We start from the raw sequence: 71,600 nt of genomic DNA, 5'->3' as shown, positions 1-71,600 counted from the left end.
ATTTTAGTTGTTTTTATTTTTAGTTTTTCTCAGTTTAAGGGACTTCTGTTCCTTAAACTCTTCTTATATTCTTTTTGTAGTTTCTTCTTATGCGCAGGTCACAGGGTGGAGAATTAGTACCATTGAACCCTGAGCTTGAGAGATCCCTGCGCGAGTTGAGGCGAACACAAAGAGTATTACCGACAGAGGAAGAGCTGAGTACTCTGTCAAGCTATCACGAGAACGAATCGTTCAAGAAGACCCCTGATCTTCACCCGTTTCCACTTCTTTCACCGAGACAGTCACTTCTCCGGAAATTCCAGTCATGGCCGAGGAAGCAAGTATAGCTAGTTTTTCCGAGCCGACAGCCGACAATTTATACAAGGGGTTTGAGTTACGGAGATGCCAGAAATTCGAACCAAAGCCCGCTTACATTACTATGGTAGAGAGAAACCGATTGGGAGCTGCAAATGAAGATGCAGCTAAACATATGGAGACCTTCATTGACTACTGCTGTTCCATACCCCCACCAGCTGGCGTGACCCAGGACCAGATCAAGGAGACTATGTTCATCTTCTCCCTTCGCGATGCTGCAAGGGAATGGTATAGAGATCTGGACCGAGCCGCTCAGGAGATCACTGATTGGAATACATTGGCATTAGCGTTCTACAAGAAGTACTTTTCTGCTTCAAGGACGATCGCTATTAGAGCTCAAATCACGGGCTTTAAACAAGGGCCAGATGAGAATTTCCACGAGGCATGGGTCCGATTCAAGAAGTTGGTGCGAACCATACCGCACCATGGGTTTGCGAAATGGAGTTTGTGCAATCATTTCTACAATGGGTTGTACGACGATCAGAGGGCCATTTTGGATCTGCTGACCAATGGAAGATTCGCTGAAAATTTGGGAGCAACCAAGGGGTGGAAGATCATCGATGATCTAGCTACCCACAAGGCCGAGTATGGGAATTCGAGAGGGAACCAGAGGAGAGAGCTGAATCTTCCTCTCGTCGCCGCACTTGAGGCTCTCACCGCGAGATTTGACAAGTATGAGCTAGGAGGAGTTTCTAAAGGTGGGATGTACCAAGTCAATGCGGTGTCAGACGGTCCCTTCGTCTGTGAAAGGTGTGGAGTTGAGGGCCATGTCTCGAAAAACTGCCCTAGCCCCTTTGAATCATGCGCTGCCTTTCAACACTATAGGCAGACCAATACCTACTACGAGCCACAACATCCAAACTTGAGCTGGAGAAGCCAGAATGTTTTGAATCCAACTCAACCTCCGCCACAGCAGCAGCCATATGTGCCTCCGCATCAAAAGCAACAGCAGTATCAAAAGCCTCCTTATGTGCCGCAAAGAAAGAACAAACACAAAATTCTGAATTTTCCGAGCTAAAGAATCTGTTGCTGAAGGAGTCCCAAGCAAGAGAGGCCGGGATGAAGTTACTAGAGAGCCAAATAGCTCAGTTGGCTAGCAAAAGTAACATTCGAGCTCCGGGACACTTACCCACTCAACCCGAACAAAAGGAGACCCTACATGCCATCACCTTGAGGAGCGGCTCCACCCTTGAGGGTCCTGCCATGGTCGAGAAAGCCGTTGAAAAGAATGAGGCAGATCCGAGTCCAAACAAAGCTGTAACGAATAAATCAAAAAAAAAATTGCCTCCGGGTATTTGATCGATCGATCGACGTATCTAGTCGATCGATCGAAACACGGGTTCAGGAGCTTCGAATCTGTGCAACCTGATCGATCGATCGAGGAGGGTGGTCGATCGACCAATATCACCCGATGTTGAAGAATTTCGTCCTTTAATGCCAACTAATCTACGAGACCACTTGTTTCGGGGTACCACGATCCGAAAATTTTGGGGGCGGAACCGAGTCTTGATGGGTCGATCCAGCTCAAGTTCGATCCAATGACGGTTAATGGCTCTCATTTGAGACGGTCCGAGGAGAGGATCTAGCTTCAACAAAGAAAAGGTGACGGACTTCCAGCCAAAGTCCAAGGACGCCGGCGCGCGCGAATTAGAGGAGAGGGCTAAGGTGCTCCTTACTGACCCCATATCCTGGGAGAGACTCGTGCCGACAAAGGAACAGGTATCTTTCAAGTAAATTTGAGAAAGTTATTCGTAGCTTGAATGTTCGGGTACCCTTCCTTGAGTTAGTTAACCAAGTGCCAAAGATATACTAAGTTTATGAAACAGTTATTGTCAAAGAAAAAATCGCTTGAACATGTTCATCTTTGTTGCACTAACTAAAGAGTCTTGCTCCTACTTGTCTCACACTGCGCCCCATAAGTTAGAAGACCCGGGCAGTTTTTCCGTCCCTTGTAGCATAGGTACCTTTTATATCGAAAAGGCTTTATGTGATTTAGGAGCTAGCATAAGTGTCATGCCCTTGAGTCTAGCTAGGAAGCTTAAACTGACCAGGTTCGCTATTACTGAAATGACAGTTCAGATGGCTGACCGATCTGCGGTCGAGCCCATAGGAGTCCTAGAGGACATACCCGTCCAGATAGGGAAGTTTTTCTTCCCTGTTGACTTTGTTGTCCTTGATATGCCTGAGGATGACCATATTCCCATCATTTTAGGTAGGCCATTTTCGCACACCGCCTGGTGCGTCATCGATGTCGGTCTAGGTACCTTGACTTTCAAAGTGGGAAAGCACTCTATTGTCTTTGCCCAGCCGGCTAAGAAAAAGGATCCCATGTGGCCTGTTACTTGTAATACGGTTTCTGAAAAGAAATCGTACTTTGTGCTCCCTGAATTACCTGTCTCTACTACTACTCCTGTACTAACCCCTCTGCCCCAGACTGGGAGCGAAAAAGAGGAAAAACTTGTTGTTTTAGACATCGCAGGAGCTGGTTTGGGAAAGGAAGAGCAGCTGGATGCTCCAGCTGCGACAGAGCAGATCGTTTCAAGAGGCGGTCTTGGATGCCTAAGTTATGGGACCGATAAGGACGTGGAAGATGAGCCCGCCAAGGTGAGATGGTCTGATTTGGATTCCGACGATTCCAAGGAAATCCTTGATTGGGGAGATGACGAAGTTGATCAGCTGAGTTCTCCGACTGTCGATGCTAAGAAGGGTGAAACTGATAAGATGAGCATCATTGAGGCTACCTCTAGTAGCCAAAAGCCGACGAAGTGGGCCATACCGTGGTCCTTCTTGATCAACTATTAAGTTGATCAAGTGCGTTATAAACTTCATTTTAATTTTGTTAAGACATTTTATTGCTTTTGTGTGCGCGAGAACTTCGCTTTTATTTTATTTGCTTAGGATTTTTAAGTACTTTAGACATTCTTCTGGGTTTTGCGCAATTTTGGGTGTGTATTATTGTGCTTTTGCAGGTATTTGGAGCCTCTTAGCTCAAATCATTGAGCAATTACGAAGAAATAAGACGCTGCAGCAGTGTATTCAGTCGATCGACTGGTACCATTGGTCGATCGACTGAATTGCAGGTTTACAGGAGCTACTGTTCACGTCCACCTGGTCGATCGATCGACCTTAGTGGTCGATCGACCACGCTGCTTCGCTATATTCATTCACGACCTCTCCCCTGCTTTGTGTTTGGTCGATATGCGGACCTAGGGAGTCTTCTACTCCACTTTATTTTCCGTTGAATTATCTATTTCTTCTATTGTCTCATTTATGCACAATTTTTACGTTTCAAAATTGCTTTCTTCGGTCTTATGCGTGGTGTTTTTGTCTTTCGGGCACTCTTGTTGGTAGCATCTGCTGCCACTCTTTGAAACCTCCTAGCTCACGCTGGTTTGGGGAGGTTTCCTTTGCTGCGCTTAAAGTCTTGTGAGTTCCCAAGTCTTTAGCTTATGTCATTGTATTTTTATTTCCCTTTTCTCGCAAATTCCCATTTCTCTTTGCTTTCATTATATGATTTTGCACAATGGAGACATTGTGCGATTTGGTTTGGGGAAGGGTTTTGCGTCGCATATCACTTGCTTGCATTCACGTTTACTTTTTTGTTTTGCATTGTTTATTTCCATTATATATACAGAAAAAAAAAATTGAAAAATTTCAAAAATTCCCATAAAATGCACGTTTATTTTAGCATATAGGTCGAGTCGGAACGGTAGTATTTCAAGGATGACATTGCAATTGCACCTGTTTTGCCTGAGCCTTGCTAGATTAACATGTTATTAGTAGAATCGTATGTGCATATCTACGAGTTTTCGTTATTTACTCGCTGAATCTTGAGACTTGACTTTGAAAATTGGCAACCTACATCATATTTCTGAGGTTTAGAGCCTTCAACTGGTGGCATTCATGACCAGTTTATCTAGGAATGTGGGTAGTACTCCTTATGAGACATGTTTCCTTAATTTGCATAATTATGAATTTGATCTACTTAATACCTGTATGCATTCGGTTTGTGGTTAGTTGACACATGTGGTAGAGGTTTCCTTTTTCTCATTTTACCCATAAGCTTCACACTGCCAAAAATATCCTTTTTGTCCCATTTACTACATCCTATATTTAGCCTGTCCTTTGTCAAGCTAGTAGTCTGTGTTCTTGGGGTTGTTACTCGTTTTTGGTGGTGTTTGCTCGTTTGAGATGTTGTTGGGAAACTGAAAAAAAAAGGAAAGAAAGGAAAACAAAAGAAAGAAATAGAAGAAAAAAAAAATAGAGAAAAATTGAAATTCGAAAAAAAAAAGAAAAAAAAAAAGAAAAGAGAAGTTTCTGTACTGTTTAGAGCAGTCGATCGACTGCTCCTTTAGGTCGATCGACTGAAGTCCGTGAAAGAAGAGAAAATCAATTCGCATACCTTATACCTTATCCTTTGGCGATTTTTGCTCCCATATTTCATTTATATCTTATGGGGAGTTAGTTGATTACTTCTATTTTGGAGTTTGTGAGATTTGTGCTTGCCATAGCACCGTTTCATTCGTTTATGAGAAAGAAGTTGGATGTTGTCCTTTGGTTCCGTTTTGGTACTAGCTTGATCACCTGTACCTCCACTTTACCATAAAATGTTTTGCCTCTTCTTGCCCATACCTCACATTTCCATAATTATACCTCGGCATGTGTCAATGGTCATCTGTTTGGTTGGAATGCATATGTACGGTCATAGAGGTCATCTTCATAATTTATTGCTGGCATGTTTTCATAGGTCGCAGTTAGGTGAGAGTCAGTACAAAATCTACTTCTTTCTATCTTACATATATATCACCTGTGCTCATTGAGTGTTTTGAGTGACCCGTGAGAGTCCAGTTTGATAAGTCTTTACAGTCAACGGTTCAGCAGTTTTTGTCGACTTTATAATTCGTTTGCATGATTCACATTACTAATTGATTGTTGGTTGTGCATTAAATTGGTTTAGGCCTTACAGTTTGCATTTCGCTCTGAGATTGAACTCGTTCCATTAGGTCATTAGATCGAGTCTAGTTCTTGCTTGGGGACAAGCAAGGGTTTGGTTTGGGGAAGTTTGATGCGTGTCATTTATATGATGTTTTACATCTCTTTTTACACGCATTTCAGAGCTCATTTGTATAGTATATGCTACATTTCTCCCTATTTCCGTCTACTTCCGTATTTTGTACTTTATTGCAGAAATGAGAAGAATTCAATGGGAAATCGAGCCAAATCCGCCCCCGAGTAATCTGCATTGCAAATGACGGAAAGGAACTGCTTAAGGAACGAGCTTGGTGCGCAATCCGAGGCCCAAAAGACGAGTCCACGTATTTTAAGAAGTCAATTAGCAGCTCAATCAGTCGATCGACTACCACCTTCAGTCGATCGACCAATGCTCAGTTCGAAGCCCTTTGTTTCTTTGAGGAGTAGTCGATCGACCAGCATTATCAGTCGATCGGCCAGGTTTCTATTCCAGACGGGAATTAAAAGATTGAGAAACTTGAAGCCCGTGAAGTTTAGGTTTAGGAAATAATTGTTACGTTAGTTTGCTATATAACGTAACCTAAAAACATCAGAATAGGTATCTAGCTTTTATCGAATTACACATCTCAGTTTTACCGAGTTTCACATTCAATTTAGTTTATCAATAATTAGGGTTCGGAGATATTGTGAGCATCGGAATTTTGTTCTTATTCTTAATCGTTCCGCTGCAATTTCGGTATTTCCTTGTTCTTAATTCAGTTCATCTTTATTGCATTCGTAGAGTTAGATTTGCTAGTTAGTTTCCCGAAAGCCGTAATTATTCTCTTATGCAATTTCTTTATACCGTTAATTCAAGCATGAATTCCTTAGTTTTAATCTTTAATGTTGTTATAGTTTTCATCATCGCCATGAGTAGCTAAATAGTTCGTGCTAGGATGTAGGCGAGTTGTAGCATAGGCGGCATTAGATTTTACACGGACTGAACCCGCGTGTCAGTCGATCGATTGACATTGTTGGTCGATCGACTGACCTTGTAAGGTTATCCCTCGTTTTAATTGTTTTTAATCTTGTATTTAACAAATCGAATGCATGCGACCAGTTAGATACCTATTTTGTGACCGACCCATTAGATCGAAAGATAGGGAAGGTTATTTGACCGTCAATTAAATCGACTAAAACTGTCTTTGAGATCGAAAGATAGGTATAGTTTAGACCATTAGTCGCTTTCAGGACGAGAGTCAGTATTAGTGACATTAGGGACCTATAGCGAGATCGAAAGATGCTATTTGTTAGGAGTGGACCGAGAGGACCTCTTATTTCCCGCCTTACCCGTGTTTGATTGACCGACTTAGTTTCTTTGCCCGCCGAAGAAGCTATAACGACCTGACCATCCTAGTACCCTTCTTTTATCTGTTTAAATCGTATTTTTAGTTTATTTTCTTTTTATTGTTATTAGCTATAGACCAATTCAAATCAACCCCCACAATAGTTACCTCGGACTAAACATAAATCAACTAAAGTTTACAACTGCCTCCTTGTGGTTCGACCCTGTTACCACTAGCCTAGGTTAGTCTTAATAGGAGATTATAAATTTTATCTTTGGTACTCACAACGACGGGTATCAAACGCCTAATGAACCAGCTAAATCTGAGCCACAGGTTAGATCCGTACCAGTCCTGGGCTTCTTAGACAGAGGGTCGGCTGGCTCCTTCCCTTTGCCAGCCTCGGTAACAGCGGCGGCAGCAGACTCGGTCTCCTTTCTCTTATTTACAGAAGGAGGAGCCTTCGCAACAGTGACCTCATCCTCAACATCGATGACCACCGGCTGCTTTTGGACCACCGGGATCGAAGACGGAGCCGGAGTTGACGCCGTCGCCGCCATAGATATTGCCTTTGGTTTACGGCGCGGCACTTTACTGGCAACCTTCGCCTGGGCCGCCGTCACATCTAGGGCCTTCAACTGCTGATCCATAAGGTCGTTTGGGGACGGTCTGCGGTCACGTGCCTCAGCTTTAGGATGCAGCTCAACAATTTTCCTGTCCTCGCCGAGTCCCAACCTCTTGAGGGTATCCGCAGACAGATCCGGGCCAAAACGGTCCGCAAAAGAAACGAAGCGGGGAGTTAAGCAAAAGAAATAAATCAAGGTTCAAAAACGAAGCATAAAAAGCAAAGATGGGCCTCACACCGACCCCACTCACCCCTTTCGAGGGCCGGTATGAGGCCGACGCGCGAAAGCAAGCTCATCCCGAAGAATGATCGCGTCGGGGCATCCATCCCTTCGGCGTCCCATCCTTCTCAGCCTCAAGCAGCTTCATTGCCCGTTTTTCGTCCTCATTAAGATGGACCCTGATGGCGTCCATCTTAAGCTTACTCCGGGAGACATATTTCTCATGCTCCCCCCGATTCTCACACCGCAAGTTGACACGGTGCTGAAAGGACCGGGGCAGTGGATAATCCTCCGGAATCTCAACGTATACCCACCGCCCCTTCCAGTCCTTGCAAGAAGTAAGCTTAGAGACGGTGATATAACCCGGCTCGGTCTGTAGGCTGTACCACCCTGAGCCGGCTTGGGTAGTGTGTTTAAGATGATGGAGCCGGCGGAAGAGGTTCACCGTTGGGGCCTCCCCTTTGAAAAGACACAACCATACAAAACCAATAATCGTCCTGATGGCCAACGGATGCAGTTGGGCCACGGCGACATTCATGGCTTTAATTATGGCCATAACGTACTCATTCAGAGGAAACCGGAGCCCATACTCCAGGTGTCTGATGTATACGCCGATACAGCCCTTGGGAGGGCAACAGACCGTCTGACCTTCCTCAGGAATAATAATTTTATACTCCCTGCCAAAGGAGTAATGGTGTTCAAAAAGCTCAGAACCGGAGCAGCTAGCGAACTTATTTGTCCAGGCACGATTAGGACTGATCGAGCAGGCATCACCGTGATGCAAAACAAGCGGCCTCTCTACGGCAGAAGGGGTCGCCTCATCATCAGTACCCTCAGAATGGGTCCCTTCATCATCATCATCCTCAAAACTCTCCAAAAATTTTGGATCAACTTCAGGAGAAGGAGACCTGGGGCCCCCAAACCCTATCGGGGTGACGGCCAGCGCCTCCTCCTCATCAGGACGCGGCGGGGAGCCCCCCGGCGCAGAAGTACTGGGTCCAGCATCAGCAAAAGACATAATGACAACAAAAACTCGACAAATAAAAGTTGAAAAATTTTGTTTGTTTACTTTGGAAAAGTGTTACGCCGAGTAACTCTTTGAAGACTAGAGAGAAGTTTCGTCGAAGAAAGCTAGAGAGAAGAAATTTTTTTCAGAAAATGAATTTTGGTGGCCAAAATCGAAGGGTAACTGCTCTATTTATAGAGCAAAGCCCATGAAACGGACCAATCAGGGCAAAGCCCATGAAGCGTCAACCAATCAACGCCGAGCCACGTGTCAAGCATGCAGCCATGGAATGTCAATCGACAAACAGTTACAAAACTTCTTCAACACGCTCCTTGACAGAATGCCAATCGACGTATCTTCTTCAACACGATCCTTGGTATCTACTTGCCAAACGGCCCGCTGTTCAACCGAGCTTGGCAGCACCGGCTGGGGGCAATCAAAAGCACACGGCACTCACAACCTCGGTCTCGGCCAGCGCCATTTTCTTTTCCATATTTGATGCCCTTTACACATCCATGTGGAGGGGGGATACGGTACGGCCTAAGCAGAACCAAGCCGAGGAAGAAGAAGCCGGGGCAGAAATTTTTACTTGCGCAGAATACGCTCAACACTCATCGAAGGTCCATACCACGGCATAGACTACGCTGGGGGCAAATTGATGGGGCATATTCTGCACCCGCTGACCGAGTCAACATATTGAGCAAGGTCAAAGATATCCACAGCAAGTCAACACCTTGGATAGCCTAACCGGCTAGGGTCAAAGATATCCACAGCAAGTCAACACCTTGGATAGCCTAACCAGTCGGCATGTCACTTGGGTCTCGGCTAGGCAACTAGCCAGCCGGGATACACATCCGCGTACTCACATCCAAGACCCCTCGGCATGGAGTCAACAGGGCCCGCCGGCCTGCCATGGGTCCCTCGGCCGAGGGTAGAACAGTCTTTCCACCTGCTCTGCCACTTGGCCACTTGGCCACTACGTGACAAAAGGTGAAAGTCTATAAATACTCCTCAACCCTCATTGAGGAAATGATCCAAAAAATAATCAGTTAAATACACTGATCTGGTATAAACTCCCTTATCTCTCTACAATATACTTTGCCAAGTAATACACAACTTAATCCCTTTAAATTTACTGACTTGAGCGTCGGAGTGAGTCCGCTCGGTACCAAGCCGAGCCCTCAGTTTGTTCATTGTTTCAGGAGAGGCCGAAAGGAAGAGTCAAGCAAAGTTATCATTCTACAAGCTTACGTGGTAACAAATCTGCTGTGGAATTACACCCGGAACATACATAAAATTGCTGAAACTATTTTGTGTGTATCTGTGTTGTAATAAATATACTTATGTATATATTAAATCAAAAAAATTAAAAAATTAACCAATTAATGCTCACGTTGTAGAGTAGAAATTAAAGTATAAAAAAATAAATATTACTGGCAATTTTTTTCTTTTTAGAAATAAAAACAATATATGAATGCTCTTATCTTGTAGTAGGTTAGTTATTGTATGTAATTAATCGGTATTGGCCCAGTTGTAGACATATAAATGTGTTGATGGAATAGAATTATATGGAATTAAGCAGTTTGGCCCAATTGTAGATAAGATATAATGAAACCCAAATATAGAATATTTATTTAGGCGGGAAAATATTAGAGGTTTGTTATTCTTTTAGTTTAGTGGGGATTAATTGTATCGCAAGTGCAATCGCCAATTTCTGCAGATCAAATCTTTGTGTAAAATCACTTGCATTTGGGAACGTATCGTATTGCCAATTCGATCTTATTGTGTAAGTTAACTAGTTAATCCATGATCATGGCAGAAATTCGATATTGAAAAAGATAGTTAAGAATGGCATAACTGTATAAGACAATAAGCTAAGTGTTACAGAATTTAACAGATTTGTATGTATTTCGATGTTTGTGGTATGATGGTTTCGATCTTTGTGGTATGATGGGATTAGCCAATTAGTGGATCAGTACAGAAGGATATAACGAAGAAGACAACTACGCAAATTACTTTTCTATAATTTTATATTTAAGCCGGAAATATATGGCAGATAATAATGTGCCACTCGGTGGCGCCATATCGTCATCCATTTTTTTTGTCAATCGAAGCGCGCACTAGTCGCATTACAATGAGGAGAGGGGGGATTCGAGGGACCTAATGTCCACAATACCTCCGTCTTAACCACTAAAATGAGACATCTTTGGTACTCCCTCCGTCCCGGTCATTTGTTTTCCTTTCGTTTTGGCACAAAGATCAAGGAAAGAGGAGATGACTAATTGCTAAATGACAAGTGGAACAAATATAGGGTGAATGATCAAATTACTCATAAACTTCATTCTTAAAATAGAAAGGACAATAAATTACTGAGACACCCAAAAATGAAAAAGACAACAAATAACCGGGACAGAGGGAGTATAATATTAATTCATATTAGAAATGCAAAGTTAAATCATTTGTGTTGTTAATTAGCCTTATAAAAGTGCACTTAGCCGAAGTTGCCACATCATAAATAGAGTTTTGATCATGTAACTTAATTTGTAGTTCATAACTTAATTTTACGTAAATTTAACTTTGCATGTAGCCTTATTTCGTTATCATAGTTAGGTCCTGTTCTTTTGGACTTAAAGTCACTTAATTTAAGTTAACTTCAGATCCTATAAGTTCAGTTCAGTTCAGTTCAGATTCTATAAGTTCAGTTCAGATCCTATAAGTTGATTCGATTCGAGATCCTATAATTTCGATTCGATTCGAGATCCTATAAGTTCGATTCGAGATCCTATAAGTTCGATTCGATTCGAGATCCTATAAGTTGATTCAGATCCTATACGTCCCTTAATTTAAGTTCGATTGAGATCCTATAAATTGATTCGATTTGATTCATATCCTATAAGTTCGATTAAGTTCGGATCCTATAAGTTGATTAAGTTCGATTCTATAAGTTCGATTCGAGATCCTATAAGTTCGATTCGATTCGATTCGAGATCTTATAAGTTGATTCGATTCGAGATCCTATAAGTTTCAGTCCAAAAGAACAGGGCCTTAATAGTTAATGGTGTTTTCGTACTTTATTTTGGTCCTTTTAAGCCATAATAATTCATTGTATCACTCAATAACATCCCGCATAAAATAAATGACTGGGAATCCGAGTAATATTTATATAAACAAAAAATGATACTCCTCCGTATTATTTGCTCAATACATAAGCTAAACTGTAACCTTGTGCATTTGATATTAGGGTGGTCAATTAATTTTTACAGCTTTATAAATACCAGTTTTTAAAAATTACTACCTTATAAAAAAAAACTCCTAAAATTACTACCTTACTAACCATTAGTGCATACAAATTGCTACCAATTCCCTTATCCGGTGTGTTTTTATTTTAGCTGACGAAAATACCCTTTCAATTAATTAGATTGTTCCCTTCTCGTACTCACTAAACACACTCCTCTTCATTTAAACCTTATCTCTCCTCTTTTAACTCACGCACTCCTCTTTCTAATTTCTCTATCTCCACTAAATAATCAAATTAAGGTCTGAAATTCTTCTATAATTTGCCGATAAAGTACGCATCCCTAATTTCTTGCTATTTAATCCTCTTTTTTGTGCAATTAAAAATTAAGGGTATAGTGGAAGAAAATAAACAAGCAGATGAAGACGATAGGTAGAGTAAGAATAAGAAAGGAGATAGATGGCTAAAATAAATAGAAATAACGAGAGGGGTAATTTGTTCAGAATTTTTAAGTTTTGGAGGGAAATTTTAAATATTGACGGAATATTCTCTTTTAAGTGACCGAAAAAAGGGAATTGATAGCAATTTGTATGCACTAATACTTAATAAGGTAGTATTTTAGGAATTTTTTTTATAAGGTAGTAATTTTTAAAAACTGATATTTGTAATGGTGTAAAAATTAATTGACTCTTTGATATTATGATATCTCCAATATAATGAATGAAATACTTGGTTTTTAATAGGTTTTCAATTGCATGAAAAACACCAATTGTTTGATTTCTGGTTATAGCAAAAGAGGGAAAAAAAACAAAAGCAATAAATAAAAAGAGGACCTGCGGGTTAAGAGAGTAATAGGAGTTTAGTTGGGGTAAAATGATAGAGGTAAAAAAAAGTAGGCTTTAAAAACTGCAGTTGATCAAAAAAGAGGAAAGTTTCAGAAGGAGGAAGAGTGTAACAGTATCACTACGGCCTTTGCTCTCTCAAAGACTGTGCATGAGATCATGCATGAGAGTACGTACATGTCATAATGTCTGTCAATCTCAAAGAAAATAGCTGACTCTAGCTAATGTAACAGTGTTGTAGACTCTGTAATTTAGGAGTATTATGAGAATTTGGACGACGAACAACTACATACATTTTTAAGTGAGCATTTTTTAGTAGTGTGACACTGGAATAGAAAGGCCAAGGTTAAAAGGAAGAAAGTCCTATCTTATTAAAAGTGTACGGAATAATACTTAACAATAAGTCTTACCTTAGACCGGTATATTCGTTTAAAGTGTAAACGAGTCAAATATATTACCGCTTATATAATAAGACAAAGTGTTAACATCTCACTTGTTGTTTGTCTTATTATCAAAGCGATGTGATATTTAACTCGTCTACAATTTTAGACGGATAGTATCTGTCTAAAGTGAGAATTTGTGATACTTAGGGCAATAGCAATGGGGAATTATAAGGAGTTTCTTGTCATATAAGAATTTCCTTAACCATTAAGCTAAAAAATAAGGACCTCCGATAAAAAATAAGGAGCTCCTTATATGAAACCGGTTTCTAAAGTAAGATACCGGTTTCATGTTAGAAAAAGGGGCACATAAAAAATGTGAAACTTTTACCATTGAGGAGAAATAAGGAATTCAATAATTAAAAAAAAAAAATATGCTGTCAATGAACAAATGTAGTATGGAACTATAACCATTGCTATGCCCTTAGAATGTCTCCCATTTACGCATACGGATCAGAAAGTCCTATTATTAAGTGTAATACTTAGAATGTCACATCTAATAAACTTGAAATTATCATAAATATTAAATTTTTATCTTACATTAATTATATATACTCCCTTCCGATTCACTTTCTCGTATTCTAATAACCATATTCCTTATATAAATTCGATATTTATTTTGATCTGACACGTATTTACCGACCATATTTTAACCGACATCTATTCTCTACTAATCCAACTCAAATTCGCTATACAAACCCAATTTAGCATGCTAATCCACCCTGATTCTTATTTACATCTACACTAAATAACTGCAACAAAAAAATCAAATATGTGGCAAGTTCAAATAAACAAGCATATTTTCGATTGTCTTTTTTAAAATTTATTTGATGAGATTAGTCGTTTAGCTATCTGTTGACTGTTGGCAAGTTTGACCTGACCCATTAGAACACGCGAATATTGCAAACCGAAACCAAAACCTATCTCAAACGACACGACACAATAATTGGTGACCCGATTAACAGGCACTTTTACCCAAAATTAATAGTGGTGAGATTGTAAATCTTTACATATCGTTTTTTGAAAGCGTGTTCCAGCTAGAATAAGGTCTGCGTAAGTCCAACAACACTTTGCAAAAAGATCAAATTTACCTTACCCCTTGCAAGTTTATGCAATTTACATGAAAATGGAAATGACAACTGCATTTGCACTCTATCTAGCTAACACACTACACATTAACTAGCAAAATTTCCATACCGTAGGGACTAATCTCTTTATACTCGTGTAATGAGGTCATGACAATAAATTTACTCCTGTAGCCATTAAATCAAAAGCTGTCTCAGTATAAATTATTACATTGATTCACAATGTAAAAGTAATGACTATCACTCATTCTCCAAATTTCTATTTTATTTCTAACACCAACTTTACCCTATTTTTGACTTTTTGATTCAATTTGCATTAACATTATCTAAATTTGTTTACTCTACCTACGTTTCGAGAATACAATTATCAACATACAATTAATTTTGCCATGGCTAATTAAATATTACTCTCTCATATTTTAAATAACTGTCTCATTTGTCATTTTCGTTTATTCACATAACTGTCCCATTTGCCATATTTGGACATGGTTTTTTACTTTCCTACCCTTAGCTCTTTTATTTATTTACCACCACAACCACCCATAACCCATCATATTAAATACTTTTCATTATTTAACTCATATATTCTTACCCCTATACAATAATTTTAATTATTTTAACTATATTCCTTAATTTCCGTGCCATTGTCCAAATGGGACACTTATTCGGAATAGGAGGGAGTAGTTCATATAGAAATGCAAAGATTAAATCATCTACGCTATTAATTTGCCTTATAATTAAAGGTGCACTTATGACAAATGTCACATAATATGATCTTTTAAATTGATTTTAAAACATGGAATTTAGTTGAGTATAAGTTTTGACATTTTGCTTTACGAAATGTTTCAACTCCGTCCCTAGCTATGCAATACTCCCTCGGTCATTTGTTTTCACCTTTTTATATTGCGAATACTTTTGAAGAGATATTTAATTATTTATATAACTCAGTGTATCACTCAATATCATCATCTATAAACGACCGGGAATCCGAGTAGTACTTATATAAACGAAAAATGATACTCCATAATCCGTATTAGTTGCTCAATACGACAATACAGAAGCTAAACTATAACCTTGACATTTGATATGATGATCGATATCTCCAAGATAATGACATAATTGGTTTCTTATTGATTTCTGCCCTGGTTATGGCAGAAAGAGGGGGTTGGAAATTGGAATACAGGAAAAAATCAAAAGTTATAAATAAAAGGGAGATTGATTGGGGTAAATTGATAGGGGTAAAAAGAAAAAAGGGGACTTAGGCTACTGTAGCTGATTACCATTGCAAAAAAAAAGGAATGTTTCAGGTTGAAAGAGTGCAACAGTGAACAACGCGTTTGCCCTTTGCCCTCTCGCCTTATATGATAGAGGTAACTCTGCATGAGATCATGCATGAGTATAAAATAATGAACGTATTAAATAGCTGACTCTAGGGTCTTGTGTTTTTTTGACCATTTTTCATTCAATAAATCTTGTTTCAGACGGTTTGAAATAAGACGGACTAAATATCACCATTTTTTTTAATAAAATGTGATCATTTAATAACAAAATGTTATAATTCAAATTATCACTTTTTACCCTGAAAATAATGGTGACATTGAATCAGAAAATTGTACGGGGTAAGACCATCCCCAAGCAGAAGGTCACACTAACTGGGTCACCAAAAATTTTCCTCTTAATCACACCTTATTAATCTTGACCTACTTTCACCCTCCCAAGCAGAAGGTCACGACCTAGGTCACCAACCCAATCATTTTTCCACTTTCCAACATTTACAATCATTTACCACATTCACTACCCCACCAAAACCTCTCTATTACTTTTACAATTATTTTTCCATTTACTTTTACAATTATTATTTACTATAATTAAGTTATTTTTGTCATTTTAATAAAATAAAAACTACTCAAATATGTTAAGTAAATTAATTTTGGAAAGTGTAAATTTAAAAAAAAAAAATCGAATTAAAATTAACGGTTTTATTTGAAATGTTAAATCTAAATGTTACGATATATCGATTCTATTAACGAACATATTTGAAATATTATTACATATTTGACGATATACTAAATAGACGATATACAAATATACCAAATATGTTAACGAACGTATTTGACGATATACTAAATAGACAATTGTTGTAAGCCAATAGAAATGCGACATGTTGAAGGTCACCAACCTTCAACCTCTTCTCAACTCAAGGTCACCAATTGACCTTGAATAACTCAAGGTCACCAATAACAACATCGATTTACTCGTTAATTACGTCATTAGCATGACCCAACAAGGTCACGACCCGGTTGGTGACCTTGCTTGGGCATGGTCTAATATTTTATCCTAAAATAATTACATTTAGTGCGTCTCTTCTCACCTTATTTGTTAAGGTCTTTTTTTTTTTTACTTAAAACGGAGTTCATAAAACGGATCTAAATATCTTCACATGGTGACGGATAAAATATCTTGGCACTTCACAAACTTGTGACGAATAAAATAGACTTATTAAACTGAAAAATATATAAAGATAAATTATTACTCCCTCGGTCGCTGTCATCACACAATAAGAAAGCAAATGCTTGTTTCAGACGGCCAATCTCGTCTGAAACAAATAAGACAGGGCTTTGTGACTATTGTATCAGTAAATGTAATCATAATAGTCCTTCATATGATAGACACAAAATCTCGTCAAGTTATTTCAAACTAAAATAGCTCGCTCAATAGACGGTCTTAAGTGAAGCCAACGGAAAAACCCAAATTCACAAATGGTTAACTTGAATGGCAGAGTACATGTCGGAAATGATGAAACACCTTAATCCACTACAATAAGAATTTCCCAAATCATAACTTGAAAAGAGACAAGAGCATTAAATGATCCATACACAAAAGTTAACAAACTACTGCAAACCTATTGCTATGGGGAGCCGCTAAACAGAGAGAGAAGTAGTTGAAGACTTTTGACTTGCTTTTCGTCAGACATAACACATAAGTGTCATTTGTTTCTTCCATATCAGCTTTTCGCCAGACTCCAAAGGTGTCAAGGCAACCAATAAAGATATCACAATTGTGGAGTAAACACCATTAGAAGGACCTCAACTATCATAAAATGTAGCTATAAGGACCTCATCTTTTATAGTGTGGCTTTAAGGACCTCAAATTATTATTTTGACCAAAATACCCTTGTGTATAGACATGTACTTATTTTATAGTGTTAGTTAGTAGGTAGATTTTAGTCGGATCACACATATTTATCGGATTAAATAACAAATTGATGAAATAACTTGTAAATTTACGTAAATAAATACATGCTGATTATTTTCAAACTAAATTATCAAAATATTATCACGAGTCCTAAAAAATGGCGCTATTATTTTATCCAAAAGTTGTATAAGATCGTTTTACAATAATTTCTTATAAGATTATTTGAAGACATAAAAAATACGAGCTTATTTTTTTCGTACCTATAATAGTGATAACACTTTATTAACTCGATTTGGTTCAAATAAATGATCATTTAATTGGATTGTAAGTAGACAACTTTGTTAACTCCATTTGGTCAAAATTGGGTTCTACTTAACCGGGCAAATCAATCTGATCTGAATGATCCGACCTGGAAAGGCTGACCCGAGACCCGAAATTAACCCGAGCTGTAGAACCCGAATACAACCTAAAACCCGAATTAACCCGGCCAAAACTTAACCCGAGTTTTCCTAGACCCGTATCTGACCCGACTTGAAACCATCTAACCCGAAAGTAACTTGATTTAAATGACCCATGTGGCTAATTTAAAGTCACATTAGCTAATTTAAAGTCACATTAAATTGAAGTCACAACATTATTTTAATGAATTTTTCTAACCCTCTTAATCATTTATTTTTCTTCGTTAGAATTTGTAAATTGTTGAATAGTTAAGACTTCAATAACAAATGGAAAAGTTGAAAACTTCGTGTTCCCTCAGATTCAATCACAGCACATTTATTGGCTCCCTTTAATTTTTGCAGCACAAAAATTTGAGTTTAATTAAAATGAACGGTGATTTAATCCCTGAATTTAATGGAAGTAAAGGAAAAGAAAAAAAAATTGGTTCTTTATTTAAAAAAGGTGAAGATTCAAAATGACCCAACTCGAGCTAAGTCGAGCCGAAAAATAACCTGACCCAAATAACCCGACCCGCTTAATTATTGACCCGAAAATAACTCAACCCGAAATGTGTGGGTTCAGACTAAAATCTACCTATGAACACTACAAATAAGTACATGTGTATACACAAGGGTATTTTGGTCAAAATATTTAATTGGGGTCCTTAAAGCCACACAATGTAATTTGAGGTCCTTATAGCTATATTTAGTGATAGTTTAGGTCCTTCTAGTGGTGTTTACTCCACAATTGTGTGTAATACACTGATACAAAGATTTTACATGAGATGTCACACAATAGTGGATGAATCTCCAACATTGTCATTAACTCGACACAAATGAAAAACAGTCAGCAACAAAATCATTTTTAATTTGGAAAAATTACAAATAACCATCGCATATTTGCACTTTCTTACAAATTACTACCACGTATTTATATTTTTACAAATAACCCCCAATAATCACCGTATTTTTACCGAGCATTGTTTTTTATTATTTTCCAACTTGTTGAGTGACGATTTACGCGAAATACTAAGATTAACCCTCATTGACTTACACTGATAATTCATTAACTAAAATAACTTGTCTATTCATTCAATTACACCAACCTAACCCTAAATCCCAAATTTCTCCTCTCTTTTCCCCAATTCATTCAATCTATTTCACTGTTCTCTTTCTCCCTTCTTCCGTATGATCAATGTTATTAACCCACCAATGATTATCTTGGCTAGCACAACTATTCCAATGCCTATTACAATTTTGATTCAGTTAGAACATCTTCGTCCTTGGCAGAACCATTTGGGGATAAATACCCTAATATTTTTTTTATCACAAATTTAGTTGAATCCAGCAAATTAAAGATATATTCAGCCTATCCCACATTCCAGGCACTACAACCTGACCAGATTGCACAATATCCATCTATTCTAACGTAATTTGGAAATGAGTATATCTTCTTGTATATTCTCCTGTATACTGATTGGTATATTGGAACAAGCAAATTAAAGCTGTAAAACCATTTGCAGCATTTGTAAAGTAGTTTGCAAAAATAGTGTGAGAGAGTATGAAGGAGGAGAATCTGGAAATCATTGAATAAATAAGGGAAGAGAGATAAGAAATTTAAGATTTAGAGTTAGGTCGGTGTAATTGAATAAATCACAAGTTATTTGGTTAATCAATTAAGTCAATGCAAGTTAATGAGGGTAATGGTATGTTTCATAAATCGTCACTTAACAAGTCAAAAATAAGAAAAATAATGCTCAGGATAAAAATACGATGGTGATTGGGGGGAGTATACATTAAAGTTCGGGAGTTATTTGTAAAAATGCAAATACGCGGTGATAATTTGTAAAAAAGCACAAATACGTGGTGATTATTTGTAATTTTGACTAAAAAGTCATATTCAAGCCATGAATATCGCATTCAAAGACTTCACTAGCTACGCTGATCGACATTTGAATGCTCGTACTATAATGCTTTATTGCACGCCCAAATGAAAAGCAATGGTGATGATTTACACTTTTAAATTGAAATCAAACAGGTTGGCTAAAAAGTTTGGGGAAAACATCTATTGTGGATACAGTGCATCAAAATTCAAAATTATTGATTTTTCACTTAGTTGTCTAAATTTCAAACAAATTAAACAATATGAAAGGGTAGAAAAATGCGAAACACCACCCAGATAATGGCCATTTAATTTTACATGGCAGTCTTTCTTACGTATCAGTTTTCTGGTCATAGTGCGCAAAAGCAGTCAGTATTGAGCCAAAAAATTAAGGTGCACATGACACAGCCCGAGATTGTCAAGAGAACATCTTCAGGAAATTGTTGGCATACGCCATAGGCATCACATTAGGGTGCGGCTGCAACAACGTTAACAGAGAATTTACAGACTAATCAAATCAAAAACTCATGCCAATAAGAATGCTCTACGACATAAGAAAAAAAAAACATAAAAATCTGGAAGGGAGAATCTCATTGACGACCAAACCAATCCATTAACCCTATAGTTACATGAATAATACAGTATTTGTGTTTGTCCCACTAACACCATCTCATACAAACAAACAATAATTTCTTTGCATTTAAAGGGCCACAACACCTTTTGCATTTAAAAGTAGTACTAGCCAGATTTACGACACAGTTATTGAGAAATAAGATCAGGTAACCCGTAACCATAACCAATCTCAACATCATGACCGAAAATTGATATTGATACCATGATTAGAATAGATTGACTACAACATGGAAAATCTAGGGGAATGAAAGAGAACGAGTGATAGCAGAAACTAACCACTGCTGAGAATGAGGTAATATTAGGCTTCATTTCAGGGGATTTAAATCGGATGAACGCACCCTTGTTACCCATCTGGAAAGTAAGGAACAAACATTGAAATTCAATAGATAGTACAACTCACAATAAAACAAGACTTAACCCCTTAGTCAAGCAAATTTCACTTTGTCATCCGCACACGCCAAATATACACGCCTGATCAACATGGATGGGTGAATTGCCGAAATAAACGAATGAAGTGGGATGATTGGTGAATAGATGATGGATGAATGGTGGGTTGCGTGGAAGGTCTATCCAGCCACCATCCATGTGTCACCCGATATTCTTCAATTTTAAAAAAATTTATATACATGAAGACGATGAAGTAAGATTGATACAACAACAACAACAACAACATTACCCCAGTGCCTCAATGGCTCTCGCAAATTGCGGGGTAAGGGGGGGTCGGATGTAAGCAGCCTTACCCTTGTGTTAGCAACACAAAGAGGCTGTTTCCGAATGACCCAAGATGAAAATTGCGTCGACAACTGCATTGAATGACCGCTACTTCACAAAAGAAAGAAGCGCAGCCACTCTAGTGAGCCATTTTGATTTATTCCATTATAATCCATAACCAAAGAATAATGAGTCTTTGGCCATTACCAAATATATAATGGAAAGATGAAGTAAGAATGATACTCATACTAAATTACTCCACTTTAAATACCATCCAAGCAAATATTTAATTAAAATAATCACCAATTACTTAGTCTGCAACTAGTTAACTTCTATTTTTAGGGGGAATAAAATTCATTATATTTGTATTTAGAATCACATATAAGAAACCACCCATTTATCTCTCATTCACCCGTTTTAAAATTTATATGAGAAGGTTGTATGTGTGAAACCAACCATTAATATATATGTGAATGAGGAATACATGATGTTGTAAGTTGGTTTCACGACTGTCTTATACACGTCTCACTAACTTGATAAAGTTAACTATTGAACAGTTACAGATTGATCAACGGAGAAAATAGAGGATCAGAGAACTAGATCAAAATGACTGATAGTCAAATTCATAATTTCTCACTGAGGAATCGTAAATTAAGAAAAGAGCCCCACTTTAGTACCAAGTTTACAGTTCAGTGATCTGACTATAACTTCATAAGAAAATATTAGGTGCTTTATAATGCCAACGTAGCAAATATCCCAAAAAGGAACAATTAATTTACATAGAGCTGAAAAGAGTTACCTGATCACAATAATTTGGAGCAGAAAATACGGTAATAAGTTTACCATCGTGATCAATCTCGTAACCTTCGTCTTTCACTTCATGTGATCGCACAACTAGATCTACAAAAGCAAAAGAATATATGAAAATTTATACCTTAACAACATTGTGTACTAAGCTCAAATTAGGAACTTTGCTAATTTCCATAAAGATATAATTGACCAATACAAATGATATATAACTAATTTTCAGTTGAAGAAAGAGTACCTAAATTGTTGTCCTGAAGAAACTTTTTGGTGACATCGGGACCAAATGAAAGACCAACACCCCGCTTACTGGGACCTCTACCTGGGAATGGTTGTGGATCACTCCACAATGTCTCACACATCAAACCTGTCAATCACAAAGTAAAAGTAAAGGTTTTTTATGAATCATAAACATTCGTATATATCCTCTCAAGTGACTGCTAGAAAGGGTGACAAAAAAAAGGCAATAAACCCTAAAATACAGAAGAATGTTTTCTGATTTCCTCTAATATACCAAATTACAACTACTTAATCCCTCCCCTTCATATCATTGCTCCCTATCTAACTCCAACGGCTCAAGTAGATTAGCAATCCTACAAACCTTGCCAGCAAAAAGATATTTTTCATCTGGAAAAAGGGAAAGATTCAAGGATTACAACTCCCCTCCCCCTCCCTGTCTTAACCCTTTTCCTTCTTCTAAGCGTATATGAGGGCAAAAGTATCTACCACCTCTTTTTGAAGGTCCTAAGACTGCCCACTCAAATTTGCAAATAGGAAAATCCTTTGCCCACCCGCTTCAGAAATACACAAAGACCACCACCCAACAACCTAAAAAACCACCCATTCAAAACAAACAGGGCCTATGTTACACTGTGCTTCAAAGGACGATGTTTGAGACATGAGATTTTAATTCATTACAAATCATACTATTGCTTCCTAAGTTACTTCGACTCTATAGGTAGCTTCAGGCAAAGGATTCTCCCTTTCAATCTATATCGTCATCTATATTTAATTGCTAGCATGAGGGAGAAAAATAGATCATATACCATACCAAGTCTTTGCAATCTTGAATCAACATTAATCAGAAAGCAAATGTGCCATAAAGTCTATGATGTCAACATAAGTTGTATATATTTCAGTCAAATATAATCTCAGGAGGAACAGCCAATTGTGATTTCGTCATTTTTGAAGTTTTGGAATTTATTATTACTCGTGTAAATTACTTCCTGTGAGAAAAGGGGAGTTGTATAACTTTTTAAACTTCATCTTTCATGGGAGGTCAAAAACCGCTTCTAACTGATTGTGTAAGAATTAACAAAAAAGACAATTAGTAGATAACATTAACACTAAGGGGGATAAGTCCTAGAACAACCAATTACCTTCTTCCGGAGGTTCACAAAATCGATCAATTGCTTTAATGTCGGAAAGCTTTACTCCATCGACACTGAAGAGACCGCCATGAACTACAAACACCTTGTTATTAATCACATGAGCCAAAGGTAAGCAACAGAACACTTCAGCAAATAGCTCGACAAATGTTTCGTTCAACTTGGACTTGACTTCCCCCTCGAACCCATATATCTTGTTCATGCTCTTGCTCTCGTGATTCCCCCTCGTCAGATACATTGCTGCCATACACAATTAGCAACATTAGTGTCTGAATATAATACATACTGAAGTTCACAAGTACATCAGAAGTTTAAAAACCCACATCATCAATAAATTCCTGAGACTACATCTCAATACTTGTGCTAGAGCAACAATCAGCTCAGAGCCTTGGAGCACAACTCATAACTTCAAAAGGGGACCCAAAGGCAAAAATGTACAATGCCAATTCAAAACAATATTCTTAAACAAAAGAATGAAAAAAGATAAACAGAGGCCAAAGATGAAAAAAGAGAGAGAATTGATTTACCAGATGGACACATGCACTTGAATGCAAAAAGTGTAAGGATAACCTCCAGTGAAAAGGAGCCTCTATCCACAAAGTCACCATTAAATAGATATGGATTGTCTTCTGAAGGAAGCCCATTAAGCTCAAATATATTTAGAAGGTCATAGAACTGCCAAAAAAAGCCAAACAAATTACTTGAATAATTCAAACACAGAACTAGGGAAGGTAACACGCCAGGACAGTCAACATAATATGATACAAATGATACGACGCATTGCAATGAACATTTATCTCGAACAGCTACACATGCAAAGGAGGTAGAAACATACAGATCAACAGATGGATAATTTCTTTTTGACAACTGGAAACTTAAGTTACCTGTCCATGTACGTCACCACATATGGTAAAATGCTTGCCATCAGGAACAGATATGTCTACAAGAGAAGGCAAGGCACGCAGCAACTCTCTTGTTTGCAAAACTATCTGGAATGCATATCTAAGCACAAGAAACAACTCAATAGGAAGGACTTAAAAACTCACTTATCGGAAAAAAAATTGTACAACCATAAGATTCAAGTCTCACAAACATACCTCTTATGCAAACACTTCTCTTTTTTGAAGTCCTCGATCATTTTCTTTACAAAATCTAATGTTACTGCATCTCCTTCTATCCTCGCCCCAGAATATTGTGGCTCAACCTCTGTACACCATATAATATAATCCCTTAGAGGACAGCACAAGCTACGGAGTTCTCTCATGTACTTTCAATGAGTGAAACTGCCAGAAAAAATATAGAATAAAAGGCCTTTGAACACCAGAGATGCCAACACTATTTGACCAGCTGAGGGGTCCATTAAACACACCACACATACACAATGAAGTAAAACAACCACATTTACACAGAAAACTCACTCCAAGGAAGACAGCCACAGGAATGTTAAGATTTCCTGTGAAGATTTAAGACTTATTACTATACCTAGAAAAAAAGATATGGAGTACAACAGTCGAAGGCAGCTCACAGATTTGGGAAAAAACACCCCCAAATCAGAGACGCTTTCATCTCCTAAAGCACAAAGCAGAATCTCACAGTGGATGCTTGTTTGAAAAACACACGCACAAACCAAAAGAAATCATCATTAAAGAATAGTAAAAAAAAAATATATATCCTTAATATAAGAATACTATTGAACAAGCTGGCTAAACGTTCGTAGACTTCGTACACAAAATATTTGCACAATTATTATCTTCTGACACCAAACAGATGCAAAATTAAAAGATTTACTGAAGAAGACAGAATAGTAACAGGCCAAATTTACCAGCCAGATGAAGAAACAACGCATCAGACAACCATTAACAACATACATACAACACCAGTTCAAAGATGTTCATAGCGTAAAGAAGATAAGAACACAGAACTTATCAACAGGTCTCGTGATTTGGCGATAAAAATGACTCCTAAATATTTTCCTAGTGCGAACAAGCACAAGCGATCAAGAGAGATCAACGGCCTATGAGAAAATCATTTTCCAGAAGAAGACAACGCACAGATACTATCCAAATCACAACCCCCAAAAAACTAGATAATAGGACACAGATTGATACTAAGAAAAGGGCCTTCATTCCCATAAACTTCGCTTTTTCCACAGAAAAATTAGAATCATCATAATATATTTGGAATATAATGGAAAACCTGCGAACTTTACCACCAAAATAAGAAACACCTACAAATGACTGTTTCACTAGCTGTGCAAAAATTATGTTCCACCAATCATGCACCAAAAGACAGCACCAGTGAAACTCTACAACAGCTCCCTTTCTTAGCACCTATTCAAACCTAATAAAAATTTACTACCAACAAAGTTGAAGACAGAACCAGAACGGATTATTTGCTAACTTAAAAATTCATAAGATATTGACCATGGCAGTCTGTAGCCAGATTGCCCTAGGCTCTGATATTATTGAGCCATATAAAAATATGTACTATTAACACCTAGCTCTGAAACTCGTGAAGCACCAGATGACCTAAAGAAGAGTCGACGACACATAACTACTGCCTCTAAGAATATAAGTCTGAATAGTTGTGCCAATTTTTCACATTAGGCACTAGCTACAAGATCATTATGACTCATAGTATTTCTGAAAGCTTATCTGGATGTGAAACCATAACATGAAGCCGAAGACCCTTGAGAACCCAACTATAAGTTCAATAGAATTTTCAGAACAATAAGGGGTCACATTAGATATAACAAACACAAAGTCTTGATGAAGCAGAGTTTCATGTATTCTATATGCAAGTACCACTAATAGAATTTTTTTTTAGGGAAATTCATTCATAGAATGTTTGTTGCTGAAAGCAGGAATTAATTTATTTCTCAGAATGTAAACAAAGTAAAAAACTAATCTGAGCTCAAACCACCATTAAAGCATGAGTGCATGGCCTTAAGTAGAACCATAAAAGGTCATCTGCTCACCAGCCTACTATGAATCAGGATCCCCAGTGTCCAAAAGGTTTGCAATTGAATTATAATTGAAATTAAGAATAAATCAATTGCTTAGATTAAATGTCTAGAAAAGAAATTCATACGTGCCAAAGGAAAAACAAGGACCATCACAGATGCTGCCAAAACAATAATTGCTACCACTGCTTCCATTGACATAAAATTTGCAGCCATCAGAGCAGCTGCCAAGACAACTGCTGCAGCCCCACCCATCAAAATTCGATTGGACACCATACTTCCCACTGTCAGAATGATATGACCATATTTTGAGATTTACTTCAATAAGGCAATACAATCATTTTCATTGATTACAGTATTTTGTACTCGGCCTCAGTCAAGCTAGGTGCTAACCAAAGTTTATAAGGATCATGCATTAACGGAAATCATGGTATTATATATCGGTTGCGACGCGGCCGAGATATCAAGATTTTGATGGTTACACAACCGCATTAACCATGATTCCATGATCAAGTCTCAAACTAAGATTTAACAATGCCTATAGCTTTTTAATGATGTGTTATCTGGTGAAATTTAAAGTTTAAACCAATATGAGAGAGCTCACCACGGCAAAAAATGAACACACACATTCACATTGATGAAAATAGACTTAAATTGATAGGCCAGCCACAGAAGACATTCAGAGTTTCAGACACTGTGATACTTCAACCTTACCAACTCGCTAAACAGGGCAGTCTAAACGCACTTATTTTTCATATTTTACTAGAACCAGTATGTCAAGAGCCAACCAGTGAAGACATTCGACTTATATTTGAAATTGAACATGCAAACCTTAAAGTGGCACAAAGTCTCAAACAGATATGTAAATGAGATTCATTAAATAATTTAGGTGTTGTGTTTATATCCTCATATTCATATCCACGTCGTTCATGTTTCCTCTCTTTAATCCATGGATGCCGAATCCTATTGTCTGGCCCAAATCATTCGATATCCAAGGTTTTATTATTAATGTTGTTGGGTAATCCAACTTTGTGGATTACAAAGCATCTGCTAGTCTGCTACCCATGGCATTAAATTGTGGTTAACTTGAAATGGTGGTAATGGAGCTACACGTCCTATGATGTGTGACATAGTTAATTGTCAGGAGTTTTAGGCGTAGGTTATATGAGTGCTATTCGTTTCTTCGGTTATATACCAATTGATCTTAGACTGCCAAAATATTGGTCAAAATGTCTATTTTTTGAACTTTCTTTTACATACCCAAAAATCAATGCAGTAAGCTTCAAAAACCTGTGTAAGGCCCACATCTAACACCAGCTACTAACTCAAACTGATACCACAATATATTGGCAAGGCACTGATGGAATTTTGCAAACGTACAACAGAAACCCAGAACCATAAGGCTCCTTGGTTGTGTTATCAAATCTTAACCACCAAGAGAACCTTCGAGTAATACCCAACAGTTTTCTAGTATCAACTAGAGCGAAATAGTAGATATACAAGGAGTTTAGCAATATCAGGGTAGAAAACACCTCAAATACCAAGCAAAGAAAATAATGAGCATGAAGAAATTTCCTTATAGAAACAAAAAAAAAATGAAAGTAAAACACGGAAACAGATTGTGCGATTGAAAATATAGGCAACTTCCAAAATTCCATGAGGCAACGAAATGCAAGTAGTTAGTAGAAATCAGCTTACCACTTGAAGGTGTTAAGTGTCAACAAAATGCATTATTAACCATCGCATACATTTTCTCAGCACAAAAAAAGAGCTTGCAAATAAACATGAAGAAGCGACACTACACTGGTAGTTACTGAAAATGAACATCCAGAAAGACATTTAGAGCAGTACCTCCGCCACCTTAGACACAAGGTTTCATGTACAAAGAAAACAGACTCAATATACAACTACAGCACATCCCAGTTTTAGTATCAAAAGGGGGGAGGCAAACTGAGGTTCTTTTTTTACAAGGCAACCTAAGCCGGCAACTGCAAGGCCCGAGGCGAAGGCGCGTGACTCAGACACAAGGCAAATATTTTGCAAACAATTTTATAATTTTTTGAAAAAATTTAATGCAATATTTGCAAATTTTGGATTTCAAAGACGGTTTAACAAGTAGAGCAAAACGTTAGGGATAATGCGCCAAATAGCACGCCATGTCTAACGAACTAGAAGAAAAACATGCTGAAATTGCATAGCAGTAAGCCTAACTGACTGCACCATGTCTATAAGGCGCACCAAGGCTATTTAGCTTGTGCCACACTGAGCCTTGGACTTAAGTGCACCCAAGGCAAGCTTTTACAAACAAAGCCAAGGTTTTAAGAACCCGGCCACAACAAGGCGCAAAGCAAAGGCCAAATCGCGCCTCGTAGACATGGGGTGCAATTTGTTACAAATGGATTATTTCAAGAGGCAAATCATTCCCGTATAAGGCCAAGAAAATTGTTTAAAAAAAACAAAAAAATTTGAAATTGCATAATGCTGGGCCTCGGGAGTTGCACCTCGCCGTGCCTCAGATGGATTACTTCAACCTGGGTGCACGTCACAGAAACCACACGCCTAATATAACCTCAGTCCATTTTCCTGGCCCCTCACTGCATCTCATGCCTGTGTGTACCTTAGGCGCACATTTTTGAACTACAATCCTAACTAGCTACAATCAGAAATAGCAACAAGCATGTCAACAGGGATTACCAATCGAGCGATAGTCAATGGAATCAGCCACAGATCGTCTTTCAGCCTCCGGTACAGAAATCGCTTCCTCAAATTTAAGCTTCATTACAGCCTTCTCACATTCTCTCAACTTTTTGGCAGCATCAGGATCATTTGGACATAGCCTTTTGACCTGAAACAAAAATTAAAAAAACATATCACTCGTTGGAAAAAAGCTAAAAACATGATGCAAATTGTCAGTGATAAGCATACTACAGATGCAAAGAGATGTGACTCAAAGAATGCCATAGAAATTCATTATCAATTACGCCAAACAAGTGTGTCCAATAAGTTTACAAACATGAAAAAAAAAGACTTTTTTAGTACACTACCTGCTGAAAATCCTTTAGCGCCTCTTTAAATTTGCCCATAGCAAGGTATGCTACTCCTCTTCTATAATAACCCTGTGAAGCACCACCATGTAAGCATTTAACCATGACAATTGACAATTGAATAAACGTTAAATATTGCAAAGACAGAAGGCAAAACCAATATCATGTCTATTTTCTAATACTTAACCATGTCAAAAATAACATGCCTTCGAATACTTGGAATCAACATCAATAGCATTTGTTGCATCCTGAATTGCACTACCATATTCTTCCAATTTGGTGTGTGCAAATGCACGATTTGCAAAGTATACAGCATTCTGGCTGTTCAAGTCAATTGCTTGAGAGTAGAGATCAATAGCTTGATTGTATTTATGAGCTGCAACGAAAAAAGAGTGTCATCAGAAACTAGGCACATGAAAAATGATCAGATGAAATCACAAGAAAAGAAAGAAAAAAAAAAAAAAAAAAAAAAAAAGAGAGAGAGAGATCCATCACAAAAGTGCATCAAAAACAAAGACACACCAAAAGCTTAAGAATTGCACATTTTAAACCAATTTTGATACTCTTTCTGAGTTGGAGTAATTTTCCCTATTGTTTTGGGAATAATGTTTAAGAAATTAGTAAATTTTGGGCACATTAACTCTTCTACGGTTCTACCCCTCTCATCAACCCACCCAACTCCCTATGAGTTGTCTCACACTCTCACCTCCCTCACATTCACCCTTCAATATCCACTCACCCTCCATAATTCCACATCCCCACCCCTAACCAACCGGAACCACAGCCACCCCAGCCCTACCTCACCGGCACCACCTCCACCTATCTGTGAGATGTCTCACGTCCACTGATGCCCCAAACTAGCCTCTACCTCTAACAGCACCGCCACTAGCTCCACCACCACCGACACCCTCACACCTGCTCCGCCAAAAACCATCCATCCCCAAGAATGCGCTCTCATCTCAAAAATTACTCACACGAGTCACACCACTCGAGAACCACCACAAGCCTGTCGAAAGCCTCACCCCCACCCTCAAAAACCCTAAATTTAGGGTTTTCGAGAGTGGGGCTGAGGCTTTCAACGGACTTGTGGTGGTTTTCAAGCGGTATGAATGGGAATTTTAAGGAGTGATGGTGGTTTTCTGGGATAGGGCGGCAGTTTTGCGGTGATTGGATGATTGCATGGGTGGTTCACAGCTGAGTAGGGTGACACTAGTGGTTGGGGTGGTTAATAGGGAGGGACTGTGAGAGGGGGGTGTTGGATCATGGGTTGGGATAGTAGATATGACATAGCAAGGGAATTTTGGTCTTATTCAAGTTAAAAACTTACCAAACAAGGAAATAAGGAACCTAAGCCTACTCAACCAATAAGGAAATAGGAAACAACACTTCAACTCAGAGGAAGTATCTTTAAACAAACTGGGAACTCTATATTTGGGATAAGGGTTCCAGAAAAGGGCAGATTCTTTTGTGAGTAAGAGAGAATTTCATCCAAGGACACCAATGGGGTGGCACATATACAAAAAGACATTATGGAGGTGAGGACAAGGGGAAATTATCATGAAAAAATAAACAGCATGCCGATGACCTCAAAAATTCTGAATCATAGAGAACCAAAATCTCACTATAACATATATGACCTGTTTTACAGCTAAAAACGTAACTATGCATGGTACTATTACCTTTGAAAGCTTCATTAGCTAAAACTTTCAGCTCTTCTGCGCGTGATGAGTTTGAACTTCCAGAATCCATGGTGGGTGTATAATAGCAGTAAAAGCAGGAGTTATGGACTTACGGTCTTTCAGGTACAGGGTTCCATAAGTATTTCCAAATATCACTGCCAATATGAACAGAACAAGTTAAAAGCTGAAAATGAATATAAAGAACAGCATTTAAGCATATTATAATGCATTCAGAAAGGGATAATACGAAACGTATCTATTCGGAATCACAACCGACAATGCAGATACTATTCAAATATTAAGCAACACCCTAAAAAACCTAGAAATTACTATGAAGCAAACACTAATGCAAATGGTTCAAAATAGCCAGCATATCAATTCAAATAAATCAGTCTTATCTAGAAACCATACTTGTGTTGCTCCCCAACACCCAACCCCTCCCAATAGAAGTTACTCCTCACTTTGTCACTTTGTGACTACAGGAGCTGTCATGCTACCTCTAAGTTTTAAAGGGTAATTAGTAATCATTACTCAAAATTCAATTTCAAACACGACCAATCCGTTACTGATTGCTGCTCAAGGATTATCTAAACCCCTTAGGTAATAAACTATGCACATATATAGGATCAATATCAGGCAATTTTTGTAGCCCTTTGGAAATTGTTGCATCTGCGTAAGTCTATATTTTGCCATATCAATCAACTATTAGCCTTGAAAGTATCCAGGTAAAATCGAAACAGAACATTAAAATTATCCGTGCTTAGCGTTAATTATGAAATAGAAAATATCAGTTACATATTCTCATAAAGGGTCTACACAAATCGAGTTTATTGAAATTTGGATAAAGGGTGTATGCATCTCACAAATCACAATCTTCGTTCTTGAATCACATTAGACTATTAGAGTCACTAGGAAATGGTGTTGCACAGTACTTAGTTCCCAAAACGTACCAAAACCTCTAAAGCATTGTCGTGTTTAAACTGAATAGTCTACAACTTTACATACTAGTTTCTAAACATTATTTCTGTTGCAGATTCAAATCCCTTAACTTTGACGATAAAAAAAACAAATCCCCGAACTTCATTGACAAAGCTATGACCTTGTCACCCAAAAAAAAGGCAACAAAAATATAAGTCCCTGCAACTCTCAGCGCATACGTGAAGAGAGGGGAGAGTGAGGGTGCATAAACACACCAAAAAACTTTGTATTTAGGAAAGTTAAGTCTCAATGATTGATGCAGGAGAAGAGTTCTTACATCCCATTCTAGTTTACACCCACGTGAGAGATTGATAAAAAAAATAATATATAAACAGAAAAAGGGTTGAAAAAGGATGCTTCTCCAGCGAAAGAAGTATAAGGGATAGCAACAGCAGAATGAAGTCGTTTCCATCATTACCAAGAACTACATTACAGGTGTAGTGCCAGAAAAGATACACTGATGTCAAAGAAGTTAACTTTAAGTGGAAGATTTTCCGTTTTTCATCTCACCACACACAATCGCACATCTCCACACTGGCTGCAAGTGAGAAACGAGCACCAAGCCTAGCTACATTGCCTGATTGCCCGCAAAGAACATAAAAACCCAAATATTACTTTTTCATCACTTAGATTACTAATTGGGGCTGAGGGGGTAATAGAGCTACAATGAACTAAAAAATGGAGGGAAGGGATGGGGGTGATAGAAATGGATAAAAATGGGTAAATGTAGTGTAATAATCCCTCCATTAAGGGAGTACGTGTTACCTACTTCTCCCCCCAAGTAATGCATTACCTCCATATAGGGGTAATAATTCCTCCCTCACCTCCTCTTTCCACCCTACACAACCACCAGTTTCATCCCATTTCTTCTTGGTTTAGCTCTCATTACTCCCTTAATAATTACTCACATCCCAAGCAAGCCCTTGATCATAACCGCGTCCATCTAAATACTTATGTGCAAAAGCACCTCCGTCTTCAATCCGGTCAAGCTAGAAAACCTAATATTCGCGTATCACATGCAAAAACTAAAAATTGCTGGAGACCGAGCTCACCTTGCGCCTACTACACTCAAGATTTTGTCTTCTTAACTTTAAACCCCGGCCCTGACCTACAATAATCAATACAACAAAGCCGCCCCCAATGTATCGCATCAAATTACTGATAATCATTGTTACGCACTAGAACTGAGCTCCCACCACAGGTTCTTATACAACATTATCTAATAGAATAATCGCAAATTACTCAATTTTTAATGTTTAAACATCAAAAAAAGACGAATTAATCATTTACCATCTAAATCAAAATTAAACCCATCAATAAAAAGTCAACTAATACAATAAACCTCAGCTAATTAAACACAAACAATAAAAGATTGAAACATTTTGAATTGAATTAAACAAGGGCATCAAATATAATAAATTAGAAGTGAAAAGGAGAGATAAAGGTGAAAGCTTGAAGTACCTGGAAATCAATGGAGAAAGAGAGATTTAGAGGGAAAAAAAACCCTAATTGTAAGTTGTTGTATGCACAAAAAGGTAAAAGGTGGGCGGACTGCAGTTCTGGTCTTCTAGTCTAATCTATGAGAATGAAAAGTGGAACAAATGTTGATACTTGAATCTCGTTTTTTATGTTTTTTTTTTTATTTTTATTTTTATTTATTTATGGTCCTATTATTAATTTAAATTATGGAAATTATTTTCCATTTTCACAGTTTTGGGGTAATTTGTTTTTTTTTATTTAATAATCTCCGTCCGTCTCAACATTTGTTTGGGTTTGATTAAAATACTTCTCACAACAAATAGAAAAGTCAAATAAATGATTGAGACGAATGAAATACTAAATAAGATAAATAAGCAGTGAAATGGGATCGAGGAGAAGTTATTTAGTAAAATTACTTTTGTGGAGAACACCCTATTTAGTATAGCGTGTTTTCTTTACAAAACTTTTATCTGTTGCTTTGCATTTCCATATATTTTTTGTAATTGCATCAGTTTTCTTATTTTGGGTATTTTCCTTAGTGGAATTGTTAATTACTTGCTACATTTCTATTTTAGTGATATTTTTATGTGTCAATATAATTACTTTTGGGTGAACTCAACAGTCTCTTTATCACAAGCTTACCCTCTATCACAAGTCACAACCTTAATACTTCCTCCCATCCAGACCAAAGGTTACAGTTGTTTTTTGGCACTATTCATGGTCGTAGGGAATCTTTGATATTATTCTTAATCTATAAGACAAAATATAGTCATGTGTGATCTTGTTTGATTTATCGTCATGAATGCTATAAGAATATCAAATTTTTATAATTTTTAATAATGTGTAACTAAAGATATACACGTTACAAAACGTGCCTCGACAAGTGTGATAAAGCAACTGTAACCTTTGGTCTGGATGGGAGGAAGTATTGTACAACCGCGTTATACCCAAAAAGATATAATTGTACCAAAATCAAATGTTGCTATTCCATAAAATAAGAGGGAGTACTATTTGAAGATGTCTCAATGTAATGGTTAATATGAAGGTATTTTTTTTTTGGGTACAAATGAGGGGCGAAGCCCCGAAAAGAAATTAACTACTAGCTATTACACGGGGAATAGCCACCCCAAAAATATTCTCCCTAAGGATAGTACGTAATTCATAGAACGAGTTATCAAGATATGTAGGAATGGTACTTGAATTCACTCCTCGATTGGCCGATAAATCCGCTACTTTGTTTGCCTCTTAGTAAGTATGATCCAGTTTAACGGTCCAACGTGCTTCCCGAATTAATTCCTGACAGCCATGGACAATAAATCTCAAGTTGTTGCTAACGAGTTGTTCTTCAAGAATAATCTTCACACACGGTGCATTGTCCATATGGACAATAAATCTCAAGTTGTTGCTAACGAGTTTAACAGTCCAACAATACGAAGGTATTGTTCGACAATAGGTTCAATGTTCGAATCCAATATTTAATGTGTCTAGAGAAAATAACCCCACCTTACATCTTATACCTAGATAATCTCAAGTTTTGGTCCGTAAAGTCATTTTTTCAAATAGTTCGAGTTAAACTATTTACTTAATTCAAAATCCCTTCCCCTTATCTCCCCATATCTTCTATGTTGAATTTCTTGGCTTGGAATAGGGTCGGACTTATTGTGTAATTAAGTGTTAGTTGTTTGTATTAATTGCTAACATTTCCCCCATAATCCCTTGTTTATTGAGCTTAGCTTACATTAGGTTAACTCATCTTGTTTTCAGTGGGTTGTTTAATGTATTGGGCAGTCTAATATGTGTCGAACCATTGTTAGGTTACTTGTTGGGGAAATTTTGAATCTATTTGGATTCAATTGGTCTCCCTTGTGACGGGTTACCATTTGTGACGGATATTTTGTGAGATAAAATGGTAACAAAATGGGTTAGTGAAGAAAGGGGACCACATGAATAGTGTTGCAGAGAGAGAAAAAGTGGGTACATTGTGAGGTAAAATGGTATCCGTCTTCAGCTTGTGACGGATATGTCATGTCTTCAATGAGAATTTGTGATTTGGATTAGGGGGAGTAAACATTGGTTATACTCCATTTGTTCCATACTATAAGTCGGTTCGCATACACATGAATTAAGAAAGACGGGAAAAGTTAAATTACTACAACTTAGATATAGCTATTGACCTTTGGAAATAGGAAAATAAACTTTTTACACCAATCAAATGCAAAACGACTATAAAAACAAAATTTTGCTTCTCTAAAATGACATATAAAACGGAGGGAGTATTGATTTGTGGTTCATCTCACTTGTGGACTTGTGGTTGGTGATGGAGGGATGAGATTATACCAACATTTGTTACATTCTTAATTAAAATTTCATTCACAAAATCTCATTATAGACGGCACATATCCGTTTATAAATAAAGATGGGTCAAATACGATACCACATTCCTAATAGGACAAGCAACAAGTTGGTGGTGGAGGGGGAATGTCGTAACTTTGTTTATTTGACCGTCTTTTTTATAGACAAATATATCCGTCTATAGCAAGACTAGCTGAACTTCATTTTACTCGTTCATAGTTTTAATCTCGCCTTTGCCGTTATTAATGATTTAGCTTATTTCAAAGTCAAACCCAAAACCCAACTTTCTTTAATTGTTGTAGTCATTTGGACTTGGTGGCAAAATTTTCCTTCTCTAGAATTCGCCCCTTACCTACCATTTACTACAATGTAATACAAGCTTGTGACCGTCAAAGGCAAGACGGTATGTGAAAGGAACTGGCTACAACGATTACCTGAGAGGATGGTTTATTCATACACATTCAGAAGCAAAAACACAAATAAACATAGGTCTGTACTGAATGCAACACATCAGTACACAAATCCAATAATCTGCATTTTCCATTATGAATTATCTCAATATGACTCTACACATATTCGGACAGATTATGAAACATTTTCTTTTCTGAAACCCATGTCCGTAAAAAAAAGTCGACAATGCGAGGAGCTCAGGCAAGATTGTAAGAAGAGAAAACACGGTAAAACAAGAAGCTAAAACAAGATTCAATCATTTCTTTGGGCAAGTCCGATGGTCAGGCCCAATGTCACGTGAACCAGTGTTAATATATGGTCCTCGGAAAGTTGCCTGAGGTGGCAATGGCTTTGATGAGTCGATCACAGGCTGCTTCTTTGCCGATGTGCTGGAGGAAACAGGGCATCAAAATCAGTTTTAGACTTTAAAGAAGCTATAACGAAAATAAACTGGTTAAATTACTCATTGGAGTTTACTTACGCCATATAGAAAGGAAATGCTAAACCAGCAGAAGCAAAAGCTAGTAATCCTGCAGCTACAATAGCATTGCGCCTTCGGGACATCGGTTTAAAGGAGTACACCAAGATATATATGGAGAAGAAAGGTAAGACCTGAAGAGTTCTGTGAAAAAGAAAGAGGACGCATAAATTGCTTACGCCTTGCATAAAAATAAGTCACTCTTCAACTTTCATCGTCAAAAGTCACCAGTCTAAAACGCCTCTCTCTTTGTGTAACTATTCTGCAAGGATTACTGTGAAATGTAGGTCAAAGTTGAGCAAGGGACATTGTTTGACTATCAAAGTCAAATGGGGACAACATAGATACGATTGAGAAATGAAGAGTATATCCTTTCTTTCCTATTGTCTAACATACCAGTTTCCAATACAACAATCTATATCACGATACAGCAATCAATTCGATATGAGATATGCAAATGCGCGCTCCTCGTCTACAGCCCATCTCTTTGTGTGAAAGACGATATGCATTCTTAGTTGCTAAGAGTTCCTACACAACTAGATAAAAAAGACCCATCCTCAAATCAGAAAAGACGTGGCAGGACTGAAGGACTGGTTTCTGGTAACAGCATGAGAGCTATCGAGTCTTCAATTACTTGAGACATCAGACATCTTGCTCAACTTCATTATTAAGGGTCAACCATGATTCAGGTATACGAAAAATCTGGCAGCAGAATTTCTTAATGCAGCGCAAGGTTGGCCGTAGCCCTCAACAATTCTTCTAAAAACCCTACCCTGGAAGTTAAGTCGTGGTTCCTCAAAATTCTTGAATACATTACAAGCTGATTAAAAGTTGAGTTGTGTAGCCCCAAACTTCTTGTATCCATGTCTAATTGGACTTTGCATCTTCATTGAGTAGATAAAAAAGGAACTGCACTTGCCTACGGGTTTTGGTCTAAGCTGAATAAAGGCTCAGGTTGGCAAAGGCACCAAGCTACGCTTTATCGATATGATACTGACAATCCCTTTATAACTGTACTACATTTCAAGAATGCAAAGCCACACCATCCTTGATTAACATATCCCTGCTATCACAATAATACATCTAGTTCTCAGTTAATTGCCAGTTGTCTGCTCCAGAAATGCCATCAACGCAGCGAGTTACCCTAGGAGCATAGTTACAATTTCCGAATAAATTCTACATGTCCATCAAATAGTAAACGGAGTCCTCCTGTACCACCCACGCAACTAACAAGCTCGCAATCTAAAGAAACTCATCACACTCCATTCCATCCCGATAATAACAGCTTTAATTACACTTCAAACTTCAAACTAGGCAGAAAACTCAAACCCAAATATCAAGCTTCTTAGCCTCAATTACACGACCCAAATATTCCTTTAACTCCGTAGTCTGTACCCATTCAAACAACTATGATAGCATTCCTTTAACTACACTAAAGAGTGTCCAATTGTTATAATTATAAATTCTACAACCCTAAATTTTGAAACCCGGGTTGATCATATCCAAAACCATAATCTCCTTTACTCTTCTCAAAAATCTTTTCATACAATCTCATATGTTCAATTCTATGCTTCAAGACAACAACATTAGTAGTTCGCTCCCCTAGAAAATCCTGACTCCGCCACTAAGTACCATTAAATCCAACAATAACTAAAACCTCACCAACAAAATTGGAACTAGACATCCAACAACTAACTAATTAACCCAATTAACCAATTTTACATGACATAACATTCATATATACTGTAAATAATGAGAAGATAGAAAAGGGAAGAGGGTATCAAATTATTGCATCCGTGTTTTGATCTTCTAGGTAAAATCAATGATAGAGTGGATTAGAATCAGGAAAATGAAAAGGGGGAAAACAGTAATTACCTGAAAGAACCTTAAGGCTGTTGTTTCTTGATGCTTTTGATTCAATTCCAATTTCCTACTGGTTTTCAGTGTTCCATTGGAAATGAGAGGGTTTTCGCCAAGGGTGGAGTCAGGATTTTCGGGGTCTCAGGTTCGAGCTCTTTCGAAAACAATCCTAATATTTTTGGTGCTACTTTGAAACCTTCATAATTAATGTGTATGAATATTGTTGTTAGTGGGTCAAAATCTTAAAATATGAGATTGAAAATCATGAAATACCATCGTCACCCCTTTCTTAGCAGTGCGGATTATCTGTCTCATTTTCGTATCCCATCTTGTGTTCCACCGTCTCTCCATTGTATACATAAGTTGATAAGTAATAAATATTAAAAATAAGTATGTAGGTATTATCTTAGGATGAGGTGTCAGAATATTAAGGCAATGAGATACAAGATGATGAGACGACACTAAAATAAGACAGATAATTCAGACTGTTTTTTTAGTGTTAAAAAAGTTGAAAGGTAATATACGGAGTATATCTCATATTTAATCACTAGGTTACATATTAAGATAGATGAATAAACATAATCTGTATAGACCAATAAAATTAGGGTAAGATTTATATTTTGTGTAAAATATTACTCCGTATACTCTTTGTCCAATTTTTGTATTTTTTGTATTCTTGGTAAAAAGTTAATAAAGTTAAGCCAAAGAGAGTAATGAGGTTATTACGACATTACGAGCTATGACTTCCTTTTATGTGTACCAAATTAAGGTTATGTTTTTTTTAATGAAAAGAGCTGAACTGAATTTTATTAATGGAAGTGCACTGAATTGAACTGAAATAAGCGTTATGAAAAAATGAGCTGAACTGAACTGAACTGAATAAAGCTGAATTAAACTTAATGAAGCTAAATTGAACCGAAATTAAGTCCAAAAGATAACTTATACAATTCTGTTATGTCATTGAAATGCTGAATGCTCGGTAGTTCCTATTAAAACCGTTTAACATTGAAATATGAAGGAAATAGTAGAAATGAACAAAAGATACACAAATCGACTAACAATGACATTAAAATGAAACATTTTTCAACATAATAAGGCTTACTATGTCATTAATCAATGAAATTCTACATTATTCCTCTTCCTCGATCGTGTTTAAAGGATGATCATAGGTTATTCCAAGCAAGAATTATATATTTCAACCATATGTTAGTTTCTTCATTCTCAAGTGCTCCTATATGAAGAACAACAACCAAGTATTGTGATTTAATTTGTGAAGCTATGGTAACTAAACACAAACTTCCACAAGGTTATCATAAGTATGCATCTCTAAGCCAAGTACAAGATAAAGTGTTAAGAAAATCCACATTGGTTTTCGATGTCGAACAAGCTTTATTAAAATCATCTTCAATGTTTCCTTACTTCATGTTGGTGGCTTTCGAAGCCGGAGGGCTACTAAGAGCTTTAATCTTGCTCGTAACCTACCCGATGATTCGATTACTAGGGGAAGAAATGATGTTAAAAGCCATGGTTTTCCTTTGCTTTTTCGGTATCAAAGCCGAAACATTTAGACTAGGAATGAATTGCTTGCCAAAGTTGTTCTTGGAAAATGTTGGTGAAGAAGGGTTTGAAATGGTAATGAAGTTTGGTAAGAAGGTGGCAATTAGTAGATTGCCAAGAGTTATGGTTGAAGGGTATCTTAGAGAGTACTTGGGAATTGAACACATAATTGGGAGTGAACTTTTGGAGTTTGGTGGGTATTACATTGGGTTGGTCAAGAGTCAACAAGAGGTTTTGCCTAAAGGTTTTGTTGCCAATATGGAACATCATGTTGTAGGGATTGGTGGTGAAAGCACTTCATTCAATAAATGGCCTTTTAGGTATTGTAAGGTAACGCGCTTAACTTCAATTATATTTTTCGTTTTACAAAAGGGAAGTAAGTTGTTCCTACAATAATCGAACCCTGACCTCTTAATAATTTTATGCGCAAAAAAAAAAACGTAGTTACTCTTTCATGTACAACTTTTACTCTGTTGTGTACATTTTTTCATTTTGTTTCCAAACACTGCCCTTCAACTCCTTACCGTTCTTTGTTCTTTTTCTCATCAAACCTAATTAAATTTCTCTCAAATTCTTCAATTATGTATCTTAATTTCTCATAACCAACAAGTAATTACTTCAATTTATCAATAGAATTACATTAATTTTTGGAAATTACTTTGATTTAATGACTTTTGTCTTTAATTAGGGTTTTCAAATTTTTAATTAGTATTAGATCCAAAGTACGATTAATGACACGGAATTGTCCGGGCATTAGTTAATCAATACAACATTACATTAATCAAATTGGTTACTGCATTTGGGTAATTATAATTGATTTGAATTATGTACAATTGTACATTAGAATCTTCTTTTTCTCTTGATTTACGGATTATGTTCATAACCTTTTATTTCCAATTTGCTCCCCTATTTCATGTCATCTGAAAAATTATCAGAGTATGATTTTAGTCTGCTTAATGATTCATAAATAATTTCACAAATTATCATGGTTGAATAATGTTTGAAGGGAAATGGAAGAGGCAATTGAGTTTTGTTGGAGTAAAAGCAATAGGGGAAAAGATGGATTGAAAGAATAAAAAGGGTAAAATTGTAAAATGCGTACTTGATAGAGTAAAATGCGTACATGAATGAGCATTACCCAAAAAAAAAAACAACTAAAACTATACTTGTGAGAGGTAACACAATGCTTAAGTGGGATAAAGATAATTATTATCCTCTCTCATTTCCCTCTCCCCATTTGTCACTATTATTATTTCTAAATTTTTCTTAACCCCAATTACAAACATGTGAAATCTAAACAAGCCTCAAGCTTTAAATTAGTTTTTAGAATTAGTAATGTTTTGGTATAGAGGGAGTCAAAAAGACGAGTTTAGTACAAGCTGATTCGAACCCATATTAAGAGCATTATCCTTATGAATTTGAAAACTAAGCTAGTTGACATTTATTTTAGGGGAATGATAAGGTCAAAAATGATATGTACTTTGCCACTCGGTCTTAACTTTTCTAAGATGTATATTGAGTGACAGAGTATATTTTCGAGTGACGTTATGATCATCCTGGATTTAAAGGCTGATCTTTGCCACTATATATTTGGTACTTTGTCCATTACATATATTTACTTAATGGTATGATTATTTCGGTGAATGAAAGGAAATACGCTAATTAACCCGTAAATTTGATGTTTTATAGGACATTTATTTGATGAGCAAGGAAGACAAGAAATGGACAAGTCTCCCAAAGGACAAATACCCAAAACCCTTAATATTCCATGATGGTAGGCTAGCATTCGAACCCACGCCACTTGCTACCTTAATCATGTTCATATGGTTACCATTTGGGATCATCCTTTCCCTAACAAGAATTCTAGTTGGCACTCTATTACCTTATAAAGTATCGACACCGGTGCTAGCCTTCACCGGACTAACCTACATTTCATCAAATAATCCTCCTCATATTCTCACCACAAATTCAAAACCCGGAAAATCAAAAGGAGTTATCTTTGTATGCAATCACAAGATTGTGCTTGACCCGGTGTACCTATCACTAACCCTTCAAACACGTCTCTCAGCGGTCACTTATAGTATAAGCAAGTTAACCGCGACCATCTCTCTACTGGTCAAAACGCTTAACTTGACACGTGACAAGGCAAAAGACGCGGTCATAATGCAAAATGCATTGAGTCAAGGTGACCTTGTGGTTTGCCCCGAAGGGACTACTTGTAGGGAGCCGTATTTACTAAGGTTTAGTCCATTATTTGCGGAAATTAGTGATGACATAATTCCAATAGCCGTAGAAGCTAAATTTAGCATGTTCTATGGGACGACTGCGACAGGGATGAAGGCCTTGGACCCTTTCATTGTTTTGATGAATCCAAAGCCTTTCTATTACTTGAAGTTTCTTGATAAGTTGCCTAAGAATCGGACGTGTAAGGGCGGTGGTGTGTCAAGATTGGAGGTTGCTAATTATGTACAAGCAGAGATTGGTAAGGCGTTGGGGTATAAATGTACTCAATTGACAAGGAAAGATAAGTATGCAGTATTGGCTGGAAATGATGGACTTGTTGTTACCTCTAAGTAAGCATTTTATAGCATTGTATGTTAATAATGACAAATAAATTCAATAAATTCAGGTGCTAAATCATTGCATTCATTGTATGTTAATTTCCTCACTTGTTTGGTATTACACTGTACGTCCAACTATATCGTTTCTATTAATTATATTCGGAATTTGGGGTCGTCTCTTGTTGAAATTCACGTTACTTAAATATGTACTATTCTGTATATCCAATCGCTTAAAATGTTATTATGAGACAGATAAACTAACTACTAAGAGTTAGTTACAAAGAGTTTGTTATAGTTTGTTATAACCAATCAAAGTTAGTTATAGATTAGCTAAGTCGGTTTATGATTGTATATATATACACCATGTACTGCAGCTACAGAATTACTTTTGATGAATGATAATTACAATTCTCTCATAAACATCTTTCTCTCTATCATGTTCATACCATCATACTTCTAATATGGTATCAGTTTTCACATAAATCGATCCAAATTTTCTTTCAAAACAAGAATTGCGCTTCCGTTTCAATCAATAATCTTACAGATTGTTGAGTAAATCATCATTTCTTGATCAAAATTTTTGATTCAGTCAAATATCATCAACAAGATGCCTGAAAATTCTGAAGAACAAAATCATAGCTACGACTATTATGATGATCCGCTTTACCTATCATCATCTGATCAGCCCTTTTCTCACTTGGTTTCACCACTGTTTGATGGAAATGATTTCCTGGGGTGGAAACAGGACATTGTCATGGCTCTTGCATCCAAGAACAAAGACGGGTTCATAGATGGTTCTCTTACTCGACCGCCAAAGACAGATAGAAAGTACCATCAGTGGGTACGTTGCGACTTAATGGTGATGAAGTGGATATTGAATTCACTGGCTAAACCAATTCGTGATAACCTGAAGTATGTGAAATCTGCCAAGGAGCTCTGGGTAGAGTTGCAGGAACGGTATGGACAAGCCAATGCAGTTGAAATTTACCAGCTCAAGAAGGATCTTGATGCTGTCAGTCAATCGAATTTATCACTTGTTGAGTATTACAGCAAACTGAAGAACTATTGGGAGACGTTGGACAGTCTTGACCCAATTCCTCAATGTTCTTGTGGTAAGATAGTTTTGTGTTCCTGTACTTTGATGAAAAGACTTGTGGCTCGCGAAAATAACTCCAAATTGATACAATTTCTGATGGGGTTAAATAATGGGTTTGATAACATAAGAACACAAATCCTCTCGATGGATCCTTTGCCTACTATCAACAAGGCTTTGGGTTTGTTACAAAAGATTGAAAAACAAAAACAAGTTGTTGAGTCTGTTGAAGTCTTGAATGAGACATCTGCTTATGCTTCTTTTAAGGGTGTTGATGCAAACAATAATGTCAAGAAAGAGAAGAAGTATTGTAGCCACTGTAAAATGAATAATCATAACTTGGATGATTGTTTTTGGGCAAACCCTTGTGAGAAATGTGGGAAACCAGGTCATAGGATTGCTAGTTGTTATCAGATTATTGGCTTTCCTGGTGATAAGGGTGCTAAACCATCTGTCAAGGCCAAATATAAACGCTTTGGTGGGAAATCTGGTTTCAAGAAAAGTGCAAATACTGCTGACATTGTTGAGAATAATGATTCAGAAGAAGATAATCCCCTGGTTCAAGCTGCTGGTGCCAGTCATTCACAATCTTTTGATTTAAATATGATGGATGGTCTGGTTACATCTGTTGTTAATCAGGTTATTAAACGCTTAACAGATAATGTTCCTTCTTTATCCTCGTCCAACTTTGCAGGTATGATTCCTACTGCTTTAGTTAATGATGTTCATCTTAATTACTGCTTGCACGACTGGATTATTGATACTGGGGCTTCAGACCATATGTCTTTCAATATACGTCTAATGCATAATGTTAGAAATCTCAGTAAACCAATTCCGATAGGTCTTCCTGATGGTAGTGTTAAGCATGTTTTTAGAGTTGGTGATGTTTGTTTAACTGCCAAGATTTTGCTTAAAAATGTGCTGCTGATTCCTGATTTTAAACAGAATCTTCTTTCTGTGAGTAAACTTATTGATGACAACAACTGTTTCTTTGTGTTTTTCGCTAAAACTTGTTTATTTTAGGATCATTCAACTAAAATGACCATTGCATCTGGCAAAAGGATAGGGGATCTCTACAGATTTCAAAACTTACATACACAGGATTTAGTAAATAGAGTAGTCTCACTTGTTTCAGAAGCTATGCAATGTACTCCAGTAGTTAATAAACTTTCTAATTCTGCAAATAAAAGTACCTCCATTTCTCTGGATTTGTTGCATAAGAGATTAGGACATATAGGTTTTGATAAGCTCAAGTTTGTAAGTACTCCTCATAGTAATGAAAAGCAACATCAGCATTGTGAAACATGTATTTTGTCTAAGCATCATCAATTGCCATTCCCACAGAGTACTTCTAAAGCCGCTTCTATTTTTGAATTATTGCATATGGATGTTTGGGGTCCATATAAGACCCCAACTATGACTGGTGCTAAATATTTTTTGACAATACTTGATGACTTCTCAAGAAACACTTGGACTATTCTCTTTAAAACTAAAGACCAAGTACATAAGCTAGTCAAAGATTTCTTTGCCTATATTACAACCCAATTTGCTGCTAAAGTAAAGCTCATTAGAACAGACAATGGATCAGAATTTCTATTTCATGTATGTGGTAATTTATTCAAAGACATGGGCTTACTCCACCAGACTAGTGTAGTAGGGAGACCACAGCAGAATGGGAGGGTAGAACGTAAGCACAGACACCCCCTAGAAACAGCAAGGGCACTTAGGATTCAAGCAGGACTACCCATAAAATTTTGGGGAGATTGTCTACTGACTGCAACACATTTGATAAACTTGATGCCTTCATCAGTTATAGGTTGGCAAATACCTTTTACTGTGATTTTTGGTAAGCCACCTCCCTATGATTCTTTAAGGGTCTTTGGTTGTTGTTGTTATGCCACAATGCCCCCCACTTATATTGATAAAATGGGTACAAGGGCTAGGAAGTGCATTTTTTTGGGTTATCCACATCAACAAAAGGGGTATAGACTGTATGACTTAGCCACCCACAAAGTATTTGTTAATAGAGATGTGATCTTTCAAGAAGATATTTTTCCTTTCAAGCAAGATAATAAGATTGTTCAAAATAATAAGCATTTGGTCAACCCTGCAACATCTACTGTATTAGTACCAAAATCTAGTATCTCTTCAAATACCATTATTCCAACTACTGTACAAATGCATACAAATATTCCAGAGACTGCAGTAACAGTCCCTGAGGAAGTACTTCACAATAATAATATGCCACATAATAGTTCTCCAAATACAAATAGTACTAGTGACCACTTGGTCCAGGTGGGTTCACAACCAGATCCTATCACCAGACGATCCACAAGGCCCAGGCAGCCATCCATTCTTCTGCAACAGTATCATTGTCCTCTGAAATTGCCAAGTACAACTCCTGCATCTTCTGCTCATGTTGCAGTCCTGCAAGGTCTAGCTGATTTTTCTCCTGCTTATGCTGCATCCTTAGTCAATGTCATTCAGGAATCAGAACCATACACTTTCAAATAAGCAAGCATTCAACCACAGTGGATTGATGCTATGAACAAGGAAATCAAAGCACTAGAAGATAACAAAACATGGGAACTAGTTCAGCTGCCCATGGGTAAGAAAACAATAGGTTCTAAATGGATTTTCAAGATAAAGTATAAAGCAGATGGTAGTATTGAGAGGTATAAGGCTCGTTTGGTGGCAAAGGGGTACAATCAAGTGAAGGACAGAGATTACAAAGACACCTTCTCACCTGTTGCAAAATTTACAACTGTTAGAGCATTGCTAGCTCTGGCAGCAGCAAGAGGATGGAATTTACATCAATTGGACATCAACAATGCTTTCCTCCATGGTTTTCTAGATGAGGAGGTATATATGAGTCCACCACAAGGGTACACAGTTCAGCCTGGTCAAGTTTGTAGATTGCTTAGATCATTGTATGGGTTAAAGCAAGCAAGTAGACAATGGAATAAAGAGTTAACCAAATACTTGGAAAGTATTGGGTTTGTACAATCCAAAAATGACTATTCTTTATTTACCAAGCATAATTCAGACACTGGAGATTTTGTGGTTGCATTAGTCTATGTAGATGATATTCTATTGACTGGTACAAGTGATGCTCAAATTGAAAAGATAAAGAAGGGCCTTGATGCTAAGTTCTCTATCAAAGATTTAGGGAACATGAGATTTTTCCTGGGATTGGAGATTTCACGAAATGCCACATGCATTATGATCAATCAGAGAAAGTATATCTTGGATATACTCAAGGATATGCAGATGGAGGAGTGTAAACCAGCAGATTTTCCCTTACCCACAGGTCTAAGACTGTCCACTGATGAGGGTTAGCTTCTAGACAATCCTGAAGTCTACAGAAGATTAGTAGGAAGACTATTATATCTTAATTCAACACGGCCAGATCTGTCATATTTTGTACAGCATCTGAGTCAATTTATCAGTCAGCCAAGATTACCACACTTGCAAGCTGCTATACATGTCCTCAGATACTTAAAGGGTACCATCAATACTGGACTGTTTTACAGTGCTACATCTGATCTTGCCCTCACTGCATATAGTGATGCAGATTGGGGAAAATGTGCATTCACTTGTAGATCACTCAGTGGTTATTGTATCTTCCTTGGCTCATCATTGATCTCCTGGAAAACTAAGAAGCAACGACATCGTCGAAGAGTTCAAATTTGAGTCGAATATCGAAGCCTCTCTTACACCTCTTCTGAACTGGTTTAGTTAGACAATATTCTGCAGGATTTGAATGTTGTTGTTCCTAAACCAGTCCCATTACTATGTGATAATAAAGCAGCAGAGCATCTCACTCATAATCCAATTTTTCATGAAAGAACCAAGCATCTATCCATTGACTGTCACTATGTGCGAGAGAAGCAACAAGCAGGTTTTCTTATAACTAAGCATGTCAGAACAGGACTTCAGTTAGCAGATTTAATGACCAAGGCACTTGGATCTGTTCAACACCAGTTTCTTTCCACCAAGCTTGGTTTGGTGTTCACCCCACCCTCAAGCTTGAGGGGGGAATATGAGACTGATAAACTAACTACTAAGAGTTAGTTACAAAGAGTTTGTTATAGTTTGTTATAACCAATCAAAGTTAGTTATAGATTAGCTAAGTCGGTTTATGATTGTATATATATACACCATGTACTGCAGCTACAGAATTACTTTTGATGAATGATAATTACAATTCTCTCATAAACATCTTTCTCTCTATCATGTTCATACGAGAAAAAGGATTACGCATCTGAGGTAATACCTCAGGCCTTCTAGTTTTCGAGCATATACACATTTTTTCTGAGCATATTGCCATTTATAAATATAGTAATTGAGCAATATTATATTTTTTTAGTGTAATGTTTTAGTAAATGTGCTCAAAAACTTTATGCTAAAGCAGAACTCAAAAACTTTAAAATAAAACTCAGAAAATAAACAATAAGAGGTATTACCTCATATGTATAGTCTATGAACTGATGTTCATACCATCATACTTCTAATAGTTACACGTGCTTCAAACGAGGTCAATTACATGTTACTCCGTATCAATGTATCATATTATCTCAACACAATTGATTATCGGCTAATATTAAAAGACGAATATTTTCTCATAGTATACTCGTAAATCTTTTGATATTATCTTCATATCATGGTAAATAATACTCCGGTTTCAATGAATTAAGTTGGATAAAGTTGACATGATATGAAGAGTAAAGTGCCTTAGTTTTTTTTTACCTAGAGCGGTATCCGAGACTGCCTTCCAGAACATCACGAATAAGGAGAGCATATTGTCGAAAAGGACTGTTAGCGAGATTGGACCGTGGTTGCTTAGCTCCCCAATCATATAACGCAGGCAAAACGTAGAGAATCACAGGAAACACACATCCAATGCAGCAAACGACAGCCACGAGCCACACTACCTCTGTCAAAACCGCATAAAGTCCTGTCACAAATGCCAATCCCATGGCGGTCAAGGCAATCCAGGTCAAGTTTTTCCCCAAGGAAAGAGAGATGAGAAAGGACTCATTCTCAGGCCGACTCATAGACCACACCAGTATAACGGTTGCTATCATGGACGAGGTCATAGCGATTGCGTCTGTTACAATGAAGGCTTGAAAGGCCACATTCCTGGCTAAGACGGCCAGCCCTCCATTGTTGGTGAACCCACCTGGCAAGGTGAATGCCGCATTAAATGTGATGGTTGCGACAAATGTTGACATTAGTGTCAGGGTGTTTGCTACTTCTCTGGCACGCTTGTTGTCTATCGGCCTTTCTCCTGGTTTGTAACTTATCCTTCGGTTCAGAATGTCCTCTAACTGCTTTCCTCTCTTTCCACTAGCCTCCATCAACGCCCTTATTGTCAGGTTCTTCACCACCGAACATACTTTCATTAGTGTTACCAATCTTATGTGGTTTTCAAGACAAGTTAATTTTGAAGATTCAATGGTTACTATGAGAACAAAGTCGAGATTTTATTTCAAAGCATCTTGTTGAGCGATAGATTGATTACTGGTAATTCATTTTGGTGGATACAACCTGGTATGAAAGTACGAAACTTTACCTTTTGAAATCCCATCCTACGCTTAGGTAATACAGTGACACCAACAACTGTTCCATTAGAAGATGGAACAGAATTTGGACAATGGTTAAGGATATGGCCAGTGTGTCTCGCATTCGCCTGAAAAACAGTAATCATACTGATAAATTAATGTACTCCATAAGGATAAGACTGATTTGTATTTCTTTCTTTCTTGATTTTAAATAAAGTTGAACTATGTTATTCTGACTCATTTAGAAGTATCTGACACGGGTGCGTGTCTAAGTGCCACACTTGACTATTTTACGAAAACCCCCCATATTTTGGCTTAAAATGAAGTGTCTAAATGTGATACTCCTGCAAGGGTACGCAAGGGAATAAGAAGAGTCGGAGTAACATAGGAATAATGTAAAAAACTTATACTGTAGTATTCACCTGAGGTTCAGCAACATCAAGAGCTGTCAAATTGACATTGTTGGTTTTAGAGAGATCCACCCTACAATCTTCCACAAGAGCATAAACTACACTATCATGGTAGTTACTAGATGCAAGATGCAACGGGGTGTTTCCATCAATGTCGGTCGCATTCACGAGGTCAATAATATCAGGCAACTTCAGAAGGCATCTCACGACTACACACATCCCGTTGTGGGTGGCAATATGAAGGATGTTTCGATGATCTTTGTCAATCTGTTCAATTGAATCTGGACAACACTGCAGAAGTGTTTTCAATACATCTAAACGGCCGTATTGAGCCGCCAAGTGAAGAGAAGAACTATCCATTTTATCAGTGAGATACACCAGTGAAGAGTCTGATTTGATTAAAAATTGGACCACAGATGTGTAACCCAAGGCTGAAGCATAGTGAAGTGGAGTCTTTCCGTCTAGATCGACGGCTTTTGGAAGATCATTGTCCATTTGTAACACCAATTTCACAATTCCTGCATAAAAAGCTGAATAAGAAATTCTTGAACCTCGACTAGTTTCCGAATGCCTAAGGGTGCACTTTACAAACCCAGCTGTTACTATTGAACTTCAAAATCGCATTTACACTAGCTATTGTTGAACTTGAAACATTATTTAGAGGTTCAAGAATAAAAAGAAGTAATACCGAGATTATTCTGGAGAATAGCTTTGTGCAGAACAGTCAATGCGTAAGCGTTCTTGTGGGACAAAGTCGACGGACATGCCTTCAAAATGGACTTAACAACTCCGTCCAAGTTACCATCAACAGCCAGAGAAAGCGGAGATTCCCCTGCTTTGTTTACTTGAAGTAATACCCAAGCTCTGGGCTGAACCTTATCGATCAATGCAAGCGCGACACTTTGATGACCGTTCATTATTGCATCATGGACAGCCATGTCAAGCTCTACATTTGTTAGGGTCAAAACATGCTCCATGTTGTTCTGCGAAATCCATTCCATCAAAGACATCACCACGCCGACATTCCCTGTTAAATAAAGTATATGGAAATTCAAGTGAATGAACGGAGTGATTATTAATATATATATATATATATATATCATGCTCATCCAATGTGGTATGCTATTTCATAATACCTGCTCTCGCCGCAACATGTAGGGCAGTGTCACCCCTTTTGTTCTGAAACATGAGTAGAGAAGGACAGAGCCCAAGTATTTCATCAACCATGTTTCTGTCACCAAATCTAGCTGCAACGTGAAGCGGAGTGCTGCCTTGTGGTGTCGTACCAGCGACAACACTTGGTTCTGTTTCCATCAAATGCTTTACTTCTTCATGTCTGCCGGCCCTGATCGCCCCTAGTAGCCGGAGATCCATGGCCTATTTTTTGTGTTTTTGTTTTTTTGAACTTGATGGGTTCTTTACTATAAATTGAGTGATGTCTGAGAAATCGTTCTAATAATGGATGCTAACAATGACCAATCGAATAGAACTCAAGTCAATCACCAACCCAGCTCAGGTCAATTAGCAGACTAATCTAAACATTCAACCCATCCTAGATTGATTGCAATTTCATAGTTTTTTCCCACTTGCATATAGAAATTAGATAAGCATTTCAAAATTACTTTCGTCATTACTTAACTCGTTTGTCATCGTCTATAGTTGAACAGAAGAGTCAAATATACTACTTGCCAGCCCTTTTATACGTCATGATTTATGGTATGAATTTGATCTAATTCGAGATATCGAATCCAATCTACTTGAAAATTGTCCTAATTGATTAGATTTGATCCAATCATGCTGAATTACAACACATGAAAATTACGAATTCACAGACCAAAATTGATTAAAGTAAATCAACTAGAGTAATAAAAATGCTAATATGCATTATTTGTCGGATTTAATTAATAGCATCTGAAACCTATGATGGATTTCTGTAAAAAAAAAAAAAAAAAACCTAATATGGATTATTTATAGGGATGTCAATGGATCGGGTTCGGGTCGGGTGAAGCCTCATCCGTCATCCATCCGTCTTTTTAAAATCCCATCCAACCCGTCCGTCATCCGTGAAACATATCATCCGTCATCCATCCATCCATCATCCATGGATGAAACGGGTGGATCGGGTGATAAACGGGTGTTGTGCATTTATAATTTCAAGTTTAAAAAAATGATGATTTTTTTTTCTCTACAAAAATAAAGTTAGACAATTAATTTAGTTTAACTTTCTAGTGGGTAGGCTTACAAAATATTTATATTGAGAGTAGAAAAATATGAAAATTTAAATATTTTATATCTTAATAATGTGTTATATGTAAAAAAAATTAAATAAAAAATAATAAAATCGGGTGATGGATGGATGGCGGGTGGAATTTCTTCATCCAACCCATCCGTCATCCACATCCGTTTCATCCGTCATCCATCCACCATCCATTTAAATCGGGTTTTCATCCATCTTTTAGGATCGGGTGGATCGGGTTTTGATGGATGCGGGTGAAATTGACATCCCTAATTATTTATAAGATCACCTCATTCAAGTGGGTAATACTGTAAGAGTGATCAAGAAAGTCATCTTGGGTCATTCGGAAACAGCCTCTTTGTGTTCCGAACACAAGGGTAAGGCTGTGTACATCCGACCCCCCCTTACACCGCAATTTGCAGGAGCCATTGAGGCACTGGGGTAATGTTGTTGTTGTTGTTGTTGTTGTTGTAGAACCTCAGACACAAAGCTACTCACTCATCCAATCCTAGGGTGACAAGACACTTCAGAGCTGATGCCTGAAACAGAATTGGCCCAACCAAACTGAAGAGGTCAAGAACTCAAGATGTACCTTTGGGAATATATCGGCTGTAAATCATACTCATTCTACATCACCTTTCAAATCGAGAAGCAATGCTATAAGGGTTACAACGTGAAACTCGGGTGTAGCTGATTATGCATTGATCAAAAGAAAAGACACATTGCCTGAACAGCAGGAAATAGAGTGGAAAACTACGGCAAAAAGAAACACGAACTAAACATCGGTTGAGTATTGATACTTACGAGTTATGGCTTGGAATGAATGCAAAAGAAAAATTACCATGCGACTCCCTTTTATTCAAAAGAAAAGTGAAAGCAAAAACATCATTTGAAGAAATTTGAGATCGAACACAAAAAAAAAAAAAAAAAAGAGCTCCATTGATGAGCAGAGAAAAGATTGAAGCACATTTCAGAATATAGAATGCATCTCACTATCTCAATAAGATCCATCACAATTCACAAAGTATGGACTTTCAAACCCACATGAACACATCATCAATAGGAAATGTGACACTTGCTAATTTAAAGCGAAACAACCACTAGCATATACTCGGTAATTCTCAAACAAGAGAACTACAATAGAGTACGACGAAATAGAGAACCGGGAAGTTCACAATACCCTATTTGTTTGAAGAGCATAACTTAAAGCCTACAAACAAGATCACAGTACATAGTTCGTTTATAAGTATACTAGACTACTGACAAGTTCAAACATAAGAGCACTTTCATTTCTAGAGCTTTAGAAATGAAAAATAGCAACAAGGAGGACACTAAATCACTTAGCCATGATGTTCGATTGATTCTCTTGTTGCTGCTGATAATTAAGTGGCCTCCTGAACAGCATGATGTGAGGCTCTGGGCGGTGAACTGCGTAGTGCACCCATCCACGGCTCTGCTGAACCCCAATTGCTCTCCATTCATTCTGATAAACATAAAAATTACACCCACAAAATCACTTGTCAGTTGTCTACGGTTTGCGTTCACAATTTCTCCATCTGTGTATAACACACAGTTCTAACATATTCACAATCCATTTCGTGATACACAATTATCTACGGTTTGCATTCACAATTACACCCTAGCTTTCTTGTGATACACAATTATCTTACAACAGCTTTATTTTAATGCTGAGTAATGAAATTAAGGACTTTCAAAGCATCAATAAGGGGACAGAGCGTCGCCAGGATACAATTTATCCACCATGTTATTTGCGAATAGCAATGAGCAACACACAATTCTAACCGACTCACGACTCTTGCGGTGTTGGTTCAACAATGAAAGAAACAAAACAGACGGCAATCATAACATCAACAAGAAGCAAATACACCCTCACAACTCTTCATTTCGCATATTAAAACAATAGACCACGAAAACGGATGCATCTCTTATCTTTCATTTGCAATATTTTTCCACACAAACCAATTACACATAAGAATAAGACATCCTAAAAGTGCATTTCAGCCACGGTATTTGCAATAACAACATCAATAACAGAATAAAAACTACTCTCTCCGCCTCTCTTGATTGTTCACCTTTGACTAAAAGACCCTCACAAAGTCACAACAATTAAAAACGATAAACAAATAATTGGGACGGAGGGAGTATAACAAAATCATTTAAAACTCCAGAATCAATCATCCGAACAAATATCCATACGAAACTAACAATCATACGAAATGATGACGGAAAAGCGAAAGTCTCAAGATTCAAAATGTAACAGAAACAGAAAGAAACCTCAGAGAGAAGTCGATTCTTTGGAAGAAGCTTGGCGACCTCAGGAGGAAGAACAACATGCCTACAAAATTTCCCCAAAAAAATCATCAAATTATAACAAATTCCCCAAATTCAAAACCCTAGTTTTTTCAAAATAATTAATTCGTATAAGAATTAGTCACCTGTACTCAAAAGTATCATCGAAGTATTTCTCAGAATACTGGATCTGCCCCATTTCTTCTTCTGCTTCTAATTCTTCAATCGATTCAATCTACAGATGATACCAAAACAATTAGGGTAAAATCGAAAGCACGATTAATCGGAGAATTACAAAATCGACGAAAAATGAAGAGAGAGAAAGAGTACCGAGTAGAGAGAGAAAGTGTGAAGTGATAGTGGAGGAGCGGGGGGAAAAGAATAGTGGAGGAAATGTTGGTTTAGTGGAGGCCTTTTATTTTGTTGGAAATAATAAGATTTACAAGCAAGTTTTTGTTTTTCTGGTTGTTTAATGATTGATTATTTTTATAATTTGAATTTTGAATGTGATAATGCCCCGCCAATGGATCTTTAAAGGTTCATTTTTGACCGTTGGTTTTTGTAATTTGGAAAAGTTGACAATAGACCTCTACAATGGGCCGGGCGGACTGTATCGGGCTGGGGAGCGAACGGGTTGAGTAGGGGCGAGCCCGAGCCCATGCCATGGTCTAGGATGTGCAGGCTGGAGGCTGGCCAATTTGAGGGAGTGATGACCCTAATCGGCCCAGTTGGGAAAAAAGGGTGGTGGGCCATGCGGGCTGGAAAGGAGTGAGCCCGTGATCGGCCTGGTTGGGGATGCGGGTTAGGCGGGCCAACGACCCAGGAGGAAATGGCCCCAATTGACCGGGTCGGGCTAAACCTTACCTATGTCCAGGTATTATGAACACCACATAATTTAACTTGTTTGTTAGTAACTATGAACTCTTTTATTATTGCTGCAAGGTCTTCTACCTTATTCTCAAGTGTTTGATAAAAGCTCACCACATTCACCCGACACTTGGATGATTTTCTAGCAAATTCTTTATACAACTTTAAGCTAGCTCAGGATAATTATCCCCAGAGGTCCCTGACTGTTACAAATTTAAGTTGAATCATTGAAACCTTGCTAATATGGGAGGAGTTAGACGTAAGGCATTTCTTCTTATCAACTTGAAAAATGACCTCTTTTTAAACCAACTCAACACTCTCAGTTGGTCCAAAATCTATGTTCTTATGGAGCCTCTATGACATAGGACAAAAAATGGGAACTATCACTTGCCTTGAAATTTCTTCATGGGGAGTTCTCGTCGGAATTGTGGTTTTAGAAATGAGGGGAAGATCCCTCAGGTAAGACAATGACCACGATTATGGCATCAAAAATTGGAAAGTTATTACTTCCTTTGTCCTGATTATTTATTTACCTATTCATTCATGGATAGTGATACGGCGCCGCCGGGTGGTACCAAGTTTGAAATAAAACAATATATTAAAATGACTATTAATAAATTCCTCTTCAATTTTTAATCTAAAATGGAAAGGACAAAACCGTACATTACAATTTACAATTCAACAACCAACGTATGATCTTTCCGACGTCATCTGCCGGCAATTGTTATTTGATAAAATTTATCAAATGTTGAATTTACCCAATAAATCTGTTTTGATTTTTTTTTATGAAATCTAAGAGTAGTTTACTTTACAGTTTATAACTTTGAGAAATTTAGCAAATCGTTACCTTCCTTCTACAATATTTTTAACGGTGAATTCCAGTCCACCATTATAATCTCATAACTCAACCATTGCCGCGATAGTTTTGCATTAACATGTATGTTTTTCCGCCATCGTCCGTGATGGCTTTCGTACGACCTTTAGGTTAATTTAGTATTGATGCAAACTACATTTCCACTTTTACCCCTAATTAATTGCAGAAAATCAAACTTTAGATTACTATTACTAAAATACCCTCAGCGGTACTGATTTTGGGTACCACCAGATGACGCTATCTCATTTCCTTCATCTACTAGTCTACTAGTAATAAAAGCCAAGTTATTTAGCCAATTTCTATTGGCTCCTGCTTTTTAGGTAACTAAAAAACACACTTTTTTTTCTCTAAATATGGGGTCCTCCATGTTCATTTCATGTTTAATTACTCTCTTTCCAAATTACTCTCTTATCTTTTGTCTTTTATAGTCTCAATCATTTCAAATTAAAAATAAAACCATATATTATACTCCGTATATTTTTTTTGCATAAATATTAATAATAGAAAATGAACAAAAAAAAGACAAATTAAAAATTCATGCCTTATATATAACCTATTCTAATTATTTTGAATAGTATGCATTCTTAATAATTTAATTTAATTTGTGGCACTATATGTTCAAATGTTGATTTGTGGTAAATAAATTTATAAAAAAAAAATAGAACACATATATTACATACTCACACATTCACTTATACATCTAAATATTAGGGCTAGATTTTATAATCTCTTAATTGACTAAATTTTTAAACAAATTTGACATAATTATATGATATAAACTTATACACATCTATATATTTTTTCCCACAATTTTTAGATAGCAAATTGCACATAAAACTACCATCATCATATCATATCATCATATATTATATTAAAGTAACAACCAGCAACTTATTTAAACGCCATGTGTCAACACCTATTCATACGACACATGTCATTTGCTGGATTTCTAACAAATATGATGATACAGTTTCCTAAACTGACGCCTAGATATTCGGGATATATTTAATCAACTAGGTATGATATTTTTAATATTGCTTGCCATTTATACAAATATATAATATATATAATTTTTATCCATTTATACAAACTAACTAATCAAGTCGTCAATTAGCCATATAATACGAAATCTCAAACTTTAATAACGGCAATAGTATATGATGTTTCCTAACTCAATTAAAAATCATCCTAAAATTTCGTTTACAGCTTTTACCATCTTAAAATTTCGTTTACAACTTATTTCCCTAGAATTTGTAGCCTACATCTTAGGATATTTGTTCAGTTACGATTTTAGGATAATTTTTGAGTATCTTTTAAATAATATATAAGATGCTGATTAATTACTTAAATTTGACTTATTAAGTTTTAAATCTGACTAATTAAGGTTATAATATACACATGCTGATATTTTGAATACATTTAAGAATCCCCCAGTGAGTTTCAAAAACAAATCTTACTTTAAATCATATTATCCTAAACTTTTCATAAATTCAAAATCAACTAATTTAATCATAACTAGTTGAGATCCCGTGCTAAAGCACGACATTTATAAGGGTTAAATTAATTGAGCTTTAATTTTTACAATATGAGTTGTAGTTATAATAGTATGTTGTAATCTACTGATTATAATGTTAGTGATATTATAAAAAAAAGTTTATTATTCAAATGACTTTTAGATTAAGTTATTTTTGTGTGAATCTATTTTTATTATTAAAAATAATAATAGCATCCTAGATCTTTTTATGAAGAGAATATATAAAAAAGCACAAAATAATAATAATTGATAAGTGCATATTTTATATACTTTCATCCCCTATATTAGCTCCATTTTATTTGTTATTTAGCACTTATCATAGTGTCATAAGCTAATATTTGTTGTTCTAGTGTATTTGTTTGTCTTAACATGTTTTTGTAGGAATCTAAGCATTTAGAGGCTTTTTCCTATCATTTTATACACTAAGTTCACTAAGCTAAACAAGACCAAGTGTTGGACTAAGCATGGAGCATTGGATTGGGTTTTGCATGGAGAAATTGATGGATTATTATGTATAATGCAAATGTTGACAACAACCAAAGTCAAGGCCCAATGATCAAATCCAAGTCAAGGTGGAAAGTATAAGATTCCAACATGCTTAGGATGCTTTTTGGGAGCTATAAAGATCATAGATGAGGCATTTACCCAGGTGATTAAGGAGCATTAAAGTATAGACTTTGGATTCCTCACGCAATTAAGAGAGGAATTAAGAGAAATTACCCGGAAATACACGACCCCGATCGGGGTGGGGTGGCCCCGATCGGGGTTACATGCCCCTTGGTATTTACGTTGCATCCTCCTCTCCTATAAATAGGAGAGGTATTCTTAGGTTTTGGGCATCCAATTTTTACGTCCAAGTTTAGTTACAATAGCCTTAAGCATTATATTTCTCTCAATAGTTTTCATATTAGTTTACAAATTAGTTAATCTTGTAGTTCTTCAAACATTTGGTTCTAAGTTATTTCAAGCTTTTGGTTATACATTGTTCTTCCATACAAGTTCTCTACTTTTAAGGTATTTCTACTTATAGTTTATATCTCTACATTTCTATTTCAGTTTATACATAGTTTATAATTAAATAATTTGTTTAGATTACTTTAGTTTAATTCTTCCACATGTTAAATCAATTAGTTTATATAAATCATACAATTATGTTCACCATTTCTCTTAATTTAGTTTGCAATTTACATTTTAGTATGAGTAGCTAAATTTCCTAGTCTAAGGGCTAGGGGAGCCATGCATAAATCAAGTATATAACATGATAAAATAGATTAATAATAATATTGATCATATTGCTTCTATCACATGCTTGTGCCACAATGTTTAATCTTTGTTTAGGGCCCTATTCAATTGATTAAGTTTGTTTATTCGTTCTATAAGTCGAGAGGCACAGAATTGAATTAGACTAAGCATGTATAGTAGGACGACCTAGTCATGGACGAGAGTTTCTCTAGGACCCGGTCTATGGTTGACGCTAATACCGTAAGGTGGGTGTCTCTAAACCTAAGCAATTGACAATGTTATTAGTACCAAGTTTATCATGATCATATGTTTACCTTTGCATGTGTGATCCGAACCCCTTAGACTCCCTTTTATTATATAATTTACATTACAACCTTTGTTAATCATTAAACAATCAAACCAAACTAAAAACGTAATCGACCTTGATAAGAATCTACCCATAGCAATTTACGACGTAATTCCCGTTTCCTCGTGTTCGACCCCTATTGCTACATTAATTTGTGTTTAGGGAATTTTATCTTTGCATAGGTACGCGATAAGCCTATCAATAATAATATCACATTTTTATATTGGACATTCAAACATGTTAGCTTGTATAGTTGTATAAGATGGAAAGATTGAAAAGAGCGAAATTGACACGTTTTATTTATATAATCAGTTGCTTTTTTTTACTTAGCTTTAATCAAAGTCAGTTTTAATGTCAAAATTTATTTATACATCATAGCTAATTTTTGTACGTTATTTAAAAAGGCAAAATTTATTTATACATCAAAATTTATTTATACATCATAAGAGTTTGGAGATTTTATTTGTATTAATTATACTCTATAATCTAAATTATACTTTATACAAACACTATAAGGTTTGAAGCTAGAATTTTTCTGTGTATAGAAATATAGGATACTGAATATTATATTTGTGGCGAAAATTGCACATATAGTTATGGAAATTCTATTATTATTAAATAAGGTAATATTAATATAAAACATCAATGTTTGGGGGCCATCGAGTTTCTTGTTTTACAGAAAAAATTATACTTACACATTGATTTTTTTCGTTGGCCCACTAATGTATTGAATTGTAGTGAGTTAAGATGACAAAAAAATAGGCCCACTTATAGGAGAATGCATTTAGGCGGGAAAAACATTGAGTTTTCTTATTCTTTTAGTTTAGTGGGGATTATTTTAATCATCATAATTCAAAATTAGTAACTAATAACTAATGATTGTCAATTTGTCATCTTATTTGACCCCACTAAATTTTTAAATTTTTAAAAATGACAGGTTAAAAATTCTAAAGTAAGATATTAGAAAGTGCATAAAAATGAACAAACCAAAATTTAAGCCTTGATTCTTGATTCAGAAAAGATACTAGCATACAATCATTTCCAAATTTACTGTTGTATGATTTTGGTAGAGAAGGAACTTAGCAAATACGAAGTATCAGAGAGTAACAATTATTTTCGGAAAAAAAAATGCATGTTATCTTCTGCCATTTTTAGCCACTAATATACATATTTTTAACTTTAATAATTAATATCACCAAGAGTATTAGACTATTAGGATTTGGTATCCCCGCATTGTATCAAGTAATTGTTACTCTTTCTAATCTTCTGTTACTTTGAACATACACTACTACAGATACAGGCTATAACAACGGTCAAAAACCGTTGTTATATAAAAAAGCGGACGTTGTTAAAGCGTCCGTTGTAGAAGGTTTTAACAACGGTTGGTTTACTTAAGGAAACCGTTGTTAAAACTATTAACCACGGTTTTATGTATAAAAAACCGTTGTGGAAAGTGTGACTCAATTTTGGGGGGAAAGTTATAACAACGGGTTGTAATATACAAAACCGTTGTTATAACTAAAGACAACGGGTTGTTTTAAAATAACCGTTGTTGTTTGTTCTTAAAAAATAAAAAAAAAAAATTAAATATTACTAGATGCATGCATAATTACTACTGTTAGAATTCCAATGCATGCATTATTACCTGACATTCTTTGTACATATGAACGGATAATATGGAATGAGAAGGGTTAGTAATAGGATTTGAAGCAACATTATTGAGAGAGATGATGATGATTATGGCACAACTTCCTAACATATATATTAATTAAAAAGCAATTAACTCAACCCACACATTGCTTAGTATAAATACATTGCATATCTCAACTAACATTTCCATTATCTCATATATTCATCTCCAAACTCTAACTGTTAAAACAAACTCTACTTAATCTTTCAAATCAAACTCAAAAAAATCTAAGAAAATGAATGATTTCATCCTAAAGACTCTTACCATGATCGAGAACAACAACAACTTCATCCGCCGGTTCCTCCATATTGAGGAAAGTTTCAGGAGCTACCTTGCGGAAGCTCGATCCGCACTGAAGCACGCCAAAGAAGATGGCTTGACGGGGAGGAAGAGCGATTGCGGCTATATGACGATATAGCAATCTGCGAACGGAACCTCCAAATAGCCAAGGAGGAGAGGATGGATACGATAGAGCACAATAAGATCCTCCATGAAAATATAAGAATTGCATTTTTACATATGTATTTTTTTTTTTTTAATTTATGTATTTATAAATATATATATATATATATATATTAATTATGTTTATCTTACTTCTTCATCTTGCTTCTTCATTGTTTTAGTAACTAATTATGCGAACAATACTTAAACAAATAACATAATGGTCGATAAAAACACATATATGCAAAAGAAATAAATAGAAAAAGAAAATAATGACGATGACAAAGGTGGCGAGATTTACCCGATAAATACGAACGTAATAGACGATGAAATCACAATGACGGCGAGAAGATAAAGCGACGATGAGAAAGAGAGAAATAGAGAAAGAGAGAAAGAGAGTGTGTATGTGTTTTGTGTTTGTTTGTCTCTTTGTGTTTGTGTTTGTGTATTAAGGGTTGTGTTTTGTGGTGCAGCAGACTTTACATTTGTGTGGTTTATAGTATGGAAGGTATTGACAACGGTTATTAAACAACAACCGTTGTGAAATATGTTTTAACAACGGTTGTAAAAAACACCCGTTGTTGAATAAGTTTTAACAACGGGTTTCAAAAATAACCGTTGTAATTACTTTTCACTAACTTTGCGCCAATTTTGCGCCAAATTATTAACAACGGTTGTGCATGTGTGACCCGTTGTTAAAACTAATAACAACGGTTTTTATAACCATACCCGTTGTAATTTATTTTAGTAAAATTCGCGCCATACATTCTACAACGTCTATTGTGATTTTCGTGAATAATCGTTGTTAAAGGGGCGTTGTAGTTGCCTAAATTTGTAGTAGTGATATATAACATGTGTGCGAAATTGTCCACTACGATCATATGGTTACTTTCAAACGCCACCCACCTTCGACCACCATCATCTCGCCGCACCATCATGTTTCCGCCTCTGCCACACGTATAGGCTATGCCAATTGTACAGGGTAACTATTGGAACATTGATCATATACTTAATGAGGTCAACACTATGATTATGTACTTACTACTACGAGATGTTGTTCATCTTAATTTTGTCATTGTATTTGATGAAAACCTAAGATCCATTCGCACTTGGGTTACCTCTCACAAATAGAAAATGACCTTCAGTATATCACCACTATAAAATATGTGAAATAGATGAAATAAAACCCAACTATCAACTTACAATATCCTTACATCTGTCATACAAATAGGTCACTGGGTTTAGACTTAGCAAATGGGTCAACCCGGTCGGATTCTGATCGGATTAGTTCGAGTTAAGTCATATTGGGTTTGCAAGAATTATAGTCGAGTGCGGGTCATCTTCGGATAAGCTATTTTCAAGTTATTCAGTGATAATAGACCGTGTGCAACAATAAACAATAGGATCGCATTATATTTAATCGGGTCAATTCATATTATAAATTGCAATATTAACAAACTTAAGTTTTAAATCAAGATTCTCTCTCTGTTTTTTTTTTTATTAAACCAATCTTTCAAGCCAATGAGTCACTGTCAAAATCGTATCTCATAAATAACTATAACGAGTAAGTTTGCTACTAATCATAAATTTTTATTCTTTCACTAAATCAAAGTGCGTCGTTTAACGAAAGAAGCGAAAGACAATATTTCAATACCTTGAAATAATCTTACTTTATTCTGATATTTGGTTTTACAAAAAAAAAAAAAAATAGAAATAAATATAATTTGCTAAAATTTCTCAAGTAATTATTACATAATATATCTTAGATCATGAGTAATAGATAATATAAAATTATTAGAAATTCAATTTAGATACTTAGTATTATTTTCAATTTTTATAAGTTCGAGTGAATTTATAAAAATTATCTAACAACTAATGCAAAACATTATGACATTGAAAGGTAATGAGTAAATAAGCTAAGGTGTTAGCAAAACAAATTATCTCAAATCTCCCATTTTAAATCATCTCAAATTAACTGTGTTGCATGACATAATGATTTACAATGTTGAGAGGTAAGTGGTAACATGACTCAATGGCAACTTAAAAAGTGAATGAATGGGCGGGGTTGATGTTGGAGGTCGTGATAAGGGAGAGGCCGCGATGGGTGGGTAATGATGGGGTGAGGAGTCGCATAAGGTTACGAGAAGGGTTAGAGATTATGGATGGGTTTGGGTCGGGAAGGTGGTTATGCTGGAGGCATGGTGGGGGAATGTAGGGGATGATGGAGGCAGGAAGGGGTAGGATATGGATTGCTGGGTATTGGTTAGGTGGGGGGCGGGTTGGGTGTTGGTTAGGTGGGTAAGACTTGAGAGGTATGTCGTGGTCCGAGGTGTTATGTGCGGTTACACTACGGTGGAGTGTCTGCTGGTGGGTATTGAGGTAGTCGGTCAGTTGGTGAACACTGCTTCCAGACGATGGTGGATGGGAGGGGAAATGAGACAGAATTTAAAGAACTGAGTAGAGAAGAAACAATAGGGATAATATGATAAATTATAAAAAGCAAGGTTACAACAATGAGTATAATCAAATCTTTATTGCGTAAATAAACAAGTTATAAAATCTACAATAATTATATATCCACTTTTCAGATTTCACGTCTCACAAGTTAGAAAATTCGAGCGAAAAAAGTTGAGTATTTCAAAAGTTTAATAGGGTAGACAAAAGTGTATGGTTAGACAAAGTAACATTTTCTAAAATTTAGTAATTTACTCATTCCAATATATACGTAAGTTTCTTCTTTTAATAATACTTTCCGTTACCACCTGTGCAGTGCACGGGTTCCAAAACTAGTAACCACCATAAAATTGAAACCTCAATTCTTCTTTCATTTAAGGGGTAAAGTTGGTAATCACCACTTATCTTTAAATGGTCCCAAAATAGAAAAGAAGGACAATAAAAGAGGAACAATAAAAATTAGATTGAGAGAGTATATTAATTGAAACGAGATGAAAAATAAGACGAGTTTCATCACATGCTTATATTTATTTTGATCTTATTCGTACTGACAAATTTATTTACTTTTAATATTAAAATTTTAAAAGTGCCCCGTGCAATTTCTGCACGGGTTTAAAACTAGTTTATATGTGTTTCATTCATTTGTTTACCTTTTTATATTGGGAATGTTTTTAAAAGGCAATTCGATCATCCATATAACCCATTGTCTACTTATCACTCAAAAGCAACCAAAGGTAAACAAATTAACGGAATAGAGCGAGTAATTTCTATCGATCTCGAAGTTATATTGGACAACTCCGGCTGGTTCCGCCCCTGGAGTCCTGGACGTACTGAATAACTAATAAGCAAATACTCGTATATATAAGGGTAGTAATGTATTACGTATTACGTATTACGTATTACGAGTAATTACTAACATGCAGGAAGAATGCATTTATAAGCTAAATCACAAATTTGCAAGCTTTGATTTTATACATCACAACAAAATAATGTTCATACATCAAACCACACACTCAGCTCCTTCACAAAACAATATTGTAAAACGGCGAAATAATAAGAAAACCAACAAAAATCACACCAAAGAGATTAATGCCAATGAATAAGAATAATCAAATGAAAAAAATAAATCCAAAACCAGCGAACGAAGAGTCGACCCAATATCAAATATCCACATCACAATCTCGAGTTTGAGACTTGGTCTCGTTAGAGAAGTTCACCACAACGGGGGAGCATAGAGCCTTTAGCTTATAATGGCGCGATTTAAATATACCGAGCTTGAACTTAAGTTTTGCTCTTATTTTAATATCCAAGTCGACCTCACCACCGGTCCTTTCAACCTTCAAATCATGAACCACTTTGGGTGGGAGCGCGACATTGTGGGCCGTGTTTTGTAACGTGACCCTTGTCACGTTCCTCTTAGGTTGGAAAAAGGGATCGATTGTATTAACCGCGACAGTTTGGCCACGGTAGATAACCGTGACCTCAATTTTGTCGTAGTACACTGAGGTCCTACGATTAGGGTTGTAAGTCCTAAGGACAAAATTGAAGGTTGAAGTTAGTTGACCATTGGTCAAGTTGTAGTCTCTAATCCAACCCTCGTCGATCGAGTATTGGAGCTTCTTTGGCTTGACGGCTAACCATGTTATGAGAATGGCTAGCCCAATGATCACAAGCAAGGCGAGACAACATATCGCGATTGCCTTCATCGGGCTCTTACCGGTTTTGGTAGAACTATGAGGTGTTCTTGGACCAACCATTTTTGCTTGTGTGTGTGTATGTAAGTATATTATTAAGAAGATTGGTGTGATTATGGAAAAATGGAAGTCTAATGTGTGTTTTATATATGATGAAAAGAAGAGAATGAATAAGATTGCTTCATTCTTGGATCTATGATTCTTGCTTCTTTGTATTAAAATAAATTTAGCAGTTATTGTGTGCGACTGTTGTATGGTGTGACGAATAAAAAGTAATCACTTTGTGATAAACAATGATCATTTTAGATTAAAAAGTGGTCATTTTATAATTATATGTTTGTCATTTTTTATCATAAAATTGTCACTTTTTAAGTGGTCGCACCATACGACGGTTTAATGATCGAATTTGTGAAATTATAGTAATGTTCATGTAATGTAATTGGTGGGTTCTCTCTTTCTCAACTTTATACTTTTTTGGGAATTACACTGGTCTTTTTAGATGACTTGTATGTAACTCAAGAACTTCTTGACTGGATTATGTTCCTAACTTGTTAAGTGGGCAGTACTCTCATACTTTTAGCAGCAAAATTTGATAAATAATGTACAAATTAATGATTATTTTGTCATTAGCTAAAGTTTTGTGCTTCCATTTATAACAATTTATTTATAAATAATGTATTAAATAATCTGACCTTTTGTGCTTTGCTTCCAACAATTTCTAACGTCAGCTGGCACATCAATTTTTTGTGGAGAAAAAAGGTTATCGATCAGTAAGTCGTGTGTAAGACGCGTGATTTTGCATTACGTAAGATTGTCGTAAGACCTAAGACGAGTGACATTTTAGGATATTGTGCCAAGTTTTCTATTTGAAGCCTCAAAATTTATCCCGAAATTTTCATTTACATTACGAATATGCCGAGTGTTATATAAATGTTGAGATTGCAAGTTATTACCGAACGGAATTCGACTATAATTGACTATGGTTCATATACAACAAGTAAAAGAATCTCCAAAAAAAATTGTTTTAATGATTAGGGAGCAATTGAAGGAAAAAGATTAAGAAAAAGTTTTGGTTCTCCTTACTGTCAGTAGCTTTGCTACCAAGATATTCTAATATCTGGATCAGGGTAAACGTTCATGAGGGACAAAAACTAAAGTGATGCAATACTTTTAACAGTTACCGTTAATTTATTAATTTATTTAAGTTTTATAAGAACTTGTGTAGAACATAAGGAATCATAAGAAAATCACGCCCAATAATAGACCATATTAGCGTAAAATTAGTATTCAAAGAATTCGTTTTACAATATATTTGTGTAAAATCGTCTTACACTAATATTTGTATAACAATCCTTGATTTATCAAGTACTAGTGTTTTTCATTTTTATGTATGATTCTAACTCCAATATTTAAAAGATTCATATATGTATCTAAATTTATAAGTCACGTTGCAAGATAATATTTTGACAATTTATAGTGATTTTTACAAGTTGACCTAAGATTCTGACAAGTTATTGTAAATTTTCTGTTTCGACCAAATAATTTGTAAAATTCATTATAAATTGATCTTATGAGCTTTGACCATGATTCTTTCTCTCATGAATTGTTAACTCTCTATATTTTCTAAAATGTATAAGTGCTCAAGAAGTAATTATGTTATTATTTATTAATGATTTTTAGAAGTTGTAACATGTTTTTCTTATCCTTGAAAATGTAAGTTATGCTAAAATTTCTAAAGAAATGTTTCTCATCTCTTGCACCTTGATCATATTTTGATGATGTAAAGTAGAATAACATGTCTAGTGATATGCAGAATGTGTTGCCCTAAGCCTATATATATTTGCATCAATTGCATCCATGTTTAAGTTAGACGTCGTTGGTAAGATATTAAACGAACAAATAATAAATTTAAATCAAGCAAAAAGGAAGGGTGGGTAATACCTCATTGGCTTCAGTGGCCGTTATACTAAACCAATAGTTGGCATACCATTTCCATGCATGCTAAGCATACATCTAGTAACCATATGCATACCCATATAGCACAACATTAGCATATGATTCACTACCCTAACTTGTTCCCTTATATTTCTTAGGATGTTTCTTCACCCTACTACTTGCCCCGAAGATCTATTCATGTTCCCAGATTCGGATTTGAACGAGCATTGCAAAGCTTTGGAATCCCTTATGAATGATTATGGAGCTCGATGGAATCGGAAGTACATAACTGACACCTATCTTAGAGCCTATACTTTGGTTAGCACACTACCTTTTTCTGGACCCTTAGGTGAAGTTAGAGCAAGTTACATGGCTGAGTACACTACACAGAACCAAAGACTTGAAGAGAACTTTAAATACTATAATGGACCTATCTATCCTCCACATCTCACATATGAAGCCGTCTCAAAAAGTTTGAAACACTTAGTGTATGTATGTTGGGCGGATAGCCATAGCACCAACCTTAAACCTAAACAAGTCATCCATACCACTGGGAGTAGTGATGACGAGGTGGAGTCGTGTATTTTCCTTGGGGAAAGGAAGAGTGAAATTAAACCTATGAGGTGGTAGAGATTAGCGATGATGATGAGGAGGAAGTAAACATCATGTAGACTGGACCATTGGACGATGATAATGATAGACTTCAACCTCGTCAACAGAGAGCTTCAGATTACGAGCTGGATGAAGACGTGATATATCTTGGTCAAGCAAAGGCATCTAACCCTGAACTTAAGAGGCACAACTGGGCTCGTTTTGGGGATAGACTTCGGAGGGTCATATAAATTAAGAAAAGATTAACTAAACAATTATGCATATCTTTTGTTATAGATTATTATTTATCCTGGCAATGTATTCGCCAGTAGTTAAGTAAGGTAGTTAAGTTTAAATAAATATTAGTTCGAATATGCTATACAATGTGGTTTTGCTATTTAAAAGTAAATGAAAGATTGTTGTTATTCATTTATCCATCAATCGATGTTCTGTTGATAATAATAGTTGTCTTATGATACAATGTGTATTACATGTTCTCGTGATAAATGGTTTATTTATTTCCGTTGTTTGTTATCTCGATCTTCGAGGACGAAGTTAATTCTTAAGGGGATAGAATGTTATACTTCAAATGTTTTTGAGTTATTTTTGTGACACTTTTGATAAGTTGGTGTAGTTGATAATATTAATTAGATAATTGTGTTACCACAAGTTGGAATGATGCTCAGTTGAGTGGATGTTTATAGATATTGTTATATTATGTATGGGCGAACTTCGGGATGAAGTTCATTTTAAGAGGGGAAGACTGTAATACCCTGTAAATTAATAATATTTATAAGAATAAATAATGTAATTTAAATAATTAATTAATGACATTTATAATAATAGTTGCAAGTAAGACATTAATTAAATAATAAAGTAAGTAAGTAAGCAATAAGTCGGGAATTGGACTTAGCTAGTAATAAGGCCTTGGGCCGTGTGATATATTAAGTGGGCCGATTATTTTAGGCCTGGTATGAGTATTGGTCGGGATTTAAAGCGGGATTTAATAATAATAATAATAATAATAATAATAATAATAATAATAATAATAATAATAATAATAATAATAATAATAATAATAATAATAATAATAATAATAATAATGGTAATTCCTATAATAATTGGAATAAGGCAATAGTTTCCTAATTGGCATCATATACGCTCTAAACCTAGACTATAAATACTAAGATAATATGAAAAATAAATCCTAAGAATAGAAGAAGGAGATTTAGAAGATGGAAGAGCAATTACCGATAAAAGGTAAGATCGTCTTATAAATAATTCAACTTGTATTTTATTTAATTGAAACTGTATAACATGACCATGACCGTATAACATGACCATGCCGTGACCTTGACCGTATCTCTACCGTGGACCGTCTCGACCTCACCGGACCTGCTGTTGACCGACGTTGACTAACCAAGGCTGGGAACAAGGGTGGTTGTCGTGGTGGTTGGGGGATTGTGTTGGGTTGATTAAACACGGGTTTCGAACCCCTACTGGACGAGTCTTGACCTGGGCATGGTGGGGTTGTGATGTGGTGGAGTAGTCAACCACAGTGAAAGCGTAGGGGTGGTGGTAAGTGGTGGTTGGTGACGGTGGTGGCGGTAAAACAGGGGATGTAGCGTGACCATCTTAAGACGAGAACCGTGGCCATGTTAGTGGCTGCACCGGGGAAACTGGAAAGGGGACCACCCCTGGAATCACCGTGGGACAGTGGAGTCAACGGTGGTGGCCAGAGGTGGTATTGGTGGTTGTAATAGTAGTGCTGTTGGGTTTTATACACGGTGGAGGGTGGTGGTTTGGTGGTTGATGTCGGGTAGAGAAGGGAGTTAGGGCGAGTGTTTCTGGGCTGTTGGTTGTGGTTTGATGGGTGGTCAGTTGGTGAATGGATGCGTGGTGTAGTGGGATTGCGGTGGCTATGTTGGGTGGTGATAGTGGTGGCCGTATGGTGTCGGGTTTGGGCGTTTATGGTGGGTGGTGAAACACGGTTTAAAACCGTGTATATGGGGGGTGTTGTTGGGTGTTTTGTGACGGATTTACATTGAGTTGTTCGGGTTTATGAATAATCGGGTTTCTGATACCATAATCTTCTAATAATAAATAATTAATTTGAATAATAAATAATAATAGAATGTAATAATTAATAATTGATGGAAAAATTATAATATTTATGTTAGGTGACGATTTGTGAAGAAATTATATTCGGATTCGGTTGCTTTAATTATTTGGATCACTTTGAGCTGCTTAATTGGATTTGCTTGCCAGGTAGGATAACTACTCAACTTGTCTTATCTTTATTGGTTTGTGGAATTTATAAAAGTATTGTGGAATTGGATGGATTAATTAATGTGGATTACATATTGTTGGATTGTTTATTGTTGGATTATTTATATTGGAATTTCTTTTTCATTGGATACCTTAGTCTCTTGTCTGAGATGATTTTTATAATTGGCATGACGTATAATTGAATACCTCAACTTCGGTTGAGATGGTGAATACCTCAACTTCGCTTGAGATGGTGAATACTTCAAATTCGGTTGGAATGATGAATACCCCGGACCAGGGATTGGCGGGATGAATGGGTGTTTCGGGTAATGAGCTCAGTTGTATTTGTATTATATATCCTATCATTTCACCTTGTATTGTTGTTGGTTATTCCTACTCAACCTCGTGGTTGACAGTGTATTCGTGAACACCTGTGATGAACCATAATGGGGAGCAGATTTTACAGGTACTAAAGATTAGCTGGCTTGGGAGCTTATGAGAATGCGTGAGGATTTGGCCAGTCTACCTAGAAGTCTATACCACATAGATTATTTAATCACTTTATTTATTTCCTCTGCGAGTTGTACTTTATTTGATATTAAGTTTTAGTTGGTTAATCTGTAATGAACATGTAATCGCTAAAGTTTAATTTAAAGTACTTTGGTTTGTTGTACTTTATTATTCACTACCTCGGGAAACCGAGATGGTAACACTCTCATTTATTTGGGATGTCTAGCTAAAGGCTCCTGAATAAATGGTGTGCTACATCTTTAATCAAAATCAGAAAACTCTTCCCAAAACACTTAACATGTGACACTTTACCAAATTGGCAAAAAACTTTTATAGCTTTAGAAATTTGACAAGTTCAACCTTACCATTTTGGTAATAAGCAAATGCACAAATTTAGAGAATTTAACAATGGAGATTTGTGATCTTAATTTTCAGATTTGTTTTCAAACTTTGATAATTTAAATGTTAAAACTTTGTGGATATGAAATTTGTAATGATTTCAACACTTAATCTTTTCGTATAAAAGTTCCTCCATACGGTAGTATTAGAAACCACAGTGCAGCGCACTGTTGCATGGTTTTGCAACCACTTGACTTAAATGATAATGTTACACTTACTCTTACAACTTTCGACTGAGGCTAGGGACATATCATTGTCTTGACTTTATGTTGGCTTTATCTTGATCATGTTAAGCCTTCTTGAGAGTCTATTTGATTGCTTCAATCACTAAGCATTTGTAACTAAGAACAAACAATCAAATAACAAGGAAACTTGGCATCATCAACCAAGTGTGTTCTAACAAATTCCCCCTTTGATGATGACAAGTTCAAACATGTGTGATATTCTCTCTTAACCCATGGTTAGTCGGTCTTTGGTCATTTCAACATAATTCATAATTTAAAAACATGATCAAGGTATGTGAAAGGGTCAACATGCTTGGCTAGGTAGAACATCTAATCATGGAAGCTAAGACATAATCACGGTAAACGTT

At 36.4% G+C, this 71,600-nt stretch overlaps 7 protein-coding genes and 1 long non-coding RNA gene across 12 annotated transcripts; 2 read left to right on the top strand and 6 right to left on the bottom strand.

The window, feature by feature from the left end:
* Positions 1–19,723: 19,723 nt before the first annotated feature.
* LOC141611509 (serine/threonine-protein phosphatase 5) lies at positions 19,724–33,422 on the bottom strand. 3 transcript variants are annotated; one of them, XM_074430062.1, is made up of 16 exons: positions 32,735–33,276; positions 32,327–32,457; positions 31,539–32,085; positions 30,836–31,407; positions 29,363–29,532; positions 29,157–29,228; positions 28,807–28,957; positions 26,241–26,396; positions 24,248–24,356; positions 24,035–24,152; positions 23,678–23,825; positions 23,142–23,390; positions 22,004–22,129; positions 21,758–21,858; positions 20,524–20,598; positions 19,724–20,092 (listed from the first exon to the last, which is right to left on the bottom strand). In XM_074430062.1, the coding sequence occupies exons 4-16, from the start codon at positions 30,903–30,905 to the stop codon at positions 20,033–20,035; spliced, it is 1,605 nt and encodes a 534-aa protein (XP_074286163.1). In that variant the 5' UTR covers positions 30,906–31,407; positions 31,539–32,085; positions 32,327–32,457; positions 32,735–33,276; the 3' UTR covers positions 19,724–20,032. The 3 variants fall into 3 exon arrangements, with proteins under 3 accessions (XP_074286163.1, XP_074286162.1, XP_074286164.1); XM_074430061.1 differs by lacking the exons at positions 31,539–32,085; positions 32,327–32,457 and having other exon boundaries at positions 30,836–30,990; positions 33,275–33,412; XM_074430063.1 differs by lacking the exons at positions 26,241–26,396; positions 31,539–32,085; positions 32,327–32,457 and having other exon boundaries at positions 30,836–30,990; positions 33,275–33,422.
* A 2,732-nt stretch (positions 33,423–36,154) lies between these two features.
* On the bottom strand, positions 36,155–38,629 carry LOC141611508 (uncharacterized). 3 transcript variants are annotated; one of them, XM_074430059.1, is made up of 3 exons: positions 38,448–38,629; positions 36,576–36,846; positions 36,155–36,483 (listed from the first exon to the last, which is right to left on the bottom strand). In XM_074430059.1, exons 2-3 carry the CDS (start codon positions 36,758–36,760, stop codon positions 36,351–36,353), a joined length of 318 nt encoding a protein of 105 aa, XP_074286160.1. In that variant the 5' UTR covers positions 36,761–36,846; positions 38,448–38,629; the 3' UTR covers positions 36,155–36,350. The 3 variants fall into 3 exon arrangements, with proteins under 3 accessions (XP_074286160.1, XP_074286159.1, XP_074286161.1); XM_074430058.1 differs by having other exon boundaries at positions 36,576–36,834; XM_074430060.1 differs by having other exon boundaries at positions 36,576–36,716; positions 38,448–38,628.
* A 981-nt stretch (positions 38,630–39,610) lies between these two features.
* On the top strand, positions 39,611–42,727 carry LOC141611507 (putative glycerol-3-phosphate acyltransferase 2). Its single transcript, XM_074430056.1, has 2 exons — positions 39,611–40,319; positions 41,679–42,727. Exons 1-2 carry the CDS (start codon positions 39,711–39,713, stop codon positions 42,564–42,566), a joined length of 1,497 nt encoding a protein of 498 aa, XP_074286157.1. The 5' UTR covers positions 39,611–39,710; the 3' UTR covers positions 42,567–42,727.
* Positions 42,728–43,157: 430 nt separating this feature from the next.
* On the top strand, positions 43,158–44,666 carry LOC141613213 (uncharacterized). Its single transcript, XM_074431953.1, has one exon. The coding sequence runs from the start codon at positions 43,158–43,160 to the stop codon at positions 44,664–44,666; it is 1,509 nt and encodes a 502-aa protein (XP_074288054.1).
* A 1,101-nt stretch (positions 44,667–45,767) lies between these two features.
* Positions 45,768–46,936, bottom strand: LOC141614445 (uncharacterized). The gene is made up of 2 exons (XR_012529339.1): positions 46,390–46,936; positions 45,768–46,111 (listed from the first exon to the last, which is right to left on the bottom strand). It is a non-coding gene; the product is annotated as an uncharacterized LOC141614445 (long non-coding RNA).
* A 1,113-nt stretch (positions 46,937–48,049) lies between these two features.
* LOC141611505 (uncharacterized) lies at positions 48,050–51,082 on the bottom strand. The gene is made up of 5 exons (XM_074430054.1): positions 50,754–51,082; positions 50,306–50,644; positions 49,630–50,135; positions 49,219–49,335; positions 48,050–49,024 (listed from the first exon to the last, which is right to left on the bottom strand). Exons 1-5 carry the CDS (start codon positions 50,989–50,991, stop codon positions 48,389–48,391), a joined length of 1,836 nt encoding a protein of 611 aa, XP_074286155.1. The 5' UTR covers positions 50,992–51,082; the 3' UTR covers positions 48,050–48,388.
* Positions 51,083–52,821: 1,739 nt separating this feature from the next.
* Positions 52,822–54,601, bottom strand: LOC141611506 (cyclin-dependent kinases regulatory subunit 1). Its single transcript, XM_074430055.1, has 4 exons — positions 54,494–54,601; positions 54,310–54,398; positions 54,149–54,209; positions 52,822–53,336 (listed from the first exon to the last, which is right to left on the bottom strand). The coding sequence occupies exons 2-4, from the start codon at positions 54,360–54,362 to the stop codon at positions 53,190–53,192; spliced, it is 261 nt and encodes an 86-aa protein (XP_074286156.1). The 5' UTR covers positions 54,363–54,398; positions 54,494–54,601; the 3' UTR covers positions 52,822–53,189.
* A 9,961-nt stretch (positions 54,602–64,562) lies between these two features.
* LOC141614444 (uncharacterized protein At1g08160-like) lies at positions 64,563–65,468 on the bottom strand. Its single transcript, XM_074433188.1, has one exon. The coding sequence runs from the start codon at positions 65,366–65,368 to the stop codon at positions 64,772–64,774; it is 597 nt and encodes a 198-aa protein (XP_074289289.1). The 5' UTR covers positions 65,369–65,468; the 3' UTR covers positions 64,563–64,771.
* Positions 65,469–71,600: the final 6,132 nt, after the last annotated feature.

Source organism: Silene latifolia, chromosome 11 (genome assembly GCF_048544455.1).
Source record: "Silene latifolia isolate original U9 population chromosome 11, ASM4854445v1, whole genome shotgun sequence".
In the NCBI taxonomy this organism is placed as follows: Eukaryota; Viridiplantae; Streptophyta; class Magnoliopsida; order Caryophyllales; family Caryophyllaceae; genus Silene; species Silene latifolia.
Note: the sequence above shows the minus strand (reverse complement) of the source record. Positions and strands in the feature narration are given on the sequence as shown.

Coding starts and splice junctions, on each gene's coding strand:
- LOC141611505 (XM_074430054.1), bottom strand. CDS start 50,991: ATGGATCTCCGGCTACTAGGGGCGATCAGGGCCGGCAGACATGAAGAA. Junction 50,645..50,753: donor ACATGTTGCGGCGAGAGCAG/GTATTATGAAAT, acceptor TTTATTTAACAG/GGAATGTCGGCGTGGTGATG. Junction 50,136..50,305: donor TATTCTCCAGAATAATCTCG/GTATTACTTCTT, acceptor CTTTTTATGCAG/GAATTGTGAAATTGGTGTTA.
- LOC141614444 (XM_074433188.1), bottom strand. CDS start 65,368: ATGGTTGGTCCAAGAACACCTCATAGTTCTACCAAAACCGGTAAGAGC.
- LOC141611509 (XM_074430061.1), bottom strand. CDS start 30,905: ATGGATTCTGGAAGTTCAAACTCATCACGCGCAGAAGAGCTGAAAGTT. Junction 29,229..29,362: donor TTGATTCCAAGTATTCGAAG/GCATGTTATTTT, acceptor GGTGCTTCACAG/GGTTATTATAGAAGAGGAGT. Junction 24,153..24,247: donor GAGAAGTGTTTGCATAAGAG/GTATGTTTGTGA, acceptor TCTTGTGCTTAG/ATATGCATTCCAGATAGTTT.
- LOC141611506 (XM_074430055.1), bottom strand. CDS start 54,362: ATGGGGCAGATCCAGTATTCTGAGAAATACTTCGATGATACTTTTGAG. Junction 54,210..54,309: donor GATGATACTTTTGAGTACAG/GTGACTAATTCT, acceptor GAAATTTTGTAG/GCATGTTGTTCTTCCTCCTG. Junction 53,337..54,148: donor AGAATCGACTTCTCTCTGAG/GTTTCTTTCTGT, acceptor TATGTTTATCAG/AATGAATGGAGAGCAATTGG.
- LOC141611508 (XM_074430059.1), bottom strand. CDS start 36,760: ATGCAAGGCGTAAGCAATTTATGCGTCCTCTTTCTTTTTCACAGAACT. Junction 36,484..36,575: donor GCATTTCCTTTCTATATGGC/GTAAGTAAACTC, acceptor TGTTTCCTCCAG/CACATCGGCAAAGAAGCAGC.
- LOC141611507 (XM_074430056.1), top strand. CDS start 39,711: ATGGTAACTAAACACAAACTTCCACAAGGTTATCATAAGTATGCATCT. Junction 40,320..41,678: donor GGCCTTTTAGGTATTGTAAG/GTAACGCGCTTA, acceptor GATGTTTTATAG/GACATTTATTTGATGAGCAA.
- LOC141613213 (XM_074431953.1), top strand. CDS start 43,158: ATGCCTGAAAATTCTGAAGAACAAAATCATAGCTACGACTATTATGAT.